The sequence below is a fragment of the Lutra lutra genome, chromosome 8, assembly GCF_902655055.1.
Source record: "Lutra lutra chromosome 8, mLutLut1.2, whole genome shotgun sequence".
Taxonomy (NCBI): Eukaryota; Metazoa; Chordata; class Mammalia; order Carnivora; family Mustelidae; genus Lutra; species Lutra lutra.
Window position 1 is genome coordinate 60,663,636 of NC_062285.1, and position 72,089 is coordinate 60,735,724.

The 72,089-nt window shown below is 42.2% G+C and overlaps 1 long non-coding RNA gene and 1 pseudogene across 1 annotated transcript; one reads left to right on the top strand and one right to left on the bottom strand.

Moving 5' to 3' along the window:
* The first annotated feature begins 422 nt into the window (after positions 1 to 422).
* LOC125107887 (uncharacterized) lies at positions 423 to 26,444 on the top strand. The gene is made up of 3 exons (XR_007129685.1): positions 423 to 1,356; positions 1,861 to 1,958; positions 25,211 to 26,444. It is a non-coding gene; the product is annotated as an uncharacterized LOC125107887 (long non-coding RNA).
* A 1,669-nt stretch (positions 26,445 to 28,113) lies between these two features.
* Positions 28,114 to 50,849, bottom strand: LOC125106918 (bifunctional methylenetetrahydrofolate dehydrogenase/cyclohydrolase, mitochondrial-like; annotated as a pseudogene).
* Positions 50,850 to 72,089: the final 21,240 nt, after the last annotated feature.

Consider the following 72,089-nt stretch of genomic DNA (forward strand, 5'->3'; position numbering starts at 1 on the left):
GATTATGGTATTCTGAATGAGAGTATTCTGAACTAGCCATAAGGAGGGAGAGAAGTAATAAGAATGGAGAAATATTTAGGAAGTAGAATAGGTGAGACTTGGCAGTGGAGTTAGGGCCACCACATTCAGGGCTTAATGCTGAAGAGCACCTGTTCACGCTATCCAGGGAATGGCCCCTCTGGAGACCGTGTGAATGCTTCCTGATTTGTGTAACCTCTTGATCCTGTGTGGGCTGGGTATTTGGGTGAGAGACAAGTTGAGAAGCAGGAGGAAGCATTGAAGACCATGCCTTAGAGGGGCACCTGGGTGGCTCAGTTGCTAAGCGTCTGTCTTTGGCTCGGGTCGTGTTCTTGGTCCTGGGATTGAGCCCCACATCGGGCTCCCTGCTCAGCGGGAAGCGTACTTCTCCCTTTCCCACTCCCCCTGCTTGTGTTCCCTCTCTCTCTGTGTCTCTCTTTCTGTCAAATAAATAAATAAAATCTTAAAAAATAAACAAAGCACTTTCCCAGATTTTCCTCCCAAAGGGTGGTGGTTTCATTCACTGAAATCGAGACTACAGAGGGTGACACGGGACTCAGCACTGGGGAAGACTAGACAGAGCTTCTACCCTCAGGTAACTCCCAGCTTAGCTAGGGAGTCATTAAGCAGCAGCTACAGTGCAATGTTTCTGGTGCCCTGGGAGAGGCTTGGAGAGAGCCCTGAAGGGGCACGGGAGGGCAGCTCTGAATCAGATGGAGTGGGACGGGGCAAGAGGAGGCAGAGGGTGATAGGAGACCTGAGAGAAGAGCGCTATGGTCCAGGTGCACAAAAGGGAGGGAAGGTGTCCAGGCAGAAGGATCAGCATAGCTGAAGACTCCTATGACATGGTCATGAGCATCTTGATTTGCCTTGGGTTGCCCTGGGAGTTCCATACATCATGGGAGGTGGCAAGTGGGGGAGAGTCTGAGTTGATTGCCTACATTTTCCTTCCATTTTTTCCTCGTTTTTCATACAAGCATATCCTGACTCCGTACTAGATTTTAAGCTATGTGAAGGTCCCGATATTGTATATTGTTGTTGCTAGCATTGGCCTTAAGACAGAGGCTGAGTTAATGTTTATTGGTGATGGATTTGTGTTATTACTGTTATTGGTGTGTTTCTTCTCTCACTGTGATTGTTTAATACAGGACGCTCAAGTCGCACAATCCTGGTCCTGGGGAGCTGCAGATGTGTCACACCGTTTGCCAAGCAGTGGGTTTCTCCTTAGTAAGATTCAGTGACACTGAAACAACTCCATGAAGAAACTCTGGATCTAGTTTATTGTATACCGTCTCCTCCTTTCTTCTGGGGCTGCTACTGATGTGGCTTGGCCAGCAGGTACTTTGTAACAGCTAATCTTTACAGGGGTAGTTAAATAAAACTTCTTTTCATGCTTTTAAACATCTGAAATGGTGTGGAAAGTTGGCTTTCAGGGGCTTTTGCCTTTTGAAAAAGATGAGAGAGATTCCATTGTTCTCCTGAAGTGAGTTATAAAGCAGGGGACATTAAAAAATAGAGCAAAATTTCTAATTCCTTGGTGAATGACACTATTCGCAATCTTTTCAGAGTAATCACTTGAAAAGAAGAAAAATGAAGCTATCCATGGTACAGGTTATTCCCAAATCACTTTGATTATATTTTGTCAAATAATAATTTGGGGCAACAAAAGGACTTGATTAGCAATCCTTTTTAACACGATTGTTTTGAATTTTATGTAAGTTTAAAAATTCACTTATTTCCCCCTAAGGCACCAGGATGGAAAGCCTCGCTTTGAATTTGCCTTAACAGCAGCCTGTCTAGCCAGACTTAACAAGATGGATCACTTCTTTTATGTTTATCTAGCAGGCCATGTGCACTCCTGATTCTAACCTGCTCGCGAGGGGTCCGAATTCACCATCCCTCTTCTGAAAATGGCTGCTTCTAAAGTAGGAGCACCTCAGGTATCTGGAAACCTTCAGTGGCTGATGCTTTCTGTGCAGTTTGAAAAAGACCTCTGGATGATTTTATTCAATCAGTGTTATTAGTCTGTATATCTCATAGAATATCCTGTTTAATAACAGACAAAAAGACACATGCCCACACCCTGCCGACAACACGGTAAAGCCTGTGTGTGTGCACAGCCCTGCCCTGGGGGACTACATCACTGGATGCAGCCCTGCAGGGGACTGTGGGGCGCTGGGCGCAGGGCTTGGTCTCTGTGTGTCTCCCAGGACTCAGGGCTGCGGGTGGCATATCTAAGAAGATACTTCTTCAGTTTTTGTGACCTCTCTGAATGTAACCAGCCAGTCAAACGGGGGGGAAAGACAGTGGATCCTCTGAAGCTCATGGACTCAGGACTGTGCTCTTGCAGGGACTGCTGCCACGTTGCTGGGGGCAGAGCAAGCAGGGCTTGGTGTGATGAAAGACGCAGTGGAGGGACTGGACTGATGATTCTGGAGCTGGAGGTATGGGGATAGGCAGGGAAGACTGTGTGGAGGGGCTGGTCTGAGCGGCTGGGCAGGGCACAGAGTGTCTAGTTAGGTGGAAGGGAGTGACATGGACAACAAAGTAGCAGAATGGAAGTTCTGGGGAATGACATTTCCCCAGTGGCACAGCAAGGCCCAGTCCTGTCCCTCCAGAGATGGCTTGGGGAGAACAGTAAGTAATAGAGTTGTCAGCGGGTGTGTCTTCTGGAAGTTCCTGTATTTTCTCTGATGATGCTGTAGCATTTAAACTTCACACTTTTGAAATACCAGCCTGAGGGGTCAAAGAGAAAAATCAAAGGAAGCAGCCAGTCACGCAATCGACATGGATAAAACTATACATTTAGGCCTCATTAGAATCCTCCTTTTGGTTTATTATCTCTTCAGGGAATAGCATAAATGAGGAAGCAGTGTCTGAGTTCTGTTTTAATCTACTCCTACTGCTTGCCTTACTGACTGACATTGGTGATGACCTTGAGGCCACTGGTGGGGGGAAAGTAGTTTTATAAAATGGCATCCTTTGGGGATATTGTGGGATGGGTGAACAGGGTAGAATGAGAAGATTAATAAAGGTTGGGTAGAGACAGTAAGTAGTGTGAAAAATATATAAAAATGTCCACAATGATCAAAGATTTCTCAGCTGAAGTTCCTGAAGTGTATCAAATGCTTTTCTGACCTGGTCTGGCTCTCTTAGTAACAAGTCTCTCACTATACGAGCCTGCTTCCTCCCTCAAGAAGAAAACCGGTTTGCATGGAGCAGAGCACAGAGTAGGCACTCAGTGAACATCCACTGAATGAGAGGTGAGCGAAGCTCCAGACAGTTGTTGCTGTGTCTTGTCTACCAACAGCAGGCAGAAGTGAATCTAAATTAATTTGATCTTACAAGAGGAGAATTTTTAAGATGGCCATCCTTAGATGGCCAGAGTGGGGGAAACACACAAGGGTAGATGACTCATAGTCATTCTGCTGACCATGTACCAGAATGGAATTTGTAACACCATTTAGAATACGTCTGGATCTCTGTCCCAAAGGATCAGGGCCATGGTAGAAGGTAGAGTTTTTTGTTTTTGTTTTTATTACAATGGGTTCTGGTGCAGCACAGTCTTCTTGACATTCAGTTATCCTCTGTGATGCTTGAAACTATACATAGGGTAGCTCTTAGGTTAAATTACTTACCCAAAGTCATGAGAATAGCAACATAACTCAAAACTTTGTGGTGGTTCTAGAAATTTCTGTCAGGTCCCCTCTCATGGAATCCAGTAGTGACATTATGACTCAACTTTTAGCACTACAAACCATTGAGTGTGGACTCTGTGAGAACTAGGTTCAGTCTGCATATCAGTGGGATTATAGACATGCAACGTGTTTTCACAGCACATTACTTGGCACATTATATGAGGTTAATAAGTATTTGCTGAGGAAATGAATGAATGAATTGAAGCACTGTGGAATGAGATGAAGTAGCCAGGTGAATAGCCTTTTAACTTTGGCTCAAAGTATTTGCTGGAACATTAAAGACCTTTTCATCGTCAGTGGGGATTATTTTAATTCTATTTCGTGGGATTATGTTCAGAGAGCTCCACCCCACCCCCATGTTCTTTGAATTCTAAATGAGCGTGGAAAGGGAATAGGAATTTTGTTTCTCATGGATAACTCTCTTATTGTTCTTCACAGTTCCAACACGCTTACTGATAATATTACCTGCCATTTATATGCACTCCTGTGTGCTAGGCACTGTACCGGGGGCTTTGCACATATTATCTCAGTCCTAGAAACAGGCTTGAAAAGAGGTGGTTCTGCAAAGCTGGGAGTCACATGGAGGTTAGTCTGACTGAGATACTTGTACACTTCAATCATGGCCAAGCAACCTTGATGATAACACAAAAGTACGGTGGCTGGAGAAGCAGGCTGGCAGCTGGCCTTTCTTTGGTATCACTGCCACCCACTGTACCTTCAGAAAATAGCACAAACTTGACATAGTATGCTGATAGGAATCCGAATGAGAGTGAATTTTGATTTCTTAGCAAGACATTGGCTCTTCAGTGTCGGTAGAAGTCTCCTCGTACTTCTAGCAAAAGTGAAGGTCTAAGCTTTGATGGTGTTGCCCAGTACTGGAACCTGGGAGGAGGATAGGGTGAAAGAATGGAATGTGGCCAACAGTTTGTTGAGTCTGGTCTTGCATGCATTCTTCAGTTAATTCTCTTGACTAACACATAGGTCCTGCAGACCAGACCTCCTCTGTGCTGGGCACCATGGTGGTTGGCTTGGGTAGTTGGCACACAGGAAAGGATGTTAGTGTTTACTTGGCCCCCACTATGAGCCAATGGACTCATTGTCCTGGCCTTAGTTGTCTGGCATCCCTGGGTGTGGTCATGCAGGGAGTTCTGTGAAGTCCCTAGGCAAACGTTGAGCCGGGGAGCATCCATCATAGTCCGTGCCCAGCTCCGGCCACATCAGAAGCTCCCATCTTCCTCTACCAAGCAGAGTTCCTTTTTCTAGTGTCACAAAGTCTTTCTGTTGACTGGGAAGGGGTGGGGGCGGCCATTCTTCCCTTCAGAACTCTAGTGCACAGGACCTGGATCTAAAAAATATAACAGACTAGACTTTGAAGGGAAGAGATGTCACAAAATGCAATCAGAAAGGAGTGTGTAGAAATGTCTGTTCTTCCTGGGACAGTGAAGGGGGAGGTGCGTATGTGTGCGTTCCTGTGTGTGTGTTCCTGTGTGTTGTGTGTGTGTGTGTGTGTGTGTGTGTGTGTACATTTGGGATATGGCTAAGGGTCTCTGTAGGATACTCGGGTCTGTTTCTCTTTTAATTTCCTTGCCTCCCATTTTCCATCATCAATAAATTGTTTTGATTTTTGCTTTAAGGAGTCCGTTTGAGTAAATAATAAATGGTGATTTGAGTATTTATTTCTCACTGGATAATTTGTCACTGGTATATGCGTGTTCTAAAACATCAAGCAAAAGCTGTGATCACTACTAAGTCGAGGCCGATCCTGCGTTATGGTAAAGTCGTGCATTTGCCATAGGAGAAAGCCAAGTTGAGAAGTTGTAGTTTTGTGGTGATTGGTTCAATATCCTGAAGACTACCATGTACAGCCCTTCTTTCTACACTTTGTATCAAGCCTTTTCTGAGTGCTGAACATCCTTGAATTCTTTGTGATTAGTCACTGCTTATGGGGCAGGAATTAGCTTATTAGGATGGCAAGAGGTCCAAAGGGAAGGACTCATCCATTTATTGCCTAGCACCAAAGTGATGTGCCAGTCTGTTTCTCTAGCTGAAGTTGCTACTGACCCAATTTTAGCCCTAAGAGTCTCTGATTTGAGACCCAGGGCATTATTCTCCCTAGAGTCTAACAGTGGTACAAACTCTGCTTGGGTATAGGCTTGATCATGTCCTCAGCCCTGGGCCTGGATTAGACGGCTACCAACAGGCACCAGAGGGCCGCTTTTGCCAAATACATCCCCACACTGGCTTGCTGTGGTGCCTGAGAAACCTATTCTGGATGTCATGGAAACAGTTTTACCTTGGCCCAAGCATTGTCATTTGAAAGAGCTAATTGGTCTCTTAGCAGAGATTTAATCTGGTAAAATCCATACTACCCTCAGGCCTTGGAGAGGATGAAGGAATCCAAAGGGAGGCTTGGGATGCCAAAGTCCGGGTGGAGTTCCGAGTAATCTGGAAGTGAAGAGTGACCTAACTAGGGAAAAAGAGGAAGGCACATGCTTGCTGCCCACCTCCCCGAGGCTCCCAGTTTTTCCCTGGGGCCTCGGGACGCTGGGGTCCTGGGCTCCCAACCTTAATGTAAGTGTAATGGGTCTCCAGGGTGAGCGTTCTTCCGTGTCGGTTCAGTATTAAGTACTCTGTTATCCCAGTAATAACTAGATTGAGGTTAGTGGAAGGTAAGGTTCAGTGGGGTGCTGTAAGTGGCCCCCATCTGCCTTCAGCCCTATTGTAAACCAAAGAACAAGGCCATCTGAAGCCCTCACACTGAGAATGGATTCAAATAGACTTGGGTACCTGTCACCATGATATCTCCAAGGGTTCCAGCTCTAGTGGGTCATCCATTTCTTTGATTTCCCCTAAACATAGCCTGAGCCTCCTACTTGTGTCCCTGGAAGACCCCATCTTCCAGTGGTTCCCAGCAGCCCCCACCCCAGGGAGGGTGCACACATGCGCAAACCCATCCGGTCCTCTCCTCCTTGGCTCTTTAGTGGACAGCTGCTGCAGGATTTCCTGCCATGGCCTTTGCAGCTTCTTCTGGCTTCTGTTCCTCCTAAAGCCTGTTCAACCCCAAGTGTGGGCACAGAGATGTTAGCCTCCCAAACATTTAGGTGGTACTAGAGGGCAGAGTTAAACAAGGCTTCACTGAACACTTGGGATGTCATCAGAGCCATACAGGAGAGAGAACATGAAAGCAGGCATCCCTGCTCCTAGAGGCCACTGCTTCCTTGCACAGTACCCTTCCTCCAGCCAGAATTCTCTCCCAGCTGGCCTAAGCCAGATGAAGCCAAGACCAGGTGCCCTCCTCTAATAGTCTCTGCACAGGTTCCCTCCTCAGAGGTGGCTTTTCCATTCGCAGGTTCAGCCTCTCAGTCTGCAGCCTCTGCCCCTGCACTTGGACCATGCCTGCTTTCAGGACTTCCCAGGAGAAGCCCGTAGGCACCTAACCTTAGATCTGCTTGACCAAAACACCAGCTGTCTTTTCAGAGCAGTAGGAGAACCTTCCCAAAGGGTGGCGGGGGGGAATATCCAGTATACACAAGATTCAGAGAATGCTTGTAATTCCCCCCAGATGCTGGCTGTTGGCTTTTTTTATTTTTTATTTTTTTTAGTTTTGTATCTTACATAGGGTACTTAGAATTTGACTTAGCCTTTTTTACTCACTCTTTTTACCTTCTTTTGCATCCAAGAAAGCCTGATTTGGGTAAGCAAAGTTAAGTAAGAATGTTCGAATTAAGTGTGTCATCTGTTAAGTAAACTTGAGTCTTTGCAGTCTGAAATGTTTCAGAGTCAGACTACAATGCCTGTTTGCCATCCCTTTCGTCATCTCTTGATTTGTTATTGCTTTTGATAGAGCAAAGCAGAACAAAGCTGTCACTAACTGAACACACGGCATCATCAACCACAAGAGCGTTTTGAATCCAGACCTGGTAGAAATTAAGGAAAAGAATAAATGATATAAGGGAATGAGGCTCTTAAATGAACTTGGAAGATCAGGTTAACAGGTCAACTTAACTAGCTGTAAACGATCTGAATTCAGGACTAAGATTTTCATTACTATAGTGATCAATAATGATTTTTTTTTCTAAGATTTTATTTACTTATTTGAGAGAGAGCACAATCAGGGTGGAGGGGCCAGGGGAGAGAGAAAAGCAGACTCTCCACTGAGCAGGGATCCTGACATGGGACTCAATCCCAGGACCCCAAGACCATGACCTGAGCCAAAGGCAGACACCTAACCAACTGAGCCACCCAGGTGCCCCTCAGTATTGATATTTTAAGAAAGATTTTATTTATTTGAGAGAGAGAGAGCGGAAGCCAGGGGAAGTGGCAGAGGAAGTGGGAGAAGCAGATTCCCCACTGAGTAGGGAGCCAGACGAGGGCTCGATCCCAGGACCCTGGGATCATGACATGAGCCAAAGGCAGGTGCCTAACTGACTGAGCCACACAAGCGCCCAATCAATACTGATTTTAATGACATTGCCCATAATGTTTGTTAGAAAGAAAGCAGAGTCTCATTTTCATGTATAATTACTTTTTGTAGATCTGCTTAGCTAGAGCTATATATTATGCTCATTTTTAAAAGAGCTGCATTATTAACTTTGATCCAGAAGATGGCAGTGTGCTTTTTGTTTTGGACTGGGATGTGAAATCTTTTACCTCCCTCTCCCATGAGCTGGCATATATAATACAGTTGTGCATTGTGAAATCCATGATGTAATGTGTTCATTGATTCACTCTATTAAAACAATAGTAAAACATTGAATTGGAGTCGTAGGAATGGGGTCATATTTTAAATTCATAAAATTAATCTTATTATTTTTTTTAATCAAGCAAATAGTGAATGCTTAATCTCTGTGCTGGATTTTCAGTGGGTAGAGTAGAAATATAAAAAGCCATCATTTAAGAAGCTTAAATCCTAGATGTGGACTCACAAGGCTAATAATAGTGAAACATGACAGTCTTGTATTAAATGAATTAGGAGAAAGAGGAAGGAGAGATTGCTGTGGTCTGATATCAGCAAGAAGACTCCTCAGAGATGATTAATTAAAGGGATGGGTGGGGACTTCTGGATAAAGATGTGGCTTAAGCACATTCTTTTTTCTTTCCCTCTCTCCTCAGATCCTACTAAAATAGTAGTAAAGGATTACAAATGAATAAGCTATAAACAAAAAGGCAGCAGGGCTTTAGGAAATGAGATATCAACAAATTTTGGAAAGATGAAGGTGGAGGCAGTTAAAGAAAGAATTTGCATGAAGGAGATAAAGAAGGTGTTATGGCTGAATTGCATTCTCCCCAAATTCATATGTGGAAGTCCTAACCCCCAGTACCTCCAAGTGTGACTGTCTTTGGAGAGGTACTTAAGTTAAAATGCAGTCATTGGACCCTTATCCAATATGATTGTTGTCCTTATTTAAAAAAGATTAGGACACACAGAAGGAAGATCATATGAAGAAACATGGAAGAAACAGCTCTCTGCAAGCCAAGGAGAGCCCTACAGTGGAAATCAACCCTATTGAGATCTTGGTCTCCAAATTATAGCCTCCAGAATTGTGAGAATATAAATTTCTGTTGTTTAAGCCACGTAGTCTGATGTTATGGTAGCTCTAGCAAACTAATCAGAATGTATTCTGGAATGTGTTCTGGAATGGTTCAGAGGCTCGGGACCAGGGAAAGGGCAGGGTAGGTGTCTATCATTAATTTTGGGAAATTTTCAGTCATTGTTGATTCAAATTATTCTCCTTCTGGTATTCCTATTATGTGTGTATTACACCTTTGGTAATTGTCCCACAATTCTGGAATATTCTATTTTGTCTTCCCTTTTTCTCTTTGTATTTCAGTTTTGGAAGTTTTGTGTTCTATAGTTAGGTCTATGATCCATCTGATTAAGTTTTTGTGAAAATTTCACTGGCTAATTATACTGGTCAGATCTTCTCAAATTATTCTAAGAGTGGTAAAGGGAACTTTCTGCCTTGATCCTGATTTTAGGGGAAAGCATTCAGTGTTTCATCATTAAGTATAATGCTAGGTGTGCTTTGTTTGCTTTTTGTTTGTATATACTCTATCAAGCTGAGGAAAGTCCCCTCTGTCCTCTGTTTTTTTAAATTTTATTTTTTTTAAAAGATTTATTTATTTTAGAGAGAGAGAGGGAGCACAAGTGCCAGAGGGAGAGGGAGAGAGTATACTCCATGCTGAGCTGGAGCCCAAGGGGTGTGGGCAGGCTCAAGCTCTTGACCCTGAGATAACACCTGAGCTGAAACCAAGAGTTGGAGGCTTAACCAACCGTACCATCCAGGTGCCCCAAAAGTTTGTTTGTTTTTTAAATCAAGAATGGATATTAAATTTTTTTCTAATTCTTTTTCTGTACTAATAAGATCATGTAGTTTTTTCCCATTAGCCTTCTTATATGGCGGATTACAATTGATTATTTTTCAGATATTGAATTAGGCTTGCATCCCTGGAGTAAAGCCCATTCATGGTATAGAATTCTTTTTATATCATGCTGAATTCCATTTGCTAATATTTTGTTAACAATTTTTTACATTTGGGGGCGCCTGGGTGGCTCAGTGGGTTAAAGCCTCTGCCTTTGGCTCAGGTCATGACCCCAGGGTCCTGGGATCAAGCCCCACATGGGGCTCTCTGCTCAGCAGGGAGCCTGCTTCCTCCTCTCTCTCTGCCTGCCTCTCTGCCTACTTGTGATCTCTCTGTCAAATAAATAAATAAAATCTTAAAGAAAAATTTTTTTTATATTTGTATTCAGGAGAAATATTTGGTCTTTGTACTGTCTTTGGTTTTGGAACCAGGGTAATACTAATTTCATAAAGCAAATTGGGAAATGTTCTCTCCTCTTAATACTTCTTGGAAGGGATTATGTAGAATTGGTGCTGATTCTTCCTCAAACATTAGATCAGATTGTCCAGTAAAACAGTCTGGGTCTGTATGTTTATTTCTTGGAAATTTTTAGATAACAAATTTCCTTTGTATTATGGAGATAGTCAAATGATCTATTTCATAATTGTGGCTTGCATTTTGATCCATTTCTTCCAAGTTGTTAGATTTGTATGTGTAGAGTTGTTTGTAGTATTCTCTTATTATCCTTGAAATAATTTCAATTATTTTAACGTTCTTAAGGTTTGTTTTATGGCCCAGCCAATGGTATATGATTTGTGGACACTTGAAAAAGCTGTGAATTCTTGTGAAAATTACAATAATCTATATTTTATAAATGTTCAACCTGTTGGTTGAGGGTGTTGAGTTCTTCTATATCTTGCTGTTTTGTCTAGTTGTTCTATCGGTTGTTGAGAGAGGAGTATTGAAGTCTCCTACTATAATTGCATATTTATGTATTTCTTATTTCAATTCTATCAGTTTTTGCTTCACGTACTTTGTAGCTGTGCTGTTTGGAACATACACATTTAGGATTGCTATGTCTTCTTGGGGGATTGATCCTTTTGTCATTATGTAATCTCCTTGTTTCTAGTGATTTTCTTTCTTCTGAAGTCTGTTTAATATAAGTACTCCTTTGTCTGCTTTTCTTTTATTAATGTTTGTGTGATAAAACTTTTTCTATCCTTTTACTTTCAAACTTCCTTTTTAAAAAAAAAAAAGATTTTATTTATTTGACAGAGATCACAAGTAGGCAGAGAGGCAGGCAGAGAGAGAGGGGAAGCAGGCTCCCTGCTAAGCAGAGAGCCGGATGGTGGGGCTTGATCCCAGGATCCTGAGATCATGACCTGAGCCGAAGGCAGAGGCCTAACCCACTGAGCCACCCAGGTGCCCCACTTTCAAACTTCTTATATCATTATATTTGAAGTAAGTTTCTTGTAGACAGGCTGTAGTTAGAGGTCATGTTTTATAGTCCAGTCCGTTGATCTCTCTCTTCTAATTTGTATATTTAGACCATTTATAGTTAATGTAATTATTGATACATTAGAATATAAGTTTGCTATTTTATTTTTTTCTGTCCTTAGTGTTTTTCATTTCTGTTTTCTTTTTCTTGCCTTTTTAAAAAACGCTTTTAAAAATTTATTTATTTGACAGAGAGAAAGAGATCACAAGTAGGCAGAGAGGCAGGCAGAGAGAGAGAGAGAGGGGAAGCAGGCTCCCTGCTGAGCAGAGAGCCCGATTCGGTGCTCCATCCCAGGACCCGGAGATCATGACCTGAGCTGAAGGCAGAGGCTTAACCCACTGAGCTACCCAGGTGCCCTTTTTCTTGCCTTCTTGTGTGCTACTGGAACATTTTTTAAAATTCCATTTTGATTTATCTCTATATGTTTTTTAAAAGTATGTTATTAATATAGCATTTTTATTGCTTGCTTTAAGTATTGCATTATTTATACACAACTTATTGCAGTCTATTTGTATTGTCATGTTACCAGTTTAAGTGTAGAAATCTTACCTCCCTTTATGTCCCTTTATCCTCCCATATTTGTAACAGTCTTATATTTTTCTCTACATATATTTAGAACCATATCAGACAATGTTACAACTTTTGCTTCAACTTTCAAACATAATTTAGAAAGGCTGTTGTAGAAAATAATGTTATGTAGAAAAAGTGGAAGAAAATAATGTAGGAACGAAACCCTGTTGTATCTTTCTGTTTAGAGAACTTTCTTTAGCCATTCTTTTGGACAGGTCTTCTGATAAGACCTGTTTTCCTTCATGTGAGGATTTTTTTAATCTCCTCATCATTCCTAGTTTTATTGGAATCCAGTGTGTCTGTTAGATTCTTGGTTGGTAGTTCTTTCTTTCAGAATTAGAAAGTATCGTGTCCCTTCTTTTGGTGTCTGTGGTTTGTGGTAAGAAATCCACTGTCATTGTAATTTTCTTCTAGACAAGTTGACATTATTCTTTGGCTGCTTTCAAGGTTTCTAATCTATTAATTCATTTATTCTGCAATTTCTAATGTTCTTTCAGTCCATTGTTTCTCCCTTATGTTTCCCCTTGCTGTTGAGCCCATCCACTGAGATTTTCATTTCAGTTATGTATTTTTCAGTTCTCAGATTCCATTTCCGCTTCTTTACATCTTCTGTTTCTTCATTTTTATTTGTCTTAAGCATGTTTGTAATTGCTTATTTAAGCATTTAATCATGGCTGCTTGAAAATCTTTGTTAGATCATTCCAACATCTTTGTCATTTTGGGGTTGGCCTTTAGTCCTTTTTTTCATTTGGTCTGAGCACTTCCTTTTTCTTCATATAACAAGTGATTTTTTTTTTTTAAGATTTTATTTATTTATTTGACAGAGAGATCACAAGTAGGCAGAGAGGCAGGCAGAGAGAGAGGAGGAAGCAGGCTCCCTGCCGAGCAGAGAGCCTGATGCGGGGCTCGATCCCAGGACTCTGAGATCATGACCTGAGCCGAAGGCAGTGGCTTAACCCACTGAGCCACCCAGGCGCCCCAACAAGTAATTTTATTTGAAACCTGGGTATATGCATATTACGTATGAAAGTCTGGGTCTTATTTAAACCTTATTATTATTTTTTTAAACCTTATTTTTTAAACTGATTTAATCCAGTACTTCTCTAGCAGGGATGTGGGTAGGGGTACTACCACACGGATACTGTCAGGTAGAGGTGGAATTCTGGGTTCTCCACTCGGCCTGTGTTGACACCTGGGTGAGGGTGGCGATACCTTATTACTGACATGGAGATGGAGTGTTGTTTTCCTCATGTAGTGACACTGGTAGAAGCAGTTTTTCTCTCTCTCTTTTTTAAAGATTTATTCATTTATTTTAGAGAGTGTGCATGGGTGGGGGGTAGGGGAGGAACAGTAGGAGAGGGAGAGAGAATCTCAAGCAGATTCCCCCTGAGCATGGGGCCTGACTTGGGGCTTGATCTCATGACCCTGAGATCCTGACCTGAAGTGAAATCAAGAGTTGGAAGCTCAACTGACTGAGCCACCCAAGCGCCCTGGGGCAGTCTCCTTATTGCTGAATGAGGTCAAAGTCCTGATTCTCCATTAGGTCTCCTTTGACATCCTCCCATCTGGTAAGGGGAGTGGGCACCTCATTGCTGGGTGGAAGTAGTAGTTCAGTTGCTCTGTGGTGTCCATTGATACCATGAGGGGTGTGCATGCTTATTACTCTCCAGTGGGGATGAAATTCCTGGCTCCCTATTTGTCCTCTCTTACCATCCCCCTTCAGTGTTGGGAGCTCCTCATTATAGGCTCATGAGGGTGGGAGCCTAGGCTCTCTACTTGGCTTTTTTTGGTATGGGTGAGGGTGGAGCCACAGATTTTTTTGTGGTGTTTGTCTGGAGCAAAACAGCTGTTATTTAGAAGTTTCTGCCTTGTTTGGCTGCTCCTTGGCAAACTTTTGGGGCCTTTTTTGGTCCGTGCCCATTGCTGTTTCTGGGTTGCTGGTCTTTTCAGCAACATGTTTGAAATAATGAGGCAAAAAGAAAGCCCAGGGTATTCGCCACTGTGTTCTCTGTGTCCCAATCTCCCTAGCTGATCTGAGGTTTCCTCATTCTCTCATTCAGTCTTCTTATATTTGATTCATTAGTAATGTCCAGAGATTTTATTTGTATTTAGCAGGAGAACTAGGGGAAAGATACCTACTACTAATAGTTTTAAAATATTTTATGTTCTTTCAAATTTAATCTCTCACAGAAGCTTAAGTCAAAATCTCTGCATCATGCTTTGTTCCTCACTTTCCCTCATTTCCCATCCGTGAATCCTCTTGGCTCTATCTCTGAAACACAATCAGATCCTCTCCTCTCCATCTTCACTTTCATTAGCCAAGGTCAAGTCAGGATCTCCTTTCTAGACTACAACACGTAAGAGCAACAGGGATCCTTGCTTCCATTCTTGCCCCTGCAACCCACTCTCTACACAATTGTTACAGTAAACTTTTAAAAACATAAATCACTCATGTCACTACCCTGATTAAGAACTTCTAAATGTTTGGGGCCTGGGGTGGCTCAGTTGGTTAAGTGACTGCCTTCGGCTCAGGTCATGATCCTGGGGTCCTGGGATTGAGTCCCACATCGGGCTCTCCCCACTCTGTGGGGAACCTGCTTCTCCTTTTCCCTCGGTCTGCTTCTCCCCTTGCTTATGCTCGCTCTCTCTCTCTCTCTCTCTCTCAAATAAATAAATAAAATCTTTAAAATAAAAAGAGCCTCTAAGTGTTTTTTTTTCACTGCATTTTGAATAAAATGTTAATTCCTTGCCCTAGTCTGTTAAGTGTCCAAATGATCTACCCACTGCCTACCTCTCTAACTGCATCTCTTTTACTCCTCCTTTAAATCGAAGTGATCCCATTGTAGACCTCACTTTTCCTCCTCATACTTCTATCTTGTACCTGCCTCAGGGCCTTTGCCCTTGCTATTGCAGAGCCCAGAGTGTTCTTCTCCTAGATCTTCACAGGGTTCCTTTGCTTATGTGGATTCCAGGTAAACATCACCTTCTCTGAGAAGATTTCCCCTACCACCTCTCTCACCTAACTCACTTTCTGTATCAACACTCTGTTTAATTTTCTTCAAAACATGTATCCCTAATATTTCCTGGTATATTTGTTTACTAGTCATCAATTGTCTTCTCCTTATGAGATATGAACTCCATGAGATCAGGGTTAATGCCTATCTTGTTTACTGAGATGTCCTAGAGATATAGTATCTAAATATTTTCTTCTGATTGGATGAATTTAATCAACTCCTAGTGAGCTAATTATGTACAGCAGTCTATGTTGGGTATAAGATAATTTTTCACATCTGCCATAGAGACTCTGAACCCTGACATTTTGTAGTAGATCTCTTGGTCATCTTTTATGAAGGAGGAAACTGAGGCTTGAGGAGATTCAGTACTTTCCCCAAAGTTAATGGAGTCAATTCTATCATCACATACTGAGGGCCACTATATGCCCAGCAAAGTATGTGATCCCAGGAACACAAACATGAATGAAGGAGGGCTCTTGCCCTCGAATTTCTCGCAGTCTGGTGTGGGAGACAGAGCACAAACCAGTAACTATTGGAATATGATGTGTGAATAAACTGTGGTAAGCCTTATTCTCAAGGTAGGAACAAAACACAGAATTGTGTGACTAATTTTGCTGGATGGTTGGATGAAGATTTTGAAAAGCTTCACAGAGAATACGGCATTTGAGCAAGGCCTCCAAAGATGAATGGGATTTTGCCAGGTGCAGAAGGGGTGATAAGAGCTCTCCAGACAGAAGAAGAGATGTGAAAGCAGAAAGGCTAGTTAGCTGTCTGAGAGCAGCCTGGGCTTTCACAGCATTGATTAAAGTCAGCATTAAAGTAAATGTGGCCCAAGAACTACATGAATAGACATCCATTCTTTTCTGAGTTAATGAATTTTTTATCTGTCTCCAGGAGTCAATAAAAGTTTGCTTTGTCTAAGATTTCACTTCCAAAGGTACATGTGGATTTTCTTCAGTCAAACTCTTCTATTCAAATGAACTATGGTCACACCATGTGCAAGTGGGGATAAGATCACGGTCAACCCACAAATACCCGGTCTGCTTTTTCTGTGGGCTTGGTGTGGTGTAATGTACCATGGTTAGGGAAGGCTCTCTTACCCTCAGCCAGTATGGCCATATGGCAGGCAATTCCTGAGCTAGGAGTTCTTTGCTGTGGACTCAGCCTTGCTGGTTGGGACACAAGTATCACAGGGAAGGGGAGGCGGCTGGGTGGCTCAGTTGTTAAGCGTCTGCCTTTGGCTCGGGCCATGATCCCAGGACCCTGGGATAGAGCCCCATAGCAGGCTCCCTACTCGGTGGGGAGCCTGCTTCTCCCTCTGCCTCTGTTCCTTCTCCCACTCGTTCTTGCTCTCTCTCAAATAAATGACTAAAATCTTAAAAAAATATATATCACTGGGAAGAGAAACCTATAAAACTGTTACTGAATGTTAACATCTTTGTGAGAATGAATTGTGAGCCTCTCTTCCTTCTGTGCTAGGCAGTGTAATCCTTAGGGATCCAAGGGCATGGGCGTTTGGTTGTCGGGGAAGGACAAGGGGGAGAAGGATGATTTCCAAAAATATACAGAGCTGGGTGCTCTGATGCTTTTGGTATGTTAACTTTCTCAACACTAATCTTTTAATTTCACAGATTAGGTCACTGAGGCACATAGAAGCTGAGTAGCTCAACTGAGATCACACTGCTAAGGGTGGTAAAACTGGAATTCTCCGGCCTGCTTCCAAAGCAATACTGGTTCTCCATGCCCGCCTTTTGTAGTCTACAGCATGGGGTCACCGGGGGAGGGTGGTGATGGGGTGCAAGTAGGGACAATGTGGCAAAGACGCAGAGCGTGGAGGCGAAAATTCACTCAGGTCAATCACACTTCGGGCCGACCCTGAGGATAGCAATGTCTCTCTGGTCCAGGAATCGTCTCTTGGACTTTAGTCATGTGCTAGCTATCTAGAGCTGTTGGAGGGGGTAGAAGCATTATCTGGATAGGCTGATAAAATTTGGGGCAAAATAAAATGTACCAGATAACCCTTTAAAGTGGCCTGTGGGCTTGCTTCCTACAGTGAATCTGTGGCTTGGAGATAATCAGAAAACCTTTTTCATCAGATGTCACATCACAGATGAGAAAAAGCAGTACAAAGGAAGGCAACACGCCAGTCAGGCAAACAGTGCGAGGTACAGGCTGGCTTCAACCCCTTGTCCCTCATCCTTCACAAGGCTGGTGTGATTCTCTGCCGAGTTCCCTTCCAGTTCATCACATGAAAGCACCAAGCATGACTTCAGGATCTGCCACCTGGAAATGGAGACTCTAGTCCAGGGGGAAATGGCCTCCTCCTGTGTGTTACACACATTTGTCCTCCAGTGATTAGGGAAGACTGTGCAGGCAGCCAAACAAAGAAGCTATCCTGTAGTTTGTGGGGAGGGGCAGCACACACCCACACACGTGCATGCACACATGCGTGCACACACATGCGCATGCGCATGTATGCACACACATGCCCCGCACCAGCGTGCTGGTCTCCTACTTGTGTTGCATGCACACTGCTGGGCTCTGATGGGCAGTTGTCCGCTCTACAATTCTGCTGGAAGTCTAGCCAGCCAGTCAGGCACTCCCAGTGTGTGGTGGGCTGGGAGCTAGAACCTCTGCTCCTCGGCTCAGTGGCAGGTGTCTGTCCACTACAGCACTGGCCGTCATGTAACTTCTTAGAACCGGAAGCTGGGTAGTGTTCGCCTCTTCACTCCTCCAGGCAATAAGCGTTTTATTCATTGACCATGACATGTACCTTGAACACATCAATGCCGTAGACTCAGTGGTAAAGGAGATGTTGTTTGCTCCTTCTGACACTGAACATGATTTCTCACTTTCAGCATCAGACACAATGTCCTTGTTCATTTCACTCCAGCCACTCGGGCCTCCGTTCTGTTTCTCAAACTGCCTTAGGCCCGTGCCTGGGACTCTCTTCCCTCCTCATCTTGGAGGCCTCAGCTCAGGGGTTACCTCCTAAGAGAGGGCTTCCCTCCTCACTTGGGCTCAGGTGAACTCCGTCCTTCTCTGCCACGCACCTTCTCTCGGCATTCTCTAGCCAGCCTGTCCACTTCTTTTGTTACAGTCTTAGCCTTTGTCACCACCTGATTGATCCTTTTTGTTTTATCAGTTGTTCCTTGTCTGTTTTCTAACCTCTAGAATATTAGCTTCTTACAAACAGGGACCTTGCCTGTCGACTGTACTCTTAGCCCTCAGAATCTCTTGAATTAGCCTATAGTTGTTGTGCAATAACTATTTGTGAGTGAATGAATGATAGATCCTGCATTTGTGCTTGTAGTCTAGAGAGGCAGTTTAGCATCAGAAGTTAGGCTTGGGAGTTGGTAATGCTAGGAGCTTGAATCCCAGCTGTGGCATTGATGACTTAGGTCCCTGAAGTTCAGATTCTTCATCTGTGAAAAGGAGGTAGTAATAGTACGTACTTCAGAGTTGACGTGAGGATTAAATAAAATATTTCATCTAAAGTGCTTGGCATTGGGTTCGTGACTTAGTGACAATATGTGCTGTGTTTTATTGTGACTGGGAGTGACTCTAATGAGAATGCAGTAAAATGTTAGGGATGAGGGGGAGGTCAGGTGTCCTTGATGACATCCAAGGTGAGACCTGTTTCAGAAGGTTTCATTAAGGAACCAGCCAGTGCTCATGCCAATTATGCCCATGACCCAAATCAACAGATTCGAAGGAAAGGCATTAGTGAGGGTCCTCACTGGCATCATAGTACCAGAAAGACCTTATCCGAGTTCTTCCTGCCCCTGGTAGCTCTTGTCTAACTTATCGGCAGCCCGAGAATCAGGTTTCTTCTTACAGGAGAGGCAGCAGCCCTCTAGCAGGAAGCACGCCCTGGTTAGCGATGTCAGTGAGTGACGTTAATAATCTGATGTGGCTGAGATCACTTACACTCATTTAGAGTCTGGGTCACGTATTGGAGGAAACATACTAGCCCTTTATCTACTGTCAGTTCAGATTTCATGCTTCCTTCAGCATGTGCTATCTAAATTAAATCTCGACTCCATGAGGGAGCCCTCTGGTTTTTAGCTCCTATTTTTGGAATAGTAGTTAAGACTTGGATCTCCAGAAAAGGAGGCTCTAGGGCTCCTGCTGGGGTCTGGACTCCCCTAGGCTCTGCATGTCTGAGGGTTAGTGTTTCTATTTTTCTTGCCACTGAGCTATTGGGTCAGCCAGTGACACCAGTGGTCATTCCAGGACCTCCCTCCACAGTCTCAGAATATTGCTGAAGGGCAGCTGTTAACAGTGCTGGGACCTATTGCTATTTTCAGTAACACCTATGGGTAGAGCTGGGGTAGCGGGCGAGATGCTCCTGTGGATCAGGTATGTGGAGGTCTCTCTTACAGGGCTGAAGGGACCTGGTGGATAGGGATGTGTGGTGGGACCAAGGGCTGTGGCTTGGTTTACCCTTGGAGCCCTCATCCTGGGACAGCTACTGCCCCCACGGGATGTAGCATTCCCAGGGTGGGGGAATTGAATTGGAAAATTTGGACCCACAGACAGATGCAAACCTCTTCCTTTGGTTTCCCTCAATGGAGCTTGGACAAATTGGCATTTTCGAGAGGACTCTACCAAATTCTAAGAGCAAATGTAGAATATAAATGAGGTAGATATTAGAGGCATAAAAAGTCCAGCTCACACGGTTCTGGTCTCATGACAACTGGGTAGCCTCTAGCATTCTGCTGTGCCCTCTGGAGTCCCCTAGTTCCCTAGTCCCAGCTCTGAGATAGCCTCCCTGTGGAGGGCACCTTCTTCCCTGAGGCCGCAGTCTGGTTTCCCAGATGTCAGCACTGGGTTTCCTTGACTCTTTAAGTTCTTCAAGGTCAAGGCCAAGGAAAAATGCTACTGCTGCGGGTCTTGTAGGGACTTCCCACTGAGTTTTAGATTCCGGTCTGAAGATGGGTACTTCTCCAGCCACCCCAGAAGATGATGCGTTTCAGGGGAGACTTTTTTTCTGCTTAGAAAAAACAGTTTGTTCTTAACAGATCCAGCAAGGAAACAATAGATACAAGCATTTAAGAACTACCCACTTAGAGCTTTGTGGAGGAGGTCACTGGTACATGGTGCTCCACTGGGGGCAGATCTGAAGAGTGAAGGCCTGGAAAGACACAGTTGGACAAACTCTTGCTCTTCGTCAGTGCCTTTCTGAGTGCGTTCTGGTATCACCCATGTAGTGCATTTCTGCATTGTTACTCATTATGCCTCTGAGCTTCCATAGGCTTCTCAGCAGGTGTGTCTGGTGTCTGGTGCATCTCCTTGCATTGGGGCAGAAAGAACTTTTCTGGGGGTGCTGGTGGGAGTGGTGGAAGGTATTTCCTCAACTGTGAGATGATGGGTGTGCTGGACAGATGGGATGGTCTCAAAGGGGCCTATTCTATCTCAGTGAGCCTTTTCTTTATCCAGCCTTTTCCACCAAGCCTTGCTTTCTCACTTTCTCTTGATCCAGGACTCGGTCAGACATTGGTTTTATGACATAACCTGTGTGACCGCATCGAGGTGGTATAATTCCAGTGCAAAGCAGAGGAACTTGGACGTGTCAGTTAACAACTATGTGTGCCAGCTTGGGTGATCCCTATGCCCTGTGTTTTGAAATAGCAAGGTATCCAATTCAGAGGTTTTAAAGGGACACCAAGGGAGATGGTTGGAGGAAGAGTTGGTTGATGTGGGCTGCAATGGGCTGGTCCGGGCCGACGTCATTGAGGGTGGTGGGATATGAACCCCAGAGTTATGTCTGACCAGTTTTGAGAGGCAGCGAGGGTTGTGGGGGAGGTAGGCAGCGCAGGAGGATAATGTGGCAGTGGGATTGTGAGTGGCTGTGTCGAGTCGTGGAAGCCAGAGTTGAAAACAGAAGGGGTTGAGCATGAAAACATGCTCAAGCACCAAACCCAGGAGTCGGGACTATATCTAGAGACAAAGGGGAGCCTTGGGAGGGATTTGAGCTCTGAAGTAATCTGATGAATCTGCCTTTAGGAGATTGGTCTGGCTGCAATGTGTAAGATGATTGGATTAATTTTAATTACCAAGTTGTAGCCAGCAGTGTATTGAACGATGAAACCATAACATATAAATATTTTATTTGCAAAAGCATAACTCTTACATTATATTGTGATGTAAGGCAGGAGAATATTATAAGATACTGATGGATATATATATTTTTTGTTCTGGAATTCACTTCCGTCTCTTCCCCATTTAGGCCATTAGTTGGTCCTGAGCTCCATACCACGGGGAAGGGGATGAGGTAGGAGATACAAAGGTGTGGGAATCTTCTGGAATGTGGTTTTCAAAAGTCTAAACCTCAACAAACAGGGAGAAGTTTCTGAAGAATGGGTAAAATTTCCTGGCCAGAAACTATAGGGAGGGGTGATTTCTCAAGGACCAGAAAAAGGAAACTCTATGTGAGAGGGTGAGAGGTGATGGAAGCAGAACCCCACAGGGCCCTGCAGAACCCTATAGTTACCCACAGAGCCCCCATGGAACCCCACAGAGTCCCGCAGAGCTTCACAGAGACACACAGAACCCCACAGGGCCTCACAGAACTCCACAGAGCCCCACAGAGCCCTGCAGAACCCCACAGAGCCTCACAGAGCCTCACACAGTGGTCAGTCTCCCAGAGACACTGCAGCAGGAAGACATGGCCACAGCATATCCCCAAAGGCCTGCGCCTCTGTGTCATTGCAGCATCAGGGCCATGGGACTTGAAGGGTTTCATAGGCAGTACTGCATGTGAGCAGATGACATGGTCACCAGAGGGAACCCTGCCCCATAGCAACCTGGCACCGGTGCGAATCCTGAATGGGCTGAGCAGGAAGCCTCCACTTGACCCCCTCATGTCTCCTTCCTTCTCATACCACAACCGCACCCACAGCACTTCCAACACCAGGTGTGGGCAGATGTCCACAGTGAGCAATTCTCCGATGCCAGCTGGGTGTCCTACGATTTAATTCAGTTCTGACATCTGCTCCCTGGAGACAGCGGCCCATCTCACAGGGCAAGCGCTTAGTTGCACGAGACCACTCCTTCCTCAGATGCCATTGCAAGTAGTAGGTCTCCACAGCTTCTGTCCCATGTGGCTACAAACCAGAGGTTCCTGTGTCTTCCTCCCTTGGAACTGATTATTTGCTAGAACAGCTCATAGAACTCAGGAAAACACTTACTTACCTTTACCTGTTTATTATGTAATAAAGGATGTTATCAAGGACACAGAGGCAGAGTCAGGTGAGGAGGTACCAAGGTGAGGTCTGAGAGGATCCTGAACAGAGAAACTTCTGTCCCTGTGGAGCTGGAGCATGTCACCCTCCTAGTATGTGATGTGGATGTGTCCACCAACCTTGAAGCTCTCCTAACTCCATACTTTGAGGCATAGGCATGGTCAATTATTAATTCTGTGTCCAGCCCCTCTCCCCTCTCTGTAGAATGGCTGGGTTGGGGTGATTGGTGGTGCTGGAGGAGGAGGAGGGGGCGCTGAAAATTCTAGGCTTCTAATCATGGCTTGGTCTTTCTGGTGACCAGACCCACCCAGGAGCCATCCAGGAGCCCACCGAGAGTCCCCTCATTAGAACAAAAGACACGATTACTCAGAAAATTCCAAGGAATTTGGGAACTCTGTGTCAGGAACTGGGGTCAAAGACCAAATATTAGAACAAAAGTGCTTTCATCACTTAGGTATCCACAAGTGTTTTAGGAACTCTGTGCCAAGAATGGTGGGGGTGAGGGCCAGAGACCAATACATATTTTTTCTATTATCTCCTAAGGGTACATCCCAGGGAGAGGGTCAGGAAGTAGTGCTTTAAATATCCCAGGAGGGAGATTTAAAATAGGAACTAAGTTGAGTTACAAAAATAAAGCTATAAATTTTTGACACTAGGGTGTAGGGATTGAGCCTCATACCTACTACAATGTTAATTTAGCTATAGTGACAGCTAATAGTTTACATGGCTGGTTGAGTATGTGATACAGGCTGTTTTCTTTCTTTCTTTTTTTATTGTGTTATGTTAGTCACCATACAGTACATCATTAGTTTTTGATGTAGTGTTCCAAGATTCATTGTTTACGTATAACACCTAGTGTTCCATGTAATACATGCCCTCCTTAATACCCATCACTGGGCCAATCCATCCCCCCATCCCCTCCCCTCTAAAACCCTCGGTTTGTTTCTTGGAGTCCACAGTCTCTCATGGTTCATCTCCCCTCCTTCACTTTTCCTTTCCTTCTCTTAATGTCCATGTTATTCCTTATGTTCCACAAGTAAGTGAAACCATATGATAATTGACTTTCTCTGCGTGACTTCTTTCACTCAGCATAATCTCCTCCAGTCCCATCCATGATGATGCAAAAGTTGGGTATTCATCCTTTCTGATGGAGGCATAATACTCCATAGTGTATATGGACCATATCTTCTCTATCCATTCATCTATTGAAGGGCATCTTGGCTCTTTCCACAGTTTGGCAATTGTGGCCATTGCTGCTATGATCATTGGGGTACATATGGCCCTTCTTTTCACTACATCTGTACCTTTGGGGTACGTACCCAATAGTGCAATTGCCAGGTCATAGGGTAGCTCTAGAGGTAGTTTTCTATAATGATTTGCAAATCTGCGTAGGAATTTTAGGTCATTTTCCTCAGGGTGGTGGAAAGAGCCCTAAGCTTAGGGGAGAAGCCCTATCTTATAGTCCAACATGACCATGTACCATGTACCATGACTTTAGGCTAAGGTTGCCATAAAAATACTGGACATTCTGATAAATATGAGTTTCAGTTAATGAATACTATTTGGGATGTATTTACACCAAAATATTATTTGTTATTATTTGAAATAGATTTAACTGGGTATCCTGTGTGTCTCTCTCCCCTGCCCCGCCTACGTCTAGCAACCTTACTTTGGGCAGGTCATTTAAACTCTTGGAGCTCCAATTTCCTCATCTAAAGGATAGAATGCTACCCACTTTGGAGTGCTGTGCTTAGGATCAAATGGGGTTCCAGCAGCAAGGGGAGAGTTTTTCTCTACCTTTTGAGGATCCCTGGCTGGGTCCAAAAATTGAACTGGCAAAGATAGGTTAGCAGGAGAAAATCATACAAATTCATTTAATACAAGTTTCATGTAACATGAGAGCCTTCATAAGGAAATGAAGACCTAAAGAATCAGCTACACCTGGGTTTTGTGTTTTTTTTTTTTTAATGACACACTAATTTATTTGTTCTACACAAACATCTGCAATCTTGCTCATCTTCCCATTTTCTCCCCTAGAGTAGGAAAATTAACAGTGTAATACATAAGGCATCAAAGAACCATTAGGATGAAATTATAAATGAACCAGAGGGCCTTGGCTCAGTGGGCCAATCCTCCGCCCGCCACTCAGGCAACAATCCCAGGCTCCTGGGATTGAGCCAGCATCCGGCTTTCTGCTCAGCGGGGAGCCTGCTTCCCCTCTCCCCCTCCCCGCCTCTCTGCTGGACCTGGGTATTTTTTATCCTAGTTTTGATAAGGAGTGAATGGTCATGGAGGACTATGATAGATTAAAAGTTATGAAGTAAGTGGAGGAAGCTGGAGAAACCAGCAAGGCCTGTTTACAAGGATTCTTCTCCATGTCCCTGTTTCAGAGGTAAGGATACTCCTTTCCTCTGGGTATAGGGAGGGTACCTCTCCCATGAGGGTTCTATGACCTGTTTGGGGGAAAAGGATGGAGAGAAGATCAAAGTGACTTTCCTGTTTCTGTTTTCTCAAACTCCTTCAGCTTAAAATATTTGCTATGCCAAGGGTGCCATATTTTAGGGCAGCATATCCTGGACCCCATCATTACAATGGCTGACATGATTTAGAATCTATAATCCTACGTACTCCTAGAATAGTTCTAAATTGTTAAGTCTGTGTTTTATAGGACAAATTTAAGTTTTAATTCTTCTACTTAATAGATGTGTGTTGTTTGATATCCATAATATGGGATCATAGTGCTATCTTCCTCAGAATGTAATTATGAAACTTCAATGACTTAATGACTGTCAGGTGCTTAGCTCTGCGCATGGTATGTTACAGGTGCTCGATAAAGAAACTTGGTTACTACCGCAGTTGTACAAAGATGATGTAACATTCTCCAGGTCAATCAGGAAGACTTGGAAAGGAATCATTGAACTGAGGACCCTTTCTGGAGTGCTCTCTCTGCACTGGGTGCTGATGGGTACTATCTTCTCCTTCCAGTTGGCAATCAGAGGGGGACAGAAATTGGGAGTTTTAGTTTAGCAGGGGAAGACATTTACACCTTTCCCTGAGTATATTAAGAGATAGAACACCTTTGTGAACATTTTTGGAGTCTAAAAAATTTCCTGACTCTTGGTGTTTTCAGTAAACGCAGAAGAAATCAACAGCTGATGCCTACATTTTACCGCAGGCAGAAACATCCCTCATAAACAAACGGGGGTGCGCGGCAGCCCTAGATGTATCACTAGCCCGAGGCTAAAAGGCTCCCTGTGTATCAGATGAAACAGAGGCAATCTGGGTGACAGCACTGGCGAGGGGCGAGCTGGCCTTGCCCCCGTGCTCTGGGTCCTTGAGCACAGAGGGAGAAAAAGGAATGAATCAAACAGCTCGCCAGCGGAGTTTCAAGAGAGGCTCGGATACCTTTTAATAGAGGAAAACCGTAAGATGTAAGCACACGGAAAGAAAGAAGAGCTAGGGAAGAGCGACAGCGGGGTGCGTTTTCAACAGCTCTTGAGCTGGTGTAAAAACTCTAAGTATTTGTGTAGCTGCCTCTCTTGCAGTGTAGGCTTTTCAGGGACTCCAAAGACGTCATGGATGTGGGGACCGATCGGCAGATGCAGCTGGCGTGGAAAACCGCTTCCCCCCAACCTCCCTCTCAGAAGCCCTGAGCCCACCATGCCTGCCACGCCCAGGCCGCACACCCTGATGCCCAGGCAAGTGTCCTCCACCGCTCTCCTCTCTCCAGATCTTTCAAGCGCCTTCTTTACCAAGTTTCTCCATCCGAAGCTCTCACAAGCCAGTTTCCGTGTTGCTGCCTTGCGAGTCGTTTTTTAACATTGGGCAGGTTTCACTGCTGAAATAATCATGCATCTCCCTGAACCAAGGTGCTGGACCCAAGAGTGGGATCTCGTATCTGTTTGTAGGGTGAAGAGCCCATTTACATCGATCGAGATCGAGCCGCATGGTGTGAGCTGACATAGAAGACGCCCCTTGGGAATGACCAGTTTTTCACTTTGTTTCTTTAGCGGCGATCAAAGCTTGTTAGTGCAAATGCACAAGTCAACGTTTCTTAAAAAAATAAAAATAAAAATAAATAAAAATAAATAAAAACCACAACTGCTTTCAAACCTGAGAACCTGTGGAAGTCAGCTGTATTTTCTTATCTTAAGGTAAATATTTGCCTGTGGAAGCCTTGTTGTGTAAACCCATCTGCGGAGGCAATTGCAAACAATTCCTCAAAGCCATTGGCTGGGTGATGAAAGAGTCTTACAGGTTGAAAAATAAATCATGCTCTCTGCTAAAAGTATGTATTTTCCCCTTTTCTTACATTAGGTTCCCGTAGAGCCAAATCCAAGGGTTGTCTGGAAGCCTCCTGCATTCATTAGTTTGGTTTCCCTGGTGACTCTCTTTAGATCACCTTGTTATCCCTAAGCCGCTTTCAGTTTGCTCTTTTCTCATTTTCTCGTTCTTTCTCCCAGAAAGCTTACATAGAAGAATCCATCGCTAGAGAGCACGTGTTTACTGTGTCCCCAACATAGGCTCTCTTTGTGGTCTGGAGTTTGGGGAGGTGCAGATTGAAGAGTGGGGGAGGCAGCCCATGAGGCTGACCTGGTTAAGCAGGTGGATGGAACCAGATCAGTCACCCCATCCCTTCTGCTTCCACCCTCTGCCCTACCAGCTCCTTCCACTGCGCCCAGGACTTTAGACAAAGGCCTTTCTAGAAAGAGCATGGATTTTGGAGTCACACAGAGCTGTCTTTGCATCCTTCCACCTTGTTAGCCAGGTAAGGCACTTGGTACTGCAGATCAGGGTTTCTTTAGCTGAAACAGGAGAAGGATACCATATGCCCCACTTTCTCCTGGCCAGTCTTGGTTTATGCTTTGTGTCCTGGCACACTTATGCATAGCGTCTTCTTTCAATGTCTCAGTTGTCCCAAATAGGTTATATGGTGACCCTACAAAAGGAGGCTAACTCCTACCTCCTGTTATGGTGAGGGTGGCATTTTAAGTGGCTACTGTAGTGTCTGGTACATAGATCCTCGAGATGGCACCTTTTGTTATTATTAACAATGATTTAAAATGATGCTCCCACCTGATCTAAGTGGTTTCCTTGATATGGTGAGTTCATACACGAACTTGGAACAGAAAAGTTCATTTCTGTTTTGCGTTCTGGAACCCATTTAGATTTTATGCTTTTCATCAGAAATGGAATTAACTCCTACCCCCCCCCTTTTTTTTAGGATTCCAGTTAAATGTAAGACTCACCAAAATGAATTCACCAAAGTCAGAAACAGTAATGATCAGCTTGGGCTGAAAAGGAGAAGAGAAATAAGGCACATTTTATTTCATTTTTAACAGGAAAAAAAAAAGTGCTATTTAAAACAAAAACAAAACAAAGCATTCCAGGGAAAGGTGGAATTCATCACAGGGTAGATTGCTTTTTCAAAAGTAATTCCACTCAATGAGCTTTTTGGGTAGAGGTGAGAGCTGAACACTCTGGTAACAAAGCCCAGATGACAGAGATATTTGAGAAGATGGGTAAGGTGTCCTAGCAGAGAGGGGGGAGTCCAAATGATGCTCAAGGTAAAACATACATTTGAAAAATAGTGGAAATGACAGAGGAATTTATGGGAATAAGTTTGTTAGGGAGAAAACCAAGGGTTGGCCCAGTTTTGTTGTTGTTGTTGTAGTTTTTTTGTTTTGTTTTCTGGAGTCCTGAACCAACTGTCAGACCTATTAACCTCACCTAGGTGCCAGGCCCTGGACTAGACCCTGGTACTGTGGGGATGGGGCACAAGGCGTACAGACTACCGAGAAGGAGACAGACACACGGGCAGTGGCAGGACTGTGGACTGTACTGCCGTGCTGTGTAAGTTAGGATGGGCTAGTTGCTGTAACTAACAGCCCCCAGCCCATGACTCAGCTTGGTAGACAGTTGTTTCCCTCTTGTATCACAGATTCATGTAGGTGATTGAAAGGCAGTCCACAATCTCCATGGTCTTGGAGTTCTCTTCTGGATTCTTGGCATCTCATCAAGAGATGGAAGAAAGAGACAAATGGAGTGTTGCACAGGAAGGTTTTTTGGGGGCTGGGTTTGGAGGTGGTCCCCACAAGCCATTTGTCAGAGCTTAGTCACATTGTCTCTGCAGAATGCCATGGCTGGGTAGCCACTTCCTGGCAACAATTCTACATGATGGAAGGGGAGTATTAGTTCTTTGGTGAACAGTCAACTGTTTTGGGGACTGATGTGCAGAGGAAAAGTCTGAGAGCTCAGAAGAGAGATAAAGCCAATTGTGTGTGTGGTTGGGGAGGGAGGGGATATTATAGCAATTGATGGCTTCCCAGAAGAATTGATATTGAAACTGAGTTTTAGAGAAAAATAAGATTTAAGTCAGGAAGGCAGTGGGAAAGTACAATTTAAATAGTAGAAGCAGCATGTACAAAGGCACTGGGGTATTCATTCATTTGTCTAGCCAACAAATCTTCATAAAATTACCTTTAAGGTGCCAGAAAGCATTCCAAATGCTGGAAATGCTGCTATACAGAAGATAGACAAGTTTTTCACCCTCATTACCCTATATTCTAGTGAAGTGAGATAAACTATAAACAAACCAATGAAAAAGTACACAACTTGTTATATGAGGGAGAACTGTATGTCTTTAAGTAGGAGTGGAGCTAATGGTGTATATTGAATGTGGTGGGTCAGGAAGTGAGAAATGATGAGATTGGAGGACATAGAAAAGGCCAGCCAGGAAAGAGCCTTTCATTCAATGGGGGTATCAGGAAGATGAGACGAGCTCAGCTTTAATTGTGGAAAGGTCTTTTATTTTTTAAGATGTATTTCTATAACATCACAGAAAAAAGCCAAAAAAAAAATTGGATCTCTACTCTGTAATCTTTTATTAGACAGTAGTTGGTGTAATTTATTAACTTAATGTTATTTGATTTATGCATTTCAGTTGTTGTCTTCACTATTTCCATTTCTTACATCCTCCATCTGTCTTGGTTGGGGGTGTGGCCCTTGATATTGCCTGACTAGGGAACTAGAACATGACAGCACAGGGAAACTCCTCAGAGCCTTCTGTTGGCCCGCACCACCATCTCTGAGCCAGGCTGGAGCACGAACCACTCTGCTGGGGCACTCCTTTCTTTTTACCTCTTCACATTTCACTTTCTTTCAGCTCTCAAATGAGATGGCTCAACATTCTTCCTGACCAACCTGGAATTCTAACTAACATCTTCGATTTTGAACCAAAATTTAAAAAAAAAAACAAAACTGAATAGTAACGGATAGTTTAGAACTGATTTCTATTGTAATAGAAGTGTACAGATATATTTGGGGGACTAGGAAAAAAAAAGAATATTGAAGTAACAAATGCAATTATCATCACACAGAACAGCTTTCTTGAAGATCAGAACTTCAATCTTCATATGTTTTTAAATTAATTTATAAATGATGTGACTTAAGGTGCCTATCTCTGATTACAGCTTTGTGTGCATCTGTGGCTCCCAGCATTTTTAGCATGCAATTTTATAGTAATGCTTCGTAATAGGAACATGGCTGTTTTTGAAAAGATTTAAAGTATTTCTCAGAATAAATATGACCATCAGCTAGGCAGGAGACTGTTAGAAAGAGAGTTTGGTTTCCTAAGGTGTATCATTAATAGCAATGGCTTTATGTTTAAGACCTTCTCCCCTTGGGTGGAAAAATGGAACCACAGTAGTCAAGGCAGAACATTATGCTTGTCATCTTCTGGATTCAAATGATTGGGCTTTAACTTCAGTGTAATGAAATTTCAAAGACAAAGTGAGTTGCCAGAGGTGCAGCTCCTTAGAGCATGGAGGGAGGAAGGAAAAGCATCAGAGAGGCATCCCATGATTACTCTACTCCAAACGTTCTGGAAATGTGACAGATGCTGCTGCTAAGGCAGAGATTAAGGTTGTGGAGCATTCCTTCTGGGCAGCACCAGAAGATGTCACTGTGGAAGGAGCTGGGCTCCTACACCTACCCTCTGGCAAAGGAAGGGAAGCAGGAAGTTTGGAGACTAACTTGTTTCCTTAGTGAAGCCAGCCAAACCTAGACAGAGATCAGAAGCCTGGAATAAACAGTCCTTCAAAGCTCAAGTTATCTAAGAAGGAAAACTGTTTCCTTTCTGTTGTGTGTTTTTACTAAGAAATGATGTGCTAAATGTGAGTATGAATTGAAAACCGGTGTTATCGGTTGTTTATTTATTTATTCAGACTCACACTTATTGAGTATCTACAGTGTGCCAGAAAGTAGACTTGACTCTAAGGATCTGAAGATGAATAAGGTATAGTGTTTTACCTTCCAAGGCTCAAAAACCCAGGAGGAAGTCATTTAAACAAATAAGTTTAATTTGATAAGATAAATGCTAATAGAGGTATGTACAACATGCCAGAGGAAACCATGCTAAAACCAGCTCAGTGAATTTGGAGAAATTTTCATAGAGGATATGATATTTGGGTAGATTAAACTTATCTTCCCTTATCTATCTAAACTGCAGTGAAAATCAATAAACATGAACAGATTTTCTAGTTCAGCACTTCTTCTTTTTGAGAGTTGGGTTTGTTTTGTTTTTTGTTTTTAAGATTTTATTTATTTATTTGACAGAGAGAGAGAGAGAAAGCACAAGTAGGCAGAGCAGCAGGCAGAGGGAGAGGGAGAAGCAGGCTCTCTGCTGAGCAGAGAGCCTGATGCAGGGTTCAATCCCAGGACTCTGGGATCATGATGTGAGCCGAAGGCAGCCGCTTAACCCACTGAGCCACCAAGGTGCCCCAAGTTCAGCACTTCTTCTTAATTGCCCAAGCCACAAAGGACAGGAAAGCAGTTTCCAAACCTGGCACCAATCAGATTCACCTGTGGAGCTTAACAAACATTCCTGTGACCTTTAAACATATGAAAGGACTCACAACCACACTCACAATAAAACAAATGCAAATTATTTGTTGGTTAAAAATCTAAGACCTAAGACCCATTCTGTTTGTGAGACTTGTAGGGGAAATAGATCCTTTCATGTGCTGTTGGTAGGAATGCACACTGATACTAAGCAGGGGCATATGGCAATATGTTATACAGTAATAAACTAAAGAAGCATTTATTCTTTGGCTTAGCAATTTCACTCCTGAAAATGTATCCTAGACATATACCTGCATAAATACAAAATAACATACATATAAAAGTTATTCATTGTAATGTGCCCATCCCCTTCCTTCCTTCCTTTCTATAATTTAAAAATATTGGAAATAATTCCAGTGAGCATCAATAGAGGGCTGGAGGATAAGTCCAGCTACTCCGTGAGGCACTATACAGCCATGAAAGGAATGAGGAAGATCTCCATGTACAGATGTGAAATGCTACCGGAATACTCTGTTAAGTGTAAAAAACAAAGCAAAACAAAACAAAAACCAGAATGAGGAATAGTGTGTGTGATACTACTTTTGCTCAAGAAGGGAGGACATAAGAATTTATGTATTTCTTTTCTTAATTTTGCTCCCCACAAACCACTGGAAGGTTAAATCAGAAGCTAATAAAAATGGTAACCTATCTAAAATTTTAAATAATCTCAAAGTTAAGAAAAATTGCAAGTCTGGTGCAAATAATTTTTTTCAGAATCATATAGAGTAAATTGCTGAAATGGTGCTTCCTTTACCCCCCAAAATTTAGTGTGCATTTCCCCGAAACATGTTACATTCATCAAATGAGGACTTAACATGGAAACATTGTAAGTCTGGAAACCCTAGACCCCATCCAAGTTTCAGTCTCTGAGTGTACTTTAGAGCAAAAGAATCCTTGCTGAGAATCACTGCTACATTTAGTGTCAGGTTATTAAGTCTCCTAAAGTCTAGAAGCATTCTAAAATCTTTTTTAAAAAGCTTTTTAAATTTTATTTGTCAGAGAGAGAGAGAGCATAAGTGGGGCGGAGGCAGCAGGCAAAGGGAGAAACAGAAGCCTAATATGGGGTTCAGTCCTGGGACCCTGGGATCATGACTTGAGCTGAAGGCAGATGCTTAACTCACTGAGACATCTAGGCATCCCAGTTCCTTAGTCTTTACTCCATAACCTTCTGAAGGTTTTGAATATTGCTGACCCATTATGTTGAAGACTATCCCTTGATTTGGGTTGTCTGATATTTCCTCATGATTAGATTCAAGGTTGTGCATTTTGGGAGAAACATCACAAAAATGACGTGTGTTCTCATTTCAAAATTTCAAGTTGTTCCATCACTGATGATGTTGACTCTGATCACTTGATAGTTACTCTCTTTCCCTTCGTGATTAATAAGTAGGTGGCAGGAAGGGACTTTGAGAGTGTGTAAATATCCTGTTCCTCAACAAACTTTGGATTAATTAATTCATATCATGGTTTCCTATTCTATTCATGGATTACAGTTTTTTACTAGCATTATTTTGAGGCTCAAACTATGCCAGATTTGACTAGTAAGAGCCTCTTCAAGATGGTTTCTGTGTCCTTCTGAGATGGTTTCATTATCTTTGGAGTACTTCCTTGCTTTCTGGCACAAGGTGTTCAAACGGACTTTCCCTGCCCTAGCCCTGGAAGCAGTCACTTCTCCAAGGATACTGGATCCCTTTTACTGGAGAATGAGGTTTAGAAACTAAGATTTATGTGCTAGCTGTGCTTGTTATTATTGTGGCATCTCCTCTCAGGCCATATCAGTGGACAGATGAATATACATATATGTTTGTGTGTGTATAAATTTACATCTATATTTATTTCTATATCTATGAATATATTTTGAAAACTGAGGTCAGCTTAATGGCTCCAGTTCCTAGTTCATATCACAGCATTCATTCTAATTTTCTCCCTTCCTATGATTTGTTACTTCTTTCTCTGACACAGAATCATCTGGCTCCCATTTTTCTTAATAGATTCACTTATTTGCCCAATTCACCTTTTTGCAATCAATCTCCCGTCTCTCATTTGCTTAAAGTAGAAGCTCTGTATTGTTTAATTTGAATTGGAAATTTCCATATGAACATATGATTTAAAAATATACACATGTTTATTTCCTCCTACCTTTATCCATTGAGGGGGCTTAGAAACATTGACGAATCAGGGACAGTGGGTACCCCTAGCAAGCAGATCTTGGTTTCTAGGACTCCTTAGGAAAGTGGCTGATTTGGGGTCTGGGTGAAGGAATGAGCCTGGGATACCTTGCTGGGCTAGAAAAAGAGCCAATTTAAAAAGGAGTCTTATGGGACAAAGGTGGATAAATTTGAGCTTCAAAAAGAATGAATGCAATGGGATGAAACATGCTGACTATACAAATCTGTAGGTCTATAAAATGATACTCAAAAAAGAGAAAACCAAAGACAAAACAAAACAAACAAAACACCATTTTTCACCTAATCCTTAATCTGAAAAGTGATAATTCAAGATAATTATTTACTTTGCCTTTCCAGAAGGAGCAGTTGATGAGACAAATCTCTTGCTTTTCCTCTCTCCTTCTCATAAAGGATATCAACTGATAAATATAGAATGAATGATAGAAATAGAAAAAAAAATCACCATTTTCCATCCCTAATGAAGGAATTGATTAAGACAAGAATCATCCGTGGATGATAAAGCCATTAGGTGATATACTGATGGAGAATTAGGTACTGTAGTGCAGTCAAAGTATTGCTCCACAGATGATCTGATGGTTTAAAAAGAAAATGGAAATTTACAATGGAGGGAGGAAACTATCTCTGGTTCACCAATAATGGTTCAATTATATATGATACACCTCACAGTATGTTGCAATGTCATACAGCATAAATAATGACATCTTGCTTGAAATGTTTAACCTGGATGTAATCCAGCCTCTAGCTCCAAACTCTAGTTTATAGGGAATGCATGAATGAGTAGAATAAACCACATGACACTACAAATACAGAAAGTGGGCCATTCTGAGGGACGCCTGGCCTGGTCCCCCCAAGTCATGCCTAAGAATGGGGCAGAGGGAGGATTGTTTTAGGTTATAGATGACTAAAGAAATATAACAACCAAACATTATGTGATTGGATCTTGGTAGGACTAAACTGGGAAAAATATATATTTTTGGAGCAATTGGTGAAATTTGAATATGGATTAGGTATTAGATAATAATAATAAAGAATTATCATGATTTTTCAAAGCAGTATAATGGTATTGATTTTAACAAGGAAAATATTATTTTTGTGATGTCCATGTAATTTCTTTAAAAACCTTTAGTAAAAAAATTGGTGAGGCAAGTATGATAAAAATGTGAGCAACTGTTAATCTAGATAATAGGCATATGGGTGTCATTATACTCTATTTTTCTATATTTTTGAAAATATTCATAATTAAAAATAATTCTGATTCCCACTCCCCAACCCAGACCTACTGAATGAGCCTAACCCTCAGTTGGTATCTTATTTTATTAAGCGTGCTATCTCAGTGAGGGGCTGGATGAACAAATGTCCTTTTCATCTGTGTAATCTTCTTCAGTGAATATTGGTCAAGTCCCTACTGAGGGTCAAGTACTTTTCTAGGTCCTAAAGAATCTGCAGTGAACAGATACAAGGGACTTTAAACCCATGAACTTAGCATCTTGCCTTCTCCATAGTAGGACTCTTAAACACAAACAAGCAAACTTTTAAGAATTATAAAATATAACAAAAAACACAGAAAATATACAGACAGCATAATGACTTGTTGAACAGTAACTACACCCCTGATCCATACAGGACCCAGAATCCTCTGTCAGCGAGGACTCCTCCATGTCCCCCAGCCCCCAAGTCACAATCCTCTTCCTCCCCAGAGGAGTAGGTTTTAGAAGGCTATCGTAAGTTCAGAACCCTGCCCTTAATATTCTGAGTAGAACTCAGCCCCTCAAAAGTGAGGTTTTACATTTTTCCTCTGGTTCAAAAGATTTTCCTCTCAAAGTTTTATAAAACAGTACAAGTCAGACATGCATTATTACGCATGCGATTTTCACTTTATCATTTCAGGTAAATGGAGAAGCTCTGGGTAAGACTCATTCCTGATTCACAGCTAATTCTGAGAACATAATGTCATAAAGGATCTTCAGATGCAAACGCATAATTCTGTCGGGTTGGGATGAAGAAATTAAAATGTTATTTAAAATAACCTCAGTGCCAGCTTCAAATGAGTAGAGTTAGGGTCTTGATGGTCTGCAGAGTCATTATGTTGGAACGCTGTCAAATGATGACCTGGGGCATCGCTCGTTTCTTGGGCTGCCCGAATCAGATGAGAAAGAAACTTCTTTCCTTTAAAAAAACAAAAAATAAAAAACAAAACAAAAAAACCCATTAAAAGGGCGCCTGGGTGGCTCAGTGGGTTAGGCCGCTGCCTTCGGCTCAGGTCATGATCTCAGGGTCCTGGGATCGAGTCCCGCGTCGGGCTCTCTGCTCGGCGGGGAACCTGCTTCCCTCCCTCTCTCTGCCTGCCTCTCTGTCTACTTGTGATCTCTGTCTGTCAAATAAATATATAAAATCTTAAAAAAAAAAAACAACCCATAAAAAACATTCGGAGAACTTTAATCATCTCCCCCTTTATTTGATTTTTTTTTTCTCTTCTAAGTTAAGTTTTTCAGTTCCAGACCTGAAATATTGTAAAAATAGGTGATGTGTTCCCTGCCTGACAGTTCTCAGAATGCTGTCTTGGTTTAACAACAACAAGGATCGAAAAGTAGAGGTAAGTGCATTTTGTCTGGAAGTTTCAAAGCTCTCCTCCTAGGTAATGTTAGATACACAATGACAAACCATCCTCCCCAGGTTGTTGTGTGTGCTGAATAAAATACTAAGCACACAGTGCAGCACGGGGCGTACCCCCGGAATGCTGGAAGAGCCTGTGGGGAGGCTGAGATGGCGGGAAGTGTTCTATACTGGGTGGGAACTGGGCACCCCTTCCAGCAACTCAATCTCCCACCTGGATGGCCGTGGGCCCATCTCTATGTGGTGAAGCCTCAGTCCCCTCCTGGGTAAATGGAGGCAGCTTCCCCACAGGGATGCCGTGAGGATACGTGGTGACACCTGCCATTGACTTCGTGCTTACTGTGGGCCACCGTGCCCCTCCCGTGTGCCCCAGGCATGTCTGCTGTCTCCTGTATTCTCAACGTTCCCAGCTGCCCCCCACCCCCATTACTCATGAGCAACTAGAAAATGGAGGAAGCATAAGCATTTTGAAAAGGGCGCGCTTTACCCTTTCTGCTCCCAGCCCCTCAGAGAGGCTGCTTGATTGCCTCCTGAGTCCTCAGTTAATAGTTTTAATCTCTCTCCAATTACTTAATCTCTCTAAACCTGAATTTCCTTAAGTTAAAAAATAAAGACGACCCTCCCCATGGGCTGCAGTAAGGATTAAATGAGATAATGAGTTTTTGCTTTCATGAGTGGTGAGTCAGGAATAGTTCGCAAAGTCTGGGGCCTGAAGCCCAGCTGCCCGTGTGGCAGGCTTCACTGTGCTCCGAGGACCCCCATCTCACCCCTCCTGGTCTGAAGGAGGGGGAGATGATTTGGAAGGAGCAGCTGGGGTTCCAGGATGACAAATGTCATTTTCAGTATGTGACGGGAACTCCTGCTACGGTCCAGGCTTCCCACCACGAGCCCTGGAAAACATCAGTGAGAGATGGGGAAAACACAATTGGATTTTCCTTCTCTTATTATCTATCACTGCCTTCCTCTAGTCAATAAATGTCTCCCAGCTATTGCTTCTTGGCAGCTTCCTTGGGGTTTCGAGCCTGACACTTTAAGTTTTAATGAGGAATAATAGCCACATTTGGCCTTTTTTCCCCCTTGCCCAAAGCCTTATATTTGCTTTCTGGAGGAAAAATAAAAGTGTATCATGTTGTCAGTCTTGGGCTGGACATCAGATAAAAACAGCCAAATTGAAACAAAATGTCAGCAATAGGCTCTGGGGTTTGGGAGTGAGCTTCCTGGCTCTGAGGCGCTGGGAAGGGTGGCTCCTCACAGAAGAAGGAGCGTGGCTCTCTCTTCCTGCAAGTCTTAAACGGCCTATTGTGTCAGAAAGCCATTGGGTTCTAGTCTCAAGTTCTGTCCTGTCTACATTTTATTTCTCTTCATGGTGCTCATTTGCATGTAGGATGTGTGCCCAAGGACTAGGGGGAATCAGGCTGTGCTCCTTCCCAATGGCGAAATCCAGGAGAGAGCTTATGTATTCTACAAGGTTCTTTTTCTCCTTAGAATTTGAAGCAGTACCTGCAATTTCATCTGAAGGGATGAAAGCAGATGATGTTACTGTTTACACTTGTAGGAACACTTCATTACTTAGAGAAATAGAAGATCTCAGTCTTCATGACATCCCTGCAGTAGGCTGGCAAGGAGACATTATTCCAATCTTATAAATGAGAAACTAGACTGGGGGCTCGAGCAACTTATTTTGGAATACACGGTAGTCCATTTTGCCTCAGCAAAATCATCAGACAGGGGCGTAATACACACCCTAAAAGCACCCTGGTATCCAGTGGCTTTGGAAACAGAATCTTTGCTTGGATGGAAGGAAAATAATATTTATGGAGTGCTTACTGTCCAGCGCACCAAGGGTAAGTCAATTTGCCTATATTCTTTCATGGTGGGTGACCACCTTCCTGTGTTGTTGTGTATGAATTATCCCCACTTTACAGATGAGAGAACTGAAGTTCAGGAAGTGTATGTGGCTTGCCCTACTGGAAGGTGGGGATGGATTTGAACTTGTCTTCTTCTACTCCAAAGTCCAGGACAGCCAGGGATCATGGAACACAAATCCCGACTAGACTTTCCTAGCAGGGTCATTGTAACAGAGCTTCCCTCAAGCAAGGGTGGTCAAGGCTGGGTGTGGCTATACAACCCTCGCCTGACAGTCCAAGAGCCACAGACCTTTATGGAGATTTGTGGAAATCCTTCATTAATGCCCCTGTTGACAATTCAACGTATTTATGCTCCAGGCCATATTTCTTCATGTAGTCGTCAAATCATTTAAAAAGGCATTTAAGTAGGCCTATTTATTAGTTATGCTCCATCTGACTGATAAACACAATCTGTTGGACTGGCTTGAACTAAAAATGTATTTATTATTAAAACATTACTGAAATATAACCAATTTCCTGGTTTCTTGGGTTTACATGGAATCTCATGGTGTTGATAGATTATCCATTCTGATACTTAGGCTCAAAATGAATCATTTTGTCTCTCTTTGTAACTCTTGCTTTGTCATGAAGTTTGCTTGGCCTAATGGCTAGTTAGATATCCCCACAGCAAACTCTTTTATAACTCCATTTTTTTTTTTTCCAGAAGAAGACAGAAGTTATAAATGTAAAGTTTTTCTGGCGAGATAAACACAACACCAGGCAAAGTGGGTGTAAGGCAAGATTTATTAAAGGCACTCTCCCGCGAAGTTTCAGGGCTCAGGAGAAGGGGAGCCAGGAAAGTTGTGCCGGGAGGAGGTGGGCACCTTCGGGTGAGGTTCCGCAACTCTGGAAAGCAGAGTCCAAGGCAGGGAGTCCAAGGCAGAGAGAAGGGGGCTTTTAAGGGGTCTCGAGGGGAGTTCAGGGGTCTTTTGGCAAGTTTCCCTTATTTGGATATTTTGCCTGCTCGCCGGGGTTCCATTGATCCACTGGAGCCCGGGGCGGGGGTCTCAGATTCCCACTTGTCAGGGTCCCATTGGTCCATGGGAGCCCCGGGGCAGGGGGTTTTCATATTCCTGGTTGGGTCTTTGTTCTCCTGTCCGAGCACAGGTTTTGTGGCGGGAACTTTCGCCATCTTAAGTAGCCCTTTCTTTCTGCCAGCCCAACAATAAATATGCATGGAGAAGGAGGCTATGGGAAAAAAATTTGCAACTCTTGGTAACTTTGGGTGAACCGTGTACAACATCAGAGAATGGAGAAAAGTTATCTTGTGGGCAAATGAGTATGGTTGTTTGTTGAAAAGTTAGCACAGGGAGGGGGTAAAAGTCCAATGGATGATAAAAAGTTCCCACTGAATCGTTTTTCTTCAAAGTTTTGAACTGTTTGATTTACGAAGGTAATATATTTAGGTAGTTGTGGCTGAATCGTGTTTTTAAAAGGACGCTTAGGTAGTTTCTTTCCTGTTTAGGAATTCTGAGCTTAGGAAGAAGTGTAGAAGAAATTTGTTTCCATCCTCTTGATAGAGATTCAAAAGGTGAAGTGACTTGTCTAAAGACACACAGCTGGTTGGCTCAGAGGCAGAATGGATCGGGTCTCCTGACTCTGATTGGGCTGAGCTCGCCTTTGTAAGAAATAGGAAATTCATATGTTGGTTAATGGGAAGTTGCTGCACCTGAGTGGTCCCTACTCACAGGTGACTGATTATGTATATATTTATAATGCTACATACCTGTAAAAATTCAAACAAGATGAATATATATAGAGTATGTACAGGTGAAAGCCTACCTCTTCCTGTCCCCTTCTGGTCTCACTTCCCAGAGCTCACCACCAATAGCCTGGTCTACAGCCACCGGATTTTTCTATGCACATTTAAAACTCTTCCTTCTTCCCCCAAACACACAAAATTTACTTTTATAAATTAAAATTAAACTGTTTACATATACATAATCTGTTATTTGCATTTTCATAGCAAATTTAAAAAAATTACTATGATGTATTTTATAATCTACTTCAAGAAAATAGATCATGGGTTTCTTCCCATGTCAGTATATATAAGGCTATCTCCCTTCCTTGTGTGGTATTCTAGTGGGTAGAACAGAATTTATTTAACCAGTCTCCTACTGGTATAAACCTTGCTGTACTCTATTGCCAATTTTTTTTTTAAGATTTTATTTATTTATTTTACAGAGAGAGAGAGAGAGATCACAAGTAGGCAGAGAGGCAGGCAGAGAGAGAGGGGGAAGCAGGCTCCTCGCTGAGCAAAAAGCCCGATGCGGGGCTCGGTCCCAGAACCCTGAGATCGTGACCTGAGCTGAAGGCAGAGGCTTAACCCACTGAGCCACCCAGGTGCCCCGCCAATTTTTTAAAATTGCAAATCATGACCATGTCACATTCTATTAGCAGAGCCCAACACCATCCAACCTGCCTCTTCCCTCCCCTTGCAGTTTAAGAGTTCCTTCTACCCACCTCTGACCATCATTCAGTTTTTGGTTCGATGTTTCCAGTGAGGCATTAAAGTCACTATCAGCATATGCTGGGCACAGGCAACATGTAGCTCTAAAATGCAACATAATTTGTGCTCCTGTAGTGACTCAGGGTTTTGCAGAGCTAGAGGCTCATTATTAAGAATACGAACAGCCATTAGTCTGTAGAAGCCAGGCAGTGCTGGTTATTAGAAGCTCGGACCAAGAAATGTCAAGATCAGTCATCAGCAAATGTATATCTGAAAAATGCTACTACTAATTCTTTCTTTTCTTTTCTTTTATTATAAGAGTAGAGGAAGTTAGTGTCTGAAATTAATAAACTTTAAAAACTCTACGTATTATCCCTTATGTCATTCATAATTCAACAGACATTTATTGAGTACGTGTTCTATGGCAGGTTCCATATTAGACCTGAGGCTTCAATGAACATCACACGTGGCTTCCACACCGAGGTGCCCCAGATGCTGATGCTTGAAAAGACAGTGTGTTCTTTTGTTGGCATTTGATGCTTTGTTAACACTAAAAAAAGGGACAGAAAGAAAAAGACAAGATGAACATGGAGAAAGAGGAAGAAGAGGAGGAAGAGGGGGAGGGGAGAACTTCCTTTTGAATGCTGTGTGCCTGGGGCAGTGGTTTGCATATTTCAGTAGGTATCAGAAAGGCTAGTGTGCTGTATTCAAGCTTCTCGACTAAGTTATTAAGAAGGAAGGAAAGAAAGAAAGGAAAAGTAGGAAGGAAGACAAAAACTCAGCTCACAGCAATCTCCCCTTTGTCTCCCCAGTGCTTCCCCCACCCGCCCGAAGGGCTTTACCGTGCCTGCCCCACCCCCTGCCACTCTCCAGGGGGAATGAGGGGCCACATCTGCAGGAATTCAGGCTCTTCGATTCTCCTTGCCTGCTTGGTTTATCGGACTTCCCATGGCATATATTATTGTAGCAAGTCCCACTGCTAAAAAGCAGCTCAAACGAACCAAGTTTGAAAGACACTGGCCTGGAGGATGAAGCCCAGGCCCCTTAGCCTGGCATTTAGGACACAACATCCCCCCCCCACCCGACATCTGGCCCAGCCCCTCCTTCCCCATTCCCCTCCAGCTGCTTCGCAGTGGGAACCTCCTCTCTTTGGATCTTCTTTGGAAGAGAAGAACCAAACACCTTTGCCATCTTGCTGCTTTTCCTTGTGACAAGCACACCCAGTCATTGAGCCCTCAGCTCTAGACTCCCACAGATTCTACCTCCACCCGCCCTGGGGTGCCAGCCAGGGCAGCCTGCTAGGCTCCTGCTGGAGTCATTTGTGTGGGTGTTAAAACCAAACTGAGGCCCTGTGGCCTGAGGCCTAGGGGTTTAGACTCTGAAGTCAGAGCCCCTGGGTCCTTCCTCACAGTGTGACCTTGATGAGCGAGCGCCTCAGCTTTGTGAGCCTTTGATTCCTCACCCGTAATCACTCCAATTTTATAGGGTTACTGTGGGGATTAACTCTCTCCAGGGATTTCCCATGGACCCTGAGTAAAAAAAAAAAACTAAAGGGATAACAAAGCCCCCCCCCCCCCCCCCCCCCCCCCGGTCCAACACAGTCTGCCTCCCTCCCACCTCACTGCCTTATAGCTTCATTACCTTCCCTGCCTCATCTACACTCTTCGTTGCTCATTCCTCTTGAGTTCTTCCTTAAACATGTCAAGCACGCTCCTACTCCAGGGCCTTTGCAGTGGCTGTTGTCTTTTCCGGGAATGTTCTTTCCCTCAATATCACATTGTTCCTTCTCATCTCCTTCCAGAATTTGCTCAGATGTGGCCTTCTCACTGAAAACTTCCCTGGGCCACTTTATCTAAAATCACCCCCCCCCCCCCAAACCCCTGCCACCACCAACACAGCAATGGAACTCTTTCCCTCTTTTAGGTTTGCCTCCTCTGCCATACTTAGAACTTATTACTATCTAACTCTATAATTCACCTATTTATTGTATTTTTTGTCTGCCTAGATTTTATCTCTTGTTCACTCCAGCACCCAGAACACTGCCTGGCACACAGTGGGTACTCAGTAAATATTTGAACACACTAATGAATGATGAAATAGATAAGGCAGGCAGATCATTTTGAGGGACATGAGCTTTTGATGATTTGGAGCCTCTGTTTGCTGGCTATGTAGCCTAGTTGTACACATGCGGAAAATCAGATTTGGAGGGAGTCACAAGGACTAAATTCACAGGTGTTGTTCTGCCTTAATTTTTTTTTTTAAAGATTTTATTTATTTATTTGAGAGAGTGAGAGCAAGCGCACAAGCAGGGGCAGAGGCAGGGATAAGCAGACCCTCTGCTGAGCAGAGAGCCTGACGCGGGAGTTAATCCCAGGACACTGGGATCATGACCTATGCTAAAGGCAGACGTTTAACTGACCGAGCCACCCAGGCGCCCCATCCTACTTACTTGTTTGCAGTGAGCCACACCTAGCCTAGTTTCAGCTCCTGCCACTGGGGAAAGGAATCCTCTTCCTAGTATACACATCTGTACTGGAACCCAAAGACTCCTCAGGAGACTGACTGAGGCATGAGGACCAGAGCAGAGAGAGCTGGTTATTCTGCAAAGACCCTTCTCATTTATGATTCATCTGTATTTATGGTTACATTGGTCTAAAGAATAAGGAAATGTCAGAAACTCCTTTCTTTGGTAGGTCCTGGAAAACTGCTATAACTTTTTACTCTCTGACTTTGGTTTTTCTGTTCTGTGGGGGCTATGACCTATGCTTGCGAGCCAAGAGAGCTTCCTTCCTTTCATCATTTCCCCTTTTTGAGTTACATGTCTTCAAGGTTACAGACCTTCTTTCACTGATTTTATTGTAGATTGCTCTTCTCTAAGGGACCTATTTTTTTTCCATTTTTTTTTCTTTTTTAAATAGGTTCCATGCCCAGCATGGAGCTCAATGTGGGGCTTGAACTCATGACCCTGAGATTAAGACCTGAACTGAGATCAAGAGTCTGATGCTTAAATGACTGAGCCACCCAGGCACCTCAAAGGACCTATTTCTTAAGGCCCTTGGGAAAGTGATTCAAATGTGATAGACTCCCATGCTCTTTTCAGCTGAGGTCTTGTAACATTCCTTGTAACATGCTTAAATAAGATGGCGGATGAACACCTTTACCACTGGAGCTAGTCTGTTTTTCATATTGGTAAGTACCAATCCTTATCAACCTCATAACTTAAGTGAACTTCATTGATGTCTTAGCTCATTCCAGTTGCTATAACAAAATACTACTGCCTGGATGGCTTATACACAATGGAAATTTATTTCTCACAGTTCTGAATGCTGGAATGTCCAAGATCAAGGTGCCAACATGGTTGTGTTCTGGAGAGGGCCCTTTTCCTGGTTGTTAGGTACTACTTCTCTTTGTGTCTTCACATGGTGGAAGGGGATAGGGACTTCTGCACAGCCTTTTCTAGAAGGCTCTGATTCTATAAGACAGATTCCTCATGACCTAATCCCCTTCCAAAGACCCCATCTCCTAACATCATGCATAACCTTTGGGGTTAGGATTCAACATACGGGTTTTGGGGGCACAAATATTCATGGCAATAGACACAGTTCTATCTGATTAGAACATGGGACCCCCATTTTTAAAACGACAACCATTTTGTGCATAGTAGGTATTTCATTCACTTCATTGTCATAGCTCTCTTCTCTCTATCCTGCCATCTGGGTTTCCAGGCTGACATTTTGTATGAGAAGCAAAATCTTCCTTGGCTTGTCCATTCATGGCCATGCTCTTTCCTGCACCTTGCTCAAAACTTTTACTGACCTTTCCTCGATATGTGGCTCTGTGACAGTAGCCAGCTTTGGCTCAGACTGAATGAGTTCTGTATGGATTCATAGCTGTTGACATCTGCTTAAGTCATGACTTAAGTAATGACTTATTATTGTAGCGATGCTTTGCTCCTCCATCACATCGTGTAATTTCTATTTCTTTTTTTTTTTTTTTTTTGTGGTGGAAAAAATTAAGATTTGGGTCTTAGCAAGCTTGATGTTCATAATACAGGAGTGTTGTCTATAATTAGTATACTGTGCATGAAATCTCCAGCACTTAATTATCCATTAGTTGCAAGCCTGTACCATTAAACAACATTGCTCCTGTTCTCCCACCTCCAGTTCCTGGTAACCACCACACTACTTGCTGTTTTAATTTAAGAGTTCAGCTTTTTAAGTTGCATATGTAAGTGAGATAATACATTATTTGCCTTCCTTTATCTGACTTATCTCACTGAGCATAATACCCTCAAGATCCATCCATGTTGTTGCAAATAGCAGAATTTCCTTTCTCATGGGTGAATGATGCATATACATATACATATAAGTCACATCTTCTTTACCATTCATCAATGGACAGACATTTAGGTTGTTTCTGGCTTATCTTTTGATGATTCAACTAATAGTGTCCAGTAGCACAAAGCAGGGTTGGGTTCTGCAAACCCTTTTGATGAAGTTCTAGAACCTAGGTGAGGTTCGGTGGGCTGAGGTCTGGAGCCGATGACCAAGAAAGAATTCTTGAGACATCTTTGGTGCAAAATGGTAGTTTATTAAAGCACGGGGACAGGACCCGTGGGCAGGAAGAGTTGCTGCCCCGAGTTGTGAGAGATGGCAGGTTATGTACCCTGCGGTTGGGGGAAGGTGAGGGAAAGGGAGGTTTCAACATAGTTTTCATATGCTAAAGAGGGCCTACAAAGTGCGGGGATACCAGAGGCCTTGCGGCTTGATCAATGTTGTCTTTTGGCAAGCCATTCACATTTCTGCTATCAAGCGTCTTTGTTAGTGAGATTTGGGTTTAGAAGAAATTTAACTTTATTTAGGGCTTGAGGAACTGAGTTATTTGCCTCTGGAAATTGTGCTATTGATAAGGTAACTTCTTTGTTTGTAGATTTCTAGGACATTTGTAAACCAAGGGAGACTCCTGTCTTGCAGGATTGTGATCTCTGCAAATTAACTATTTGTTTATCGTTTATGGCAGTCAGGGGTGCCTGAGGAATGTCACACACATTACCAAGGGGAGCGGGTGGAGAGGGGGTGCAAGGTGCCAGCTTTTGCTTTGTCTTCAGCCAGCCTCTTGCTCCCTCATCACTTTTGTATTAGTTTCATATTAATGATTTGAAACTACTTTAGTAAAAGTGGATGCCTGTTTGCTGGTCATGGAAAATAGCTGAGTGAGTTTCTTCCTGCACACAAATATTAATGTCACACACTGTATGTGGCCTGTGTGGGTGAGGCATCCTGTGATCACACCACTAACGGTAAGACTAGTCTTTTTTTTTTTTTTTTTAAGATTTATTTATTTATTTATTTTTAAGATGTATTTATTTGACAGAGAGAGAGATATCATAAGTTGGCAGAGAAGCAGGCAGAGAGCGGGGGGAAGCAGTCTCTCTGCTGAGCAGAGAGCCCGATGCAGGGCTTGATCTCAGGACCCTGAGATCATGACCCTAGCAGAAGGCAGAGACTTAACCCACTGAGCCACAGAGGTGCCCCAAGACTAGTCTTTTTTTTTTTTCCCACATCACTCAGAAGTGTTTTATTAAAAAAAAAAATGAAGCAAACAAAAACCCCTTTAAATCAGTAAGTCTGATTAAATTCAATATTAACTCAAGTTCTCAAAAACCCATCAGGGAAAGCCTCACAGATATATTAGAGAAAAGCAGGCAGCTGCTGACAAGTCTTCAGTGGAAAAGTCAGTTGCACACTTATGCCAGGTGCTCTAATGATGATCAGGCCCAAGTTTTGTTTTTCAGAAAAAGGTTTCAAGATACACCAAAGAAACCACATGGACACCCCCAACAGTACAAAGATGTGACAATGAAGTTCAAGGATATAGGAAAAGCCAAATATGACAATACACACCAATAATCTTAAAATAAAATAAGCCTTTCAGTCATGGAAAAAAATGGGAAACCTCATAAATTTAACACATAAAAAGAGAATTAACCCCACGTGGACCAACCCTAAACGTTTTTCAATGACTAAGCCAAAGACAACAGCTTAGGGCACCATTAATGTGTAGTTTTACATACAATGTGTATGTAAATTAGAGTAATTTTTTTTTTTTTGCTCAATTAGCATTTCTTCCTTTTGGTCATTTCCTTAATTTTCTCCTGGAACATTTTTCTTTTGGTTTGACCAGTGAACTCAAAAGTTTTGGAACCTAAAGTGACTATCAACTCTTATTGGGATACAAGTTGGGAAATGCAATCCTAGAAAAAGCTAATTTTAACTGAAGTGGCTTGACAAAGTTAAGCATCCATGCTCAACATGACAATGTTTGCCATGTTAGTTAGTAGGTGAATGGCTTCTTTTGTCTGGATCACATGACCCAGAATGATATTGGCATGCTCTATGGTGAGGTACTGCAGAACTATGCACTGACGCCCACCTGTTTAAGCTTTCAATAAATACAACCATTTTAAATCATTTAAAACAATTTCAGTAAAATAAGTGAAAAATATTGCTTTTCTATTGGCTTGTTTTGTCTCTCGAACTAGCTTGGAGTGGTATTCATGACAGAAAACACAACAGTTAATTAGTTGTTACTCTAAGCTCCTTGGGGTTCAATACTTCCTGCTCTTCAAGACTCAGCACTTTTTTGCAATGATAATGATATTCTTCATTAAGATTGCTACTGTCATGGGACCAACACTCCTGGGACTGAAGTGATGTCACTGGCTTTCTTTCTGATTCCTTCAAAATCCACATCTACAATCAATGTGGGGTTAACAAGTACGGGATCCTATTTATTCCCATATTGGTGATTACTGCTCCCTCCTTTTAAAAAAATTTTTATTTTATTTTATTTAAATCCAGTTAATTAACATATAACATATTATTAGTTTCAGAAATAGAGGTCAGTGATTCATTAGTCTTATATAACACCCAGTGCTCATTACATCACGTGCCTTCCTTAATGCCCATCATCCTGTTACCCCATCACCTCCCTCCCCACCCCAGCAACCCTCAGTTTGTTTCCTATGATTAAGAGTCTCTTATGGTTTGTCTCCCTCCCTGACTTCATCTTGTTTTATTTTTTACCTCCTGTCCCCTATGTTCCTCTGTTTTTTTTTTTTATTCCACATATGAGTGAAATCATATGTCAATTGTCTTTCTCTGATTGACTTATTTCACTTTGCATAATATCCTCTAGTTCCAGCCATGTCATTGCAAATGGCAAGATTTTGTTTTTTATTGGCTGGTTAATATTCCATTATATATACCTATATATATACATCTCACATCTTTATCCATTCATCTGTCGATAGATATCTGGGTTCTTTCCATAGTTTGGCTATTGTGGACATTGCTGCTATATTGAGGTGCAGGTGCCCCTTTGGTTCAGTGCATTTGTATCCTTGGAGTAAATACCCAGTAGTGCAATTGTTGGGTGATAGGGTAGCTCTATTTTCAACTTTTTGAGAAATCTCTATACTGTTTTCCAGAGTATGTCATTCCCACCAACAGTGTAAGAGGGTTCCCCTTTCTCTGCATCCTCGCCAACATTTGTTGTTTCCTGACTTGTTAATTTTAGCTATTCTGACTGTTGTGAAGTGGTATCTCATTGTGGTTCCTATTTGTATCTCCCTGATGCCAAGTAATGTTGGGCTGCTCCCTCCTTAATTATATTTGTTGTAAGCAGTTTTGGACTTCCTGTATTAGAGACCACAACATCTGCCAGAACTGTATGTGTGGGAGTATATGGATGAGATATTATAATCTCATTGCCTTTATGTCATTCATGTGCCCCATCTGTGTGTAGTAGCATTGCAATGGGCATTCCAACATTTTTGATCTTCTAGCCACAATCACATTCTTCCCTGGGGTTGGAATGCCAGTTTGCTTAATTATTTCCTAGACACTCTATGAGGTCATCAGAATACTGGTCCAAACACATTTGACTTACATGAATGACATGAAAGCCATCAACATCCTTGTCTGGAGAAACAGTATTACAGATCTCTCTCTCATCCGTGTGGTCTGGAAGAGGCAGCTGAACAAGGAGGCCGCCACCTATGTTATCATTATTTAGTTTATGGATTCAGTTCAACAGTTCTTCCTCTGAAACTGAAGTCAGTTTCCCCATGGTGCAGTGATTCCCATATCTGCAGCTGCCCTGGTTTTGTTGAGGCTGGAGGAGTGACTTGCAGGATGCTCACTAACCAGAACCACACTCCCAACAAACTTGGCAGCATGTGGCCCAATGCCACCCAATCTTCCACCTCCCGCCACACTTCCTGCTTGATCTGCTGGGCAAGGTTCCTTCCAGAAATGAGAACAGCTTCATTTTGAACTATGGAAAGGGTGATGGAAAAGGCGGAAAGGCAGAAAGGTTGGTGGTGGAGGTGGCAGCCCTTTGCAGGCTGGTGGGGGGGCGGCCAGTGAGCAGTGGCGGTGGGGCGGGGGGCAGTGGGCAGCCGGTGGCTGATGTGGATATGGAGGATGCAGCTGCCATCACCCGTTCCGGTGTCCACACCAGGCAAGACTAGTCTTCAGTCAACTCTGTTAATATTAAAATAATTATTACATGGCTGTTCTCCAAATGTAGTGATTCTAAGTTTAATAATTCCATTCAGCCAGTAATTTTTAAATTAAAGCAGCGGTATCCCAACTGTTTTAATTACATCCCTCATGAATGAAAATATGTATCCGCATATTCTCCCAATCCATACGGACTTATTTATAAATTATATACCCATGCCAGGATATCAATATGTCATCTGTATTAGAAAGCATGAATAAAATGGCAATTTTAAAAGGATGACATACAGATAAAAATTAGTGACTTTTTTCTTTTATTATTAATTGCTAGAACAATGTCACTCAATTATGATGATGTCTCTTTAAGCTGCTTCCTTTTAAAAATACCTTGCTAATCCTGATGGTTTCATGCTCCCCGTAGCTAATACAACAGGCACAACACAAACTCAAGGCAAGGTTCATAATTAACAAGAGGGGAGGTAAATCCATATTTTAGGTAGTCTTTCTATTAAGTTTAAGTTTGGAGGTTGACTTTTGGTTGGATAGATCAGAACGTTGCTTTACCTCATAACGTGGCTGATAAAAAGCTTTCCTGTCTGAAGAATCAGAGATATGCAGGCTGTGCCATTTCTTTTTTGTTTACTTATGCTTATTATCTGGGGGATTTGTCTTCAATTCTCTCCATTTTGTGAAAGGTAGTTTACTTGAAACCAGATGCTCCATGCATTATACCCACTGAGACACATCTAAACTCCAGCATGGGGCCATTGGGTGCAAGTGAACAGCAACAACAAAAAAATGTGTCAGCTCCTTGCTTAGGGAACTTCCACTCCTCCCCCGCCCCAACCAGATATCTAGAGAACCATGGGGGGTGCCCCAGGCAGGTCACACCTGGCAAGCTGACCAAGCAGGTGCGGTGCTTGTTTCTCACTCTCTCTCTCTCTCAAATAAATAAATAAAATCTTTAAAAAAAGAAAACAAAACAGGGCACCTGGGTGGCTCAGTTGGTTAAGTGACTGCCTTCAACTCAGGTCATGATCCTGGAGTCCCAGGATGGAGTCTCACATTGGGCTCCCTGCTCAGTGGGGAGTCTGCTTCTCCCTCTGGCCCTCTCCCTTCTCATTCTCTCTCTTGCTCTTTCTCTCTCAAATAAATAAATAAAAATCTTTAAAAAAAAATAAAACAAAACAAAAAGGCAAGTCTGGAAGCTACTGGGCTTGTCATTTAAAAAACAAAACAAAATTGGGACGCCTGGGTGGCTCAGTTGGTTAAGCGGCTGCCTTCGGCTCAGGTCATGATGCCAGCATCTTGGGATCGAGTCCCACATCCCGCTCCTTGCTCAGCGGGGAGCCTGCTTCTCCCTCTGCCTCTGCCTACCACTCTGTCTGCCTGTGCTCATGCTCTCTCTCTCTCTCTCTCTCTAACAAATAAATAAATAAAATCTAAAAAAAAAAATAAAAAACAAAACAAACAAAAAAGAGAATATTTAAATAGTAGTGCAGCACCTGGGTAGCTTAGTCAATTAAGCCTCTGCCTTTGCTGGAGTCATGATCCCAGTCTTGGGATCAAGTCCCACGTGGGTGTGGGGGCGGGGAGGGGGGTTTCTTTGCTCAGCGGGGAGCCTGCTTCTCCCTCTCCTCCCCACCTGTGCCCTCTCTCACTAATCTCCATCTCTCTCTCAAGTAAATTAAAAAAAATCTTTAAAATAAAATAAAATCTCCTTAAAAAATAAATAGTAGTAAAACTCAGCTCATTTCATATGCTTACATATAAATGTAGATATAAGTGCATCCCATCTTCAGGACCCCGACGGTACACAGACTCCAGGCAGAAAGATACTTGCTACTAACTCACCCTGGAAAGTTCACTGGGAACCATTGCTGCTTATAAATGGACATCCCAGAAAACTGCTTCTCAGATGCCAGGTGCTTATGTCATAACTTCACAAGTTTGTCTTAAACATACATCGTCTGTACTCTTTTTTTTTTAAGATTTTATTTATTTATTTGACAGAGATCACAGGTAGGGAGAGAGGCAGGCAGAGAGAGAGAGGAGGAAGCAGGCTCCCCACTGAGGAGAGAGCCCAATGTGGGGCTTGATCCCAGGACTCTGGGATCATGACCTGAGCCGAAGGCAGAGGCTTTAACCCACTGAGCCGCCCAGGCGCCCCTCGTCTGTACTATTATTATTGATATAGATTTTAACTTTTTAATTTTTATTTATTTTTTTGACTTATTTTTAAAAGCTGAATTTATTTTTAAAAGGAAACATTGTGTCGCTGGCAGGAATGGAAAAATCCGTCTCACTTCCCTGCCTCTTGTTTCACAAACCCACGTTCTTCTGACCACAGTCCACACCTCGCTGCTGAGAGCCTAGAGTGCTCCTTGCCCCGCCTCCCTGCATTACCCAGCATTCCATGTGGCCCGGGAGACTGTGGATCCGGAAGTGCATCCCTTGGAACCTGCTGACGGGTTTCTTCGAGTCAGTGCCCAGAGGGCGGAGAGGGTGAGTGTGCTGGCTGGTTTGTGCCTTCACAGATCAACTTGTAGACCATACCTGAGGAAGGACATTTTTTTTTCTTCTAGGAAATGCGGAACCAAATATAAGATTCCAAGATAGTCGCGGTATTGTCCTGACGGCTTGCGCATTTGAGCTCGTGTCCCTTACCATTCCTAATCCTGGGTCTTGACTTCCTACCCTCAGTTGTGTTTTTCTCAGTTCTTACTCATTGTTTGTATTTATGGTATGCTGGCAAGTATGTGGATGCATTCGTGTACCAAACCACCACAAAGCTTTGTGGAACGGGGCGGAAGTACACAAAATATCTCACACGACGTTCCCTGCCCCCAGATGTCATTACTGACTTCATCTCTCGTGAGGATACAAGTCTGTGTATCTTATGGAGGACAGCACTAAGCCAGGACGTGTTGGATGTCTTATTATATCTACTTCATGACATTTCACTACTTAGTGCATAAATTCTACACAGAGACCGACTTACTTAGTACTCAAGTCAAACTTGCCTAAAGGGTACATCAAAAGAATGTTGTAGAAGTGTTAGATGGCCAGTTCTCTCAAGAGACCACCTTCTCTCTCTCTGTCTCCCTCACTTTCTCTCTCTCCCTCCCTCCCTCCTTTCCTCACTCTTTCTCTTATCCCCTCTATTCCTTGCCCTTCTCTCCTCTCTTGTTCTTCCCTCCTCTCTTCCCCTGTTTCTCCGTCATTCCCCCCCACCCCCATAAGAACAATCCTCGGCTAGCTTGCTGGAGGTGGAGATAAACTTCCTGAAATGGAACCAATTTGTCACAGCTGAAGCCATCTTAGAACTGCCAGCCCCCAAATGAGCTGCCAGTGGACCCCAGCTGAGCTCAGTTGAGCCTCTCTCAGATCAGTGGTAGATTTGTGAGAAATCCTAAGTGGGTGTTGTTTTTAGCTACTAAGTTCTGGGGTGGTTTGCTGTGTGGCAATAGCTCACTGAGCTAGAGACTCAGAGATTGAGGGTATGTGACCCTTTGTTGATGGCAGAGCTGGGAGTAGAATCAGGCTGCTGCTTATTTGTGGTCTGGGTGTTTGTCTGTCATAGCATACTTCTGAATTGATCTACCTGCCTGCCTCTGGGGGAGCTGAGCTGTTGTCCTCTGAGAGTGACCACTGGTGCATTCTGTCCCCTCAGAGTCAGTGGTGGCCCCATGGATGCCTGGTGACATCCTTATGCCAAGAAGTTCCATTTAGATTTTGTGGAATGAATCTCTGTTTTAGAAGAAACAATCTTTGGTGGTTCTGTAGCGATCTAACATCTCCATCTGCCTGTTTTTTACATAAAAATTTGATAAACCAAATCAAATTAGCTCTACTTGATTTTCCATCTTAACATGTAGTGGCAAAATAAAAACACAGTGCGTTGTCATCTGGAGGTCACGGAATCCATCAGTTCCCCGTGTTGTTGTGACTCTGAGATGCCTTCAGGGAATGTCTGGAGGTGGCTCTCCCTCCCACTGCACCTTGGCTGACTGCTTCCCTTCTGGCTGTGGTACAAAATGTCAGCCTATGGCTGATACTAGGCTTCATTTCTAAGACCAGGCTCGTTCGCATGCTTTGTAAAATCTCATAACAGCATAGTAAGAAAGGTCACTTAGCAATGAGACGGTCAATATGTTTCCACCCCATGAATGAAGTTTGGTGTAAAAAGAAGCAAAAATAGTACCAGGAATAAATTATCAGCTTATCAACATGTTTATTAAATGCATCATACTTAGAGCACCAGATGTGAGAAAGACAAAGGCTAAATGTCAGCAGCAGGGTTGCTAAGTAAATTATTTGGCTTGTTGCTGGTAATGAGAGGTTGTACTTGGTGGGAGTTGCCATGAAATTATATGTTTCTGCTGTTTTGTTCCTCAATGAATCGTGATCAACTCTAGGAATTGTTTGGATAAGTTTTCCCTTTGGTGTTGATAGAAAAGAAAATTCCTTCTAAAAAAAAACCTTTATAAGCTCCAATTTTTTTTTTTTTTGAATTCACAGTTTCCTTATGTCTTCATTTTGGGTTGTTGGTGCCACAGCAATATATAAGTTAAACTGATTAATAAATGTATCAAATGTAATTTTATGATTACCTCCAAGTCTCCCTTTTCCTTATACCTTGCAAAGAAACTGTGACTTGAGTTATGGTCAAGGTTAGAATGGGCAGAAAGAAAGAAGATCCTAAAAAGATGACTTTTGTTAGCATTTTCAAATCATATTTCTGCTGGAGAAATGGACAAATCTTATACTAAAGCTGCTGATTTGATTAGGAAGACTACTAATTACACACTGTAGCAACACCCTCATGCACAGTCTGGCACAGAGCTGGCATTTTCTCCATTTCTTGTTTAGAAAAACATTTTCTGGCTTAGTTGAGATGAACAAGTCATTAGAAGCTCCAGTAAACAATTCTGTGTGGGGTGTCCATTTGAGCAAGCAGCTGTCCTTTGAAAATTGCGTTTATTGTTTGAGGCTCCCAATTTTGCAGTCAGGAGGTTGTATAAAATCAATTAAGTCAGAGGATCTCTGGGTAATCAGTTCCAAGAACTGTTGCCCCAGCTGTGATTATTTGCCAACTGTGGCAGCTTACGCCCTGTTCCTGTGTCACTGGTGCCCACGCGTTAGCCTTCACCTCCTGGCAACAGTGTGGTCCTGCCCCCCACCCCGGGCTCCCCTTCCCCCCTCTTAGCTTATCTCCTTTGGCACCCTTGCTGGTTGGGCAGTTGGGCATAGGCTGCCATGTCCAAGTCTTTCCCCGATTGCACTCTCCAGAGGTGCCAGAAGGATGCCCTGCTGGGTTAACAGGTTGTGGCTTTCACTTCCTCCTCAGTGGCAGGTAGGAAGCTGGAAGGAAGGACCACAAATTGCTGCTGTTGCTATGACAACCAGAGCGGCTCCTCAGAAAAGCTGTTGAAGAGAAAAAGCTTCTCTAGTCTTCTGATTATCCTGCTGTATCTTCCCCCTTTCTTCTCCCCTTATTAGGCACCTTACGCAATCACATCTCCTAATAACTCTGTACACCTTCCCCTAAGAAAATCACTCACACCGAGGCTTAAGCAACTGACAAGTGTTCATCCTTTAAGGTACAAATTCTTAAACCCAAAGAAGTAACTCTCATAATATCTAATATTCTGACTTTATGCATCATTGGTGCTGGGTGCTGGGTGAAGAAGTATTTTTGATGTAGAGGGCAGAGACGTCATTCATTCATTTATTCACTCACCAAGCATGTATTAAATACTCACCAGTAAGTACCAGGAGAAATGCTAAGCCCTGCAGATTCAGAGACGAAGAAGACATTGTTTCTGTCTCAGTCTGCTGGAAAGGCAGATATGAAAATAAATAGTCACAATAAGGTAGTGCTGGTGTCTGGTAAAAGCCCATCTGGCTCTGTGGGGCATCAGGGATGGGGAAATCGTTCTCCTAGGGAAGGGTGTGAGAGCCAGGCAAGGCTCAGGCTGCAGGGCGAGTTGTGAGGCAGGCCCAGGTATGTGGTACGCACTTCTTACATGCTCTCCTGAGTTCATTCTCTCAGTTTCATTTACTGGCTAGTGGGTTGAGACCTTAGAAAGCCCAGGCTGACTTTGTGAGATAAAGTGTAAATATGATTCAGATAAAGCTGGGGGAGTGTCATTTGTGAGTGTTTAGAAGGTGGAGATGGTAGTGACAGAAGCCCGGAGGGTGGAGGCTGGGAATGAAGGGGGACCTTGGGGTCCGCCTCATGGGGGAAAGTCCTGGCTAGAACTTTCAACTGGACCTGAGGGGCAGAGTGGGGACAACGGGAGGCTAGTGTGGGAGGCGTAGTTGGTGTGAGGTAATCAAGCCCTGGGGGGAATGGGAGCCCCAGATTGGTGGGGATGCAGATGAGAAAAGTCCGTCTGACTATTATGAAGGGCAGTAAGTAGTGTAGTGAGTGGCCTGGTTAACAACTGGGCTCAGGTATTCAACAGATGGGAGTTTGTCTCTGCTCTACCACCACTAGCCGGAGCCTTTGAAGCAAGTAAGAATCTTTCCGGGCCTGTCTTCTCCACTATATGGTGGGGAATAGAGATCTGTTATGGGTTGAATTGTGTCCTTCCCAATTCACATGTTGAAGTCCTAACCCCTGGCACTGTGTTTGATGATAGGGTCTCCACAATGTGACGATGTTTGGAGACAGAGTCTTTAAAGTTTAAGTGAGCTCATTTGGGTGGGCCTTAGTAGTACAGTAAGACTGGTGTCCTTATGTGAAGGGGAAATTTGGACACAGACACATATAGAGGGAAGACAATGTGAAGACACAGGGAAAAGATGGCCATTTACAGCCAAGGAGGGAGGCCCGGAAGGAGTAGTTCCTTCCCTCACAGCTCTTGGTAGGACAACTTGATCTAGGATTTCTAGCCTCCAGAACTGTGAGAAAATAAATCTCTTGTGTAAAGTCCCACCCAGTCTGTGGTGCTTCATTATAGCAGCCCTAGGAAACTAATACCTAGAGTGGTTGTGAGGATTAAATAATTTATATAATATAGCAAAGCATGTGATAATATTCAATATGTGGTAGCTGTTATTATCAATAACAATAAAATTAGCTCTACTTTAAACAAAAATAAATCCTAACTCACTTGCATTATTGGAGGCATAAGGCTATCAAGATTACTTGATGTCTCTGTTTAACTGAGTGCCAGAGGGTCCTTTGTTTCCATTCTGATGTATAAACCTTTTAAATATGCCTCATCCATCCTTACACTGATTAAAATTAAACCTTTTTTTTTTTTTACTTACAGGCCCGAGTGCCTCTCTTTAATTGCAAGAGATTGAAATTGAACATGTCCTGTTTATAGAGAGAAGTTTTGTTTTGTTTTTAATAAGTGAGTCGAATTGTCAATGTTTTCTAATGACTTGCTTCTTTTTTATTTTCACAATGGAATGCTGAAAATTCCAGTTAACTTTAAGGTTCTATGCAATTGAATAAATCCAATGTGTCAACATTCTTTGCTTTCCATGGGCACAGTCTGCAAAACACAGTCTTACATAACTGCTCTACATTGTAAGGACTCAAACTTGTGTCTGGAACTTTAATTATAATAAAAAAAATATGTAAATTACTATCATTGTCTCTATTTATTTTGGACCAGCTGCTTCTAAACAATTAACAAACAAATCATGTAAATGTAATTAGTTAGGAGAAATACCAGGCTCGGAGCAGAAAGCAGAAAAAACTGAATTCTGTTTACAGTCTTCCAGATTTAAGCTTCTCCATTGCATTTATGAGAGCTGGTACCAGAGAGTAAATTGCACTTTATCATTGCCCCGATCTGACATTTCTGCTTATCTTTTAAGACTTTTATTCAGTTTCTTTCTCTCCCTTGAGAAGAAGGTTATATACCACGGAAAAAATGATCTTTTTTGGTTCTTATCTACCTAAGGAAAGTCTGTGCCCGGAATTTCAAGGAAAGAAGAATGGGAAAGGAAGATGTAATTCGGACTCTAAGGAGCTGGGACTACAGGACCTTTAATGGGTATGGTGGATTAAAATGCCACTTCTCCCAACAGGAGGTGAAGCCTAGTACACAACTTCTTGAATCTGGGCTGTACTTTGCAACTAACTTTGGCGAATTGAACAGTGTGTTTTCCGAGCAAGGCCTAAAGAGTACTTAGAACTTCACTCTCATTTTCCTGCATCATTATCCTGAGATTGCAATATAAAGAAGTTTGCTTGGGTCACCTGGAAAATGAAAGATCACATGAAAAGAGACCCAGCTGACAGCCAACACCAACACCAGACATATGAGGGAGGCCATCTTAGACTATCCAGCTGTAGTCCCAGGCAAGACCAGGAGAAGAATAATCTGGCTGTCTAGCCTATATTGCTGACCTACCAAATTGAGAGTCAGTAAAAAGAATGTTATTTTAAGTCACTAAGTTTTGGGTTGTTTGTTACACAGCAATAAATATCTGATACAAAAGTACATAGGATATTGACAAAAGGATGTTACAAAGTCTAACATTCTATCATTAAAAAAACACTCAGGGACGCCTGGGTGGCTCAGTTGGTTAAGCAGCTGCCTTCGGCTCAGGTCATGATTCCAGCGTCCTGGGATCGAGTCCCGCATCGGGCTCCTTGCTCAGCAGGAGCCTGCTTCTCCCTCTGCCTCTGCCTGCCATTCTGTCTGCCTGTGCTTGCTCTCTCTCCCTCTCTCTCTGACAAATAAATAAAAAAAAATCTAAAAAAAAAAAAAAAACACTCAACAAACTAGAAATAAGAAGGTAATTTCCTTAGATAAAAACTATCCATATGGGACGCCTGGGTGGCTCAGTTGGTTAAGCCGCTGCCTTCGGCTCAGGTCATGATCCCAGCGTCCTGGGATCGAGTCCCACATCAGGCCCCTTGTTCTGTGGGGGGCCTGCTTCTCCCTCTGCCTCTGCCTGCCACTCTGTCTGCCTGTGCTTGCTCTCTCTCTCTCTCTCTCTCTCTGACAAATAAATAAATAAAATCTTAAAAAAAAAAAAAAAACTATCCATAGATAAAAACTATCTATGAAAAACTCTTGACAAACATCATACTTAACTGTGAAAGACAGAACGTTTCTGCTCCAAGGTCATAAACTAAACAAGGATGTCCACTTTCACCACTTCCATTCAACATTGTACTGGAGATTCTAGCTAAGACAATTAGGGAAAAAAAGAAATAAGAGGCATCCACATTGTAAAGAAAGAAATAAGATATTCTACTTGCAGTTGATATGATCTTCCATGTGGAAAATCCTAAGGAATCCACTAAAAAATTACTAGAACTAATAAATGAGTTTAGGAAGGAGCAGATGCCAGATCAATGTACAAATATCAGTTGTGTTTCTATACACTTGCAATGAATAATCAGCAAATGAAATTAAGAAAACAATTCCATTGACAATAGCATTAATAAGAACAAAGTACTTATTATTTGTTTAACATAGGAAATCTAAGACTTATATAATTAAAACTTTAAAACACTTTTGAAAGAAGACAGATCTAAATAAATGGAAAGACATCGTGTACATTAATGAGAAGACTTAACATTGTTGAGATGGCAATACTACTCAAACTGATCTATAGATTCAACACAGTCCTTACAATCCTTGTCAAATCACAGTTGACCTTTTTTTGTAGAAATTGACAAGCTGATCATGAAATCATATAGGAATGCAAAAGACCCAAATTGGATCTAACAATCTTGAAAAATAAGAGCAAAGTTAGAGGACTCACTTCCAGATTGAAGAAGTTATTACAAAACTACAGTAGTCAAGACAGTGTGTTATTGGGATAAGTATAGACATATAGGTAAGTTGAATAGACTTAAGGGTCCAGAAATAAACCCTCGTATTTATGTTCAACTGATTTTTTGTTGTTGTTGTTCAACTGATTTTTGACAAGGCACCCACACAATTACACAGAGAATGAGTGGTCTTTTCAAGAAATGGTACTAGGACAAATGGATATGCGGATACAAATTAATGACTTTAGAACCCTACCTCACACCACACACACACACACACACATTAACTCAAAATGGTTGATAGAAGAGTTAAAACTATAAATCTCCTGGAAAAGATAAAAGAACAAATCTTTACGACTTTGGGTTAGGCCTGTGACTGTCTGCCTGCTTATCACTTTGGCTTTCTGCTCCACATTGTGCCCTCAGAGGTGTTAGTCTTGTTTTTGAAGCTGACAAAGTTCTTTTGGTTTTCTTTTTCTATGTTCATGCCATGTCTAAGTGTTGGAACAAAAAGTGTCATGAGGTGAAGAAAACCAAGTGTGAATTTACAGTGATGCCCTTGGACAATATACCCCAGTCAGGATGTGATGCATTGGTAAGCAAAAGCCAGTGATCTAGGACAGATGGATACCTAGATAGGTTACCAAGATAGGTTACAACATAATTTGTTACCTGAAAGAAAGAAAATTCATTTTATGAGGTGCTCTCTGGTAAAAGAATTCCAGGGGAAAGAGCTCTGGGAAATGCTGCATAGCATAATCTACTCATAGAGGTTCAAAGTGAATATTAGCAGATTAAGGATTCTGAAAAGTCCTATAGTAAATAAACTTCTTTGTCTTTATTTAATCTGGTATATCTCAAATTTTCTTGACCATGTAACAATTTTTTTTTCCATAAAGCTCATTAATAGCTCATGAACACTTTGGCAAATACCAGCTCTGAAAATCCTCTCGTTATTAATAGAGAATCACATTGCTTACAGAGCTAGTTTCTGGAAGATGTAGGAAGAAGTGGATACTGTATGAGTTAAAATGAAGTTTAGAGGGCACCTGTGTGGCTTAGTCAGTTAAGCATCTGCTTTCGGTTCAGGTCATAATCCCAGGGTCCTGAGACTGAGCCCCACATGGGGCTCCCTGCTCAGTGGGGAACCTGCTTCTCTCTTTTCCTCTGCCCACAGCTCACCCTGCTCGTGTTCTCTGTCTGTGTCAAATAAATAAAAAAAAAAAAATCTTAAAAAAAAAAGGAGTTTAGAGACTCAAAAGACTCTAGGCCCATTTAAAGTCTTTTTGCTCCTCTCTTTTCTCTAAACAAATTTTCTAACCATCTCTCAGAATTTAGACGTGGTGTATTCTGGAACTGTTCCTCCTCTGGTTAGAAGCTGGGGCACCTTTGCATGGCAGCTCTGTCTTGCTTCAGTTGCTTTGTGCCTCAGCTTGTCAGACAGTTGGCTTGCTCCTCTTGTCTATGTTGGTACCCGCTTTTCACAAGGAGCAACTTTGGGGGCACAGGAATTTCTCTTTCAGCACCTGAGTGGATTCCAAAAGAAAGCGAGCTCTTCAGCAAGATGGGAGCTGTTTAACACTGTCCATTCCTGAAATGCGCATATGCTGTTTGCCCAACTATGGACTCAGTGATACCCAGTGCGTGATGGGCACATCGAGTTCATGGGCTGGTTCTCTGCTGCTGGTTTGCCCCTCCCCCTTTCCATTCCTAACCCAAAAGATCTTCAAGAATCTTGTGAGAACTAAAGACAAGAGTAATGTATCTCAGCTCATCATGTTGTCAGAAAATGCTTTCTATTTAAATGTTTGTTTCCTCCCACTGGCCACTGTGTTTCTAAGGATAGAAATTGTATCTCATTTTTCTTATTTCTTCTACAATAGGTAGAGATGATAATCCATAGTAACTGCACAGTAAATAAATAGAATATGAATCAATGCTTTCCCTATGGGTTAAAATGATTTTTGAATAAGTTCAAACTTCTAAAAGAGTACATGAGGGGTGCCTAGTTGGCTCAGTTGGTTAAGTGTCTGACTCCTGATTTTGGCTAGGTTCATGATCTCAGGATGGTGAGATTGAGCCCTGCATCTGGCTCCACACTCTGAGCAGTCTGCTTGGGATTCTCTCTCCCTCTCCCCTAGCCCCTCCCCCTGTTCACACGCCTGCTATCTCTCTCTAAATAAAACAAACAAACAAACAAACAAAAACTTGAATCAGACAGTGACCATTACCAAAGATTTGAAATAGGGAGTTTTTCTCCAAACAGTAAGACGACAGGAATTGATTCTTACCTTGGGTCCATTTCTCCTTAGTCCCTTCTCTTCTCCCAACTCTTAGCTTTTTCTTTTGGGGGAAAAAAAAAGTGAACTGCAGAAAAGTTGAAAGAATAATATAATGAATACCTGGGATACTTTCACCTACCATTATTATATGCAAGAAGATTAACATTGATCCCTAACATCATTTGAAACACAGTCCATATTCTAATTTCCCTGTCTCTCTCCCCCAACCTTTTATAACTCACCCCCCGCCCCAAGATTCCATCAGGGATTTCCTATTGCATTTGATGATGAAGGACCTGCCACAGGGCGCCACAGGGCTAGGAATAGTAGCTCCTCCCTACTGGGCTGGGCCTGCTGACAACTCAGGGCGTGATTTTATTATCCAGTATACTGTATACTGGATACAGGTCCCTCTCCCCAGCCTGTACCCATAAATTACAACCAGGTTTCTCTTGTTTTCAGTTTGTTGGAGATTTTAATGAAATAGCATTTAAGATGTTGACATTCCTAAGACGAATAAATCCTACCCAGTCAAAACAATAGTGATGTCAGCATTACCGATTTTATTTTCTTGTGTACAAGGAGTCTAAAAATAGCAAGTTTCCTATTAGCCCTTCCTTCCATCACCACTAGTGTTTGGTATTTGTTCTCATGGTAGAAAATGGCTGCGAGAACTTCAGCCATCACATCTGTGTTCCAGGCAGTAGGATGGAGAAAGGGAAAGAGTTCCCCTTTTAAAACTGGTCCCTGTTTTAAAAAGGAAACTATCTGGAAAGAGCACATAATGCTTCTTACATCTCATTGTCAAAAAAGCAGTCACATGACCACAGCTATCTGTAAGGGAGACTTAAAAAAATGTAATCTTAGCTAGGTGGTAATGTGCCTAGCAAAAATTGGGGTTCTGTTACCAAAGAAGGACAGAATATTGGGTGACAATTAGTGGTCTCTGTCTGCCATATCTCCCTTATTGGGGGGGGCAGGGCATAGGTCTTCAGCTTAAAAAAGATTACAAACTAATGCCCCCTAGGACCCGTGTTGGCCTAGGTTGGTTCTGGTTCCTTGCGGAAGATGTAGTATAAAGTCTTGTGGGGGCTTACATTTCCTATTTTATTTAACAATATTAAGTCTAGGGGGAGTAAATATTTATCAATCGATTTAGAATAAAAATTCTTCATAAATTCATTAAAACCATAATAATTTATTATTTTTTAAGATTTTATTTATTTATTTGACAGAGATCACAAGTAGGCAGAGAGGCGGACAGAGAGAGTGAGGAAGGGAAGCAGGCTCCCCGCTGAGCAGAGAGCCCGATGTGGGGCTCGATCCCAGGACCCTGGGATCATGACCTGAGCTGAAGGCAGAGGCTTTAACCTTCTGAGCCACCCAGGTGCCCCAAAACCATAATAATTTATGTAAGCATGGTTGAAAAAGCATGGGCCTGGGTCAAAGAGACCCGGTTTGCCCCATGCCTGCTGTGAGCGTCCAGTGGTACACGTGAATGGGTTCAATAACTAGTCAACAAATTGTAACTGCTCAGCGGCCTTCCTGTCTTTCTCCCATCCTCCCATCAGGATTCCATGTCTGGGCAGAGAAGCCTCATTAAGATCTGCTGCTTCCCAATTGCTCTTTAAAGCCAACTGTGTCTGGCTAAATTGAAAAGGATCCTTAGCCGTGGCCAGGGGGCCATTTGCTGACTAGTGCACATCTCTGGGTGAGCCTGCCTCGGTCTCAAGCTTTAAGTAGGGCACTTCTTATGTGAGGGGCGAGTTTCAGGAAGAGCTTAGAATAAACGTATCCTCCATTTTTGTTTGTTGGTTTTATTTTCATTTTGTGTTTTCATATAGCAAGCGTTCAGCTATGGAGACAGGAGGAAAAGCTTCAGTGAATGATTTAGGTTTCCTGACCCCCTGACTTTATGTAAAGGGCATGCTCTCTCCGAGGTAGACCCACAAAAGACCTAGGAACCTCCTCTTCAGTTCTGGACAATTCCCATCTCAGCTGTTTCTCTGGAATCCACTGCCTGAATCATGTAAATCGCTGAGAACAAAGAATAGAAGGGGGAAGCTTTTTTCTAAAACATCTGTACAGCGTCCACTTCAAGTGGGGATGGGGAGTGGTGGGGAAAATTAATGGTTGTTTTGACAGGCTGACTCTTTAAGCTGAGGCACTAAAAGTATGTTTCACATCGTTAAATACAACTTCCCTTACTCAAAGTTGAGATGTGACAATGCTTGATTATTATGTACAGGCTACTTTATTTGACTCTTTCTCAGTAGTTCACATGGGAGGATATTAATCACAGATTACTTCTGAGGCTTGGATAGAGTGATTTTGGTCTTCTTAATAGGTTTGATGTGAAATTGGTGAAAGTACCTACTAAAATGTTGACAAGCTTACCACCATGTTAGGGATATTTATTATCTTTGGGAATCTCAGGGACTAAACATATGAGTAATTTGGGGGACTACCTCTTTACCTAGATGCCTTTTAAGTGGAGAGATCGATTCTTGATTCACTGAGTAGTAAGTGTGGAGAAGCAAAGTGGTGAAATGGGTAGAGCTTTGGATTTAGAGTTGGACCATGTGGTTCAAAGCCCCTCCTTAGAAATTAGAGTGAACTTGATAAGGGTCACAATGAGATTCATGATAAATAATTTGGGGTGTCAGGGATTGACTTTGATGTTTCAACTATGCCCTATTATTTAATTCTGACACTGATTCTAGAAAGTGGTTTCACTTTAATCTCGGAAAGACTTGGTTAATCTCACAGTTAGATCCACCTGGCATGTTTGCCTGGGCTGCATGTCTTCACATGGGACACTTAATCCCATTTTGTAACCATGAAGACTAAAGCCACACACAAAACATGGTAGAGCAGAGAGAAGTTTAAGTTAGGTCCATGATGACACCATAGAACATCTCTCCCAAACTTAGACTAAAGAACCCAGGACTTCTGGTAATACGAGAAAAACAAATCTATGTGTTTATTTTCTTTTGGTTGGGTTTCTGTTGTTTGTGGCTAAATACATTTCTAATTGATGCTGCCTCTCCCCCATAAATTGCAAATTGTGATAGCTCAGAAAGGGGGAAAGGTTAGGCAAATTTTCATGTAACAGGTTGAATATAAAGAAATGTGTTTTTCTCCTCCTCTTACTTCCTTTCCTGAAATGGTTCCTTGACATATGTTTGTTAGGACAGAGGAATTATGTTCAGAAACCAGGACTCTTTTTTTCTTTGCTATAATGTTGAGATTTCTTCAATTCTAAAGTTTTTCCTGCTTCTCACAATTTGATGAAAATTAAAGATGACATCTTCTTTAGAGATCAGCTGCTTTTGCTCCATTCATGACAAAAATCATTTAAAAATGAGAATTATTAAGTTATTTTATCTGACATAACTATGCTTGAACAATTTGTGAACAAATCAAACTGTAGCTTTTTCTGGTCCTAAATGAAAAAGGTTTCCTACAGCTTTAAAGGTTGTTGAATTTTTTTTTTTTTAATACGCTAAAATTATCTGTGGAGATCTATAGATTAAAAGAGACTTTATGGAAATATCAGCCAGTCGTAATTCATAGAGACCTTATTTGGATAGTGACTTAAGCAAACAATATGTTAAACAAACTTATGAAACATTGAGATAATAGTGGAATGTTTGTGACTTTTATGCAATTACCATTAATTTTTCACTGTGGTGATAATATTATGGTGATATTTTGGAGTTTTTATCTTTCAGAGATACAAACTGAACTATTTATGGACAAAACATCTTAGATTTGTCCATGAATTCATAACATGGCCATGAGGCTCATTGTTGATTCTGGGAGATGAGGTTCATTGTTCTAGTCTCTCAGCTGTTGTGTACAGTTGACATTTCCTGTAATAACAATATGAAAACAAGCTAACAAAGGTGATTGGAGGAGTTATGGCATGACACAGGAAAAATTAATTGGGGGTTCTGCATACTGTCCCAACAATGAGTAAAAAGCTGGACAGATTGAAAAATCAACAACTCTTCCAGGAGCCATGAGAGAAGTGATGAAGTAGGGCACATAGCAACCCTCAGGAGTGGACAATAGGCAGCAAGGACAGGGAATAACAGCTTACCTGAACAGAGACTCAGAAACTACCATGGGAAACAGTATTGGTAGGCAAACCACAACTGTAATCGGTCAATTGCTAGAGGCTCCCTGTGGACAAGTCTGAGTTAAAAACTTGAGGGTCTTTAGTTTTTTGTGAGATTTGCTTCTAGGACCTTGTTCAGGTTCTCACACTAAATATCAAAGGAAAATCCCCTCATGATCTTAGCGAGGGGAAGGGAAAAAGAATCATTTGAAATACACCAGAGACTCTGTCCCTAACAAGGTCTGTCCTCAAGAGAAAGTAGTTAATGAAAACTTGACCTGCTGGGCTGTTATCAGAGCCTAACTGAAAACCTGGGGAAATCCTAATCTACTCTAGCCATCCTCCATACAGAGGGAGAGAGAAAAAATGTAAACACTTGTGACATTCACAGATCAGAGGCATTGGCTTACAAAAGACTGAGACTTAATCATAGGACTGCAGAATGCCTTCCCCTCTTTGCACATCTTACCAGCACATTGCTAAAGGCCTACTTACAGAAGTTCCTTTTACCTGGGATATCATGTCTTGCTATCAAGAAAAATATTATAAAACATACTCAAAAGCAAAAAACACAATTTGAAGAGACAGACCAAGCATCAGAATTAGACATGGCAGGGGTTTTGGAATTATCAGACCCAAAAATATATAACAACTATGATTAATATGCTAAGGGAGCTGATGGATAAATAGCATACAAGGACATATGGGCAATGTAAGTAGAAAGATGGACATCCAAGAAGAAAACCAAAAAGAAATACTAGAGATTAAAAAAAAATGTAAAAGAAATGAAGAGTGCTTTTGATGGGCTTACTAGTAGTAAGTCTGCACATGACTGAGGAAAGAATTTCTGAGCTTGAGGATATCTCAATAGAAACTTCCAAAACTGAAAAACAAAGATAAAAAAGTTTGAAAAAACAGAACAGAATGTCCAAGGACCATGGCACAATTATAACAGTGTAACATACATGCAATAGGACTGCTGGAGAAGAAGAGAAAAGAAACAGAAGATTTATTTGTAATGTACTTACTGACAATTTCCCTAAATTAATGTCAGTCACCAAACCATAGATCCAGGTAGCTCAGAGAAGACCAAGCATGATAAATGCCCCCAAAACTGCACCTAGGTATATCATTTTCAAACTATAGGAAATCAAAGTGCTGAAAAAAGCCAGAGGAAAAAAAATACCTTTATTATAGAAGAATGAAGATAAGAATTACAGCTGACTTCTCTTCAGAAACCATGCAAACAAGAAGATAATGGACAGCAATATTTAAAGTGTTGAGAGAAACTACTACCAACAGAGAATTCTGCATCCTTCAAAAGTGAAGGTGAAATAGACTTTTCAGACAAAACAAAACTGAGGAATCTGTTACCAGGAGACCTGCCTTGTAAGAAAGGTTAAAAGAAGTTCTTTAGAGAGAAAGAACATAACATAGATCAGAAACTCAGATCTACATAAAGGAAGAGTATAAAAAAAAAAGATTAAGTTTTAAAGAGTAAGTCTTTAAAGATTAAGAGTAAAACAAAAAAGATTAAGTCAGAGTAAAACAAAACTCAAAACTTTTGAATTTGTTCAAAATACTAATTCTATGGGGCGCCTGGGTCGCTCAGTGGGTTAAGCCTCTGCCTTCGGCTCAGGTCATGATCTCAGGGTCCTGGGATCGAGCCCCGAATCGGGCTCTCTGCTCAGCAGGGAGCCTGCTTCCTCCTCTCTCTCTGCCTGCCTGTCTGCCTACTTGTGATCTCTATCTGTCAAATAAATAAATAAAATATTTAAAAAAATACTAATTCTAATATATATAATTATATATGTTTATATGTAAGTGAAATGAATGACAGTGGCACAAGGGATGGGGAAAAGGAATTAAAGTTATCTTTGTTATTAAAAGGTACTCATACTACTTGTGAATTGATATAGTGTTATTTGAAAGTGGACTTCTATGAGTTGTAAATGTTGCAAATGTGGAAAACACTCCTGTGTTTCTCCTTTGTGCTTACAAAGCTATCATACACTATTTCTAATATTGTTGGGATTTTCCATATGTCAAACAATTTTGTCAAACATGAGCTGGCTGTCCTATAATTTGATTTAATTCAATTTAGACACTAACATGAGTTAGTGCAGACTATATGGATTAAGGGCTCAGTCCCACAAGACTGCCTTCCACTTTAGGTCCCAACCACTAGTGTAGGTCCCCAGGTTACCCACAACTTCTGCTGACTTGGCTACAAATTGGAGGTTTCCATGACCCCCTCCTTGAATTCAATCATTTGCTAGAATAGCTATAGAACTCAGGGAAGTGCTTATTTATGTTTACCAGTTTATATTATATAATAAATATATTTATGTTTATCAATTTGTATTGTATAATAAAGGATATGATAATGGATACAGATAAACAGTCAGATGTAGGGTGAGATCTGAAAGGGTCTTGATCCACAGGAACTTCTGTTTCTGTGGAGCTGGGCAGCACCCCTCTCCTGGCATGTAAATATGTCCACTAACCTGAAAGCTCTCTGAACCCTGCACTTCTGAAATTTTTTGGAGGTCTCATTATGTAGGTATTATGGATTAGTAACTCAATTTCCAGCCCCTCTAACTCTTCCCAGAGGATGGGTGGTGGGGCTGAAAGTTCTGAGATTCTAATCATGACTTGATCTTTCTGGTCATCAACCCCCATCCACGAGCCCAACAAGAGTCTCATTAGAACAAAAAACATTCTTATCACCTGGGAAATTCTAAGAAATCTGGGAGCTTTGTGTCAGATGTTCCTACCATAAATAAATGGAGAGATATTCAATGTTCATGGATAGGAACTCGCAATATTATCAAAATGTCAGTTCTTTCTAACTTGTTCTATAAATTCAACGAAAACCCAAATAAAACCCTAGCAAATTATTTTGTAAGTAATGACAACTGGTTATAAAGTTAGTATGAGTAGTCAAAAGACCCAGAAGAGCAAACAAAATATTGGAGAAGAAAAATTAATTTGGAGAACTGACATTATATGCTTTCAAGACTTACTATAATGTTACAGACATCAAGACAGTATGGTATTGGTAAAAGAATAGATAGATAGATAAATGAAATAGAATAGAGAGCTCAGCAATAGACCCACAAAAATATAGTCAACTGATCTTTGACAAAGAGGTCAAGGCAATACAATGGAGCAAAGATAGTCTCTTTGACAAATGGTGATGAACAATTAAACCTCCACATGCAAATAAATGAATCTAGACCTAGACCTTACATCTTTCACTCTTTCACTCTTACATCTTTCACTTACTTTCACAAAATTAACTCAAAATGAATCCTACATCTAAATGTAAAACCAAGCTTTATTAAAACTCCTAAAAGAAAAGAGGAGAAAATTTAGATAATTTAGGTATGGTAATGACTTTTTAGATACAACCAAAGGCTTTAACAATGAAAGAAATAATTGATAAGATGGACTTGATTAAAATAAAAACTTCTGTCCTGTGATAGGTTATGTCAAGAGAATCAGAAGAGCTATAGACTGGGAGAAAATATGTTCAAAAGACACATCTGATAACGTACTGGTGGGAAGGGATGAATAGGTAGATCACAGAGGATTTAAGAGCAGTGAAAATAGTTGGTATATATTATAATAATGGATATAGGTCATTATACATTTGTCCAAACCATAGAATGCATAATACCAAAGTAAACCCTCATATAAACTATGAACTTTGGGTGATTATGATGTGCCAGTATAAGTTCATCAGTTGTAAGAAATATTTCACTCTAGTGAGTGATGTTGATAATGGGAAAAATTCTGCATGTGTAAGGACAGGGGTAAATGGGAAATCTCTATACCTTCCTCTCAATTTTGCTGTAAACCTAAAAACTGCTGCAGAAAGTTTTTAAAAAGTACTAAATAAATTGAAGTCAGAAATGTTACTCATCTATTAAAAAATTAGAAAACAAAAACTAATTTTCTTCATTTCTTCATGAGAACCTTCATTTAGTTAACCCAGCCTTGAAAGACCTCTCATGGGATGCTTCTTACATCATAGCTGTTCCAGTCTTTTCCAGTTTCTGGAGTTCCATCTCAGTGATGTCTTTTGTGGTTTATCAGACACCCAGCATTTATAGTCCTGTATTGTCAGTTACTATATAACATATAGGTATATCATCTCAACTGGATTAAAACCGTCCAGAAGGTAGGGATATATATATATATTTACAAATATAAAAAATACATATTTTATAAATATAAATTATATATTTAATATATTGATATAGTATATATTTAATGTATATTTAATATATTTATATAATTATATAAATATATGTGCGCACGCATGTGTGTGTGTGTGTGTGTGTGTGTGTGTGTGTGTGTGTGTATTAAACTCTCTCTCTCCATGGCTGTTGAGGGTGTTATACAAGAGAGGCATTTAGAAAAATATTGCTTCATTTGGTGGCCAGCTCTGATTGTTTTGTACGGCTTACAAGATTACTCACACCTTATTGAATATCTGCTATGTGCTAAATGATTTTTAAATCACATTATCTCTGATTTTTAAAAACCACAGTTAAGGGTTTTTAAAAAGGGTGTTACAGTTATTAAACAGATGAGTCAGCTTAGGTTCAGGGAGGTTAAAAACAGCTTGTATGTAAGCACACAAGGAGAAGTCTGCAGAACTGTGATTCCAACCCAGGTAGGATTCATGCAAAGACCTAGCTTCTTGCACAAAAGGCAGAAGATGCCAATATCCTGGGAACCCAGAAAGAGAGGACAGTTGAGGAGAGCTGCCTATCAGAATGCATTCCCTTCCAAAATAGTTGTGTGATTCTTCTGGCCTCCAGCTGGCCATGCAGAGTCCATCCCATGAAGTGAAGTGCATCTTACCCTTGCCCCTCAGTGGTATGGTCCCTGCAGCTGAGCTTGGAAGGCCACTGTGGATCTCTGGGTGTTTCCCTCTACAATCCCACCACTTCCACCAGACAAAGGCAGGTGCTTGAGCACTTTTGAAGAGAAATATGTCTGTTCTTGAAAAAGAAAAATACCTCTCTGGAGGGTTCAGGAAAGGATGTTACATAGCACAGCTCATGGTTCCATTGCCCCCAAATCACAATTAGAGGTCTCTTCTGCCTCCACAATTCTCACAAAAGCTGTCCTCAGATTGTCCTGTCAGGTCCAAGTTGCACCATCCCCAACCCCTCTCCCCATGCCACTCCCCACTCCCCCCATCCCTGCCCTCTGGTTAGGACCCTTTTTCCAAATAGTGTTATCTCCACACCCAACCTCTTTAAGAGAGAGGAGAGAGAAAATGTCAAATAATATATTTATAGTTTGATATTTTTATTCTAATTCAAACAACACAGAAGTGCCAAGCAAAATATTTACTCCTGCCCTCTTCTCCTCAGTCCCACTCATTAGAAACAGAAGATGGCCTCGGAACCTTCTATATTTTCCTCTCTTCAAAGGTCATCGTCCATTTCTAGAATGGTATGTGGTTTCAGCAGAAACAGGAAAAACTGATCTTTCAAAGCTGTCAGATGTATGTGTCCCTGGTTCTAGGAAGAGAGCCATCTTTTGTTTAGGGAAACAAAACCGTTTCATGGGCTTTTTGAAAAATACAGAGCCAAGGTCTAGAGCCCAGTTCACAGAGAGAAAGGGAGACTGAGAAACACTAAGATGCTTTGCATGATACAATAAAAGCGTGTCCTCAGTAAGTGGAGAATGGTATGACCTTGGATTCCTCAAGAATCTTTGAAAATATTGGGAGGCCCCTGGAATTGGGAGGCTACTACCCTAGAGGAGAAAGGCTTGAATCATTCTTTGGATGTTGCAGGAAAGGGTGGCCTGGGAAGGCTGGGGAACTGGGAGCCAGTGGAAGCAGCTGCTCTGAGACAGCTTCCCCTAGCATTCTGAGACATCTTCCCTGTCCATGCTTATCCTTGTCCAAGCTTAGTGGGCTTATCACAACTTCTCAGTGATAGTGAGAGAAGCAGCCAGCAAGAATACAAGAAGATAGCTCATTAGTAGGTGAAAATAAATGGATTATCACTGGGCAGGGAAGTAAATTAACTTTGCTTCAAATGTAAATGTTCCTGCAGGAGCTGGAAGAGCATTTTAATGACCTTCCTATGGCCAAATATAAAACACATCAGCAGACCAGAGCCTGTGTCTTTCCTAGACTTTAATTTCCTCCTTTGAACAAAGGGACAATGAGACATCTGATTTGGAACAGAACGTGTTGCACTATTGTTAAATTAAATGTGAAGGGGAAAAGATTGAGGCTTTAAAAATGTGTTCTCAATTTTACCATCAATAGGAGGTCTCTGTAAAATCATCACCTGACTCAGTGAGGGCTCTGTTGTTGGGTTATCAGACGCCCTGGGCTCTTGGGAAATGAAAGGACTTGAGGTTGGTTGCCATCTGTTTGTTGCTGGGTACAAGACTGTGCCTCCCCCGCCCCCAACCACAATGCCCTTGGTTGCCCTCTGCACTGGCTCCTTGCCTCAGTACACATTTGGTCTGGTCTTTCTCCTGAGTCCTGTCCTCAGGACCTGTGGGCTCTCTGGAAATACTCCACCTGCTGTCCTAATTCCCGAGACTCCACTTGGTCATAAACAGAAGGTTCATCTTGGAGTTTAAGACCTGGGCTGGAGCCTGTTTTATCTCCGATTTGTCCAACTGGGAAGTGGATTAATGTAGGTCTTTACAATCTTAGAATGGTAGTGGGTGATAGTGGACATGGACATACTTGCCAAGCTTTGAGAATTATAGAAGACAATGCAGTTGGCATTAACAGAAGCATCCAGATTTACAACTCCTGTCATTGTGGTGATGACTTCTCAAGATGCCCCTCTGGGCCTTGGTTAGGTAGGTCATTTAATGCGTAGTCCTGGGCTCCTCCCTCACTCCATGATGCCTTTCCTGGCTCCCGTCCTTTGTCCAAATACTCAGTCTCCCATTGTTCATTTCTC